At 35.1% G+C, this 72089-nt stretch overlaps 1 long non-coding RNA gene across 2 annotated transcripts; it reads left to right on the top strand.

Annotated features, from left to right (window-relative positions):
* The first annotated feature begins 30773 nt into the window (after window positions 1–30773).
* On the top strand, window positions 30774–56182 carry LOC147391077 (uncharacterized). Of its 2 annotated transcripts, XR_015183245.1 has the most exons (4): window positions 30774–31118; window positions 53585–54983; window positions 55426–55645; window positions 55774–56182. It is a non-coding gene; the product is annotated as an uncharacterized LOC147391077 (long non-coding RNA). The 2 variants fall into 2 exon arrangements; XR_015183244.1 differs by lacking the exon at window positions 30774–31118 and having other exon boundaries at window positions 52312–54983; window positions 55774–56180.
* The last annotated feature ends 15907 nt before the right edge of the window (window positions 56183–72089 follow it).

The raw sequence follows: 72089 nt of genomic DNA, 5'->3' as shown, positions 1-72089 counted from the left end.
TTAGTAGCGAAAAATTATTCAAAATGGAATACTCGTTTGTCATTTTTCGAGTCCGGATAGTCAAGTTACGGGCGAAACTAGAAATAATAGGGAAATTACAAGTATGCCCTCGCCCTTGTTATAAAAGAAAATTTATTTTCTTTTAAACCACTTTCTTTCTTCTCCAAAGCATCCAAAGCTCAGATTTTTCTAAAGACCTAGGGTTCTCCTCTCTTCTCCTCAAGATCCGTTAAGAACGAATGACCGTTGAACTTCGACGAAGAAGACAAAGTTGTCGGCTACGACAATAGCTACAACCTCACCCTCCTTGTTAACCCATTCTCATTTGTTTGCCCTATCCTCCATCAAAACCCAGCCGTGTGGTTCGAGTGAATCCTAACACATCTTCATCGAGGGTTCCATCGAGCAAGAGTTAGGCCCCCCATTCATTGTAGAAGCAAAGGAGTGCCGTCGTCAAAGGGGATTGCAAACCCTAGCTCACTTTGCATCAAACTCAACTCAACACCAACTCCTTCACCACCAACTTTGATCCTTATACGAGTTCATCGCTTTCGGCGTCCACAAACAAGTAGGGGACTTTCAATTTCTATTGGTAACTTTAGATTTCTCAATGTGCATTTAGGGTTTTGGAAACAAAACTTATTGTTTGCTTTTGAATCGTAGAAATTGGTGTTTGATTTCAAATTCATGGTAGAAGTAGGTGTTTTGTTTATGTTTTATCGAATTTTGATAACAAAATCGTGGGTGGGTTGAATGATTCGAAGAATGGAAGAAGAATCCGAAACATGGATCGAAAACTCGAAGGTTCGAGTAAGGTTCAGGCTGTAGGTGGGAAGGGTCGGTGCCACCGGCACCTACCGAAGGCATTCTGTCGGTCCCACCGACAAAATGTTGCTTCTGCCGCCGACAAAATCAAGAAGCACCCGAAATTTTTTTTCTGTCGGCAGGACCGTCGGTCCCACCGACATCTGCCGATGACCAATATGTCGGTTCCACCGACAGAATCCTGGTTCTGCCACCGACAGACACAGTTTTGATCAGAACAGTGTTCTGACTCTTGGCTTGACCTCCTCACACCTTATACACTATTTTCCACCCTTTATTTCATTAAAAACATTTTAGTAAATGTCCTCTTTAATTTTTACTTTCCATTTACATTAAGTTCTTTAATGAAATTAAGGTTTTAGCCCCCATTTCGGAACAATGGGAATGGTTTTAAGATCCAAATCTCAAAGGATCAAAATCCGAATTTTGGTTTCAAGAACAAAACGTAATTTTCGACGTTTTCGGCAAGTTTTCAAAATGAAATAACTTTCGCGTTCCTTTAAATTAGATTACAAAAACTATATGGTGTCGAATCTCATGATAGAGACTCTCATTTCGAAAAACCCGTTTTTAATTTCGAGAACTTTGAAAAATTGAGTTTCCAACACTTAGCCAAATTTTCACCAGTTTTTACCATTTTAACAGCTTTGGTCTCGTGCATTGCCGGGACCTTGTTTTTGAATAAACTTCGATGGTTTTCAATGGAAAGACCAAAAGAATGACTTTGAAAGATTGGAAATGGATGGTTGATTTGAAAAGACGAAAAATGAGAATGTTGAAAGAATGGGAAAGGGATGAAACGGTAAATTGTCAGAATCACACCCGAGGGGTGATGTCTGCCTTTTACATTGTATGTTGTGTGTAGGTTGGTGAAAGGATATCCAGGTTATTAATGAAAGGGTTGCATGTTTATTTCCGATTATGTTAGCGCGTGCGCTGAGTACTGTTATTTATTTTTAGGTCGGGTGGCCACAGTTGCATGGTAGGAACTGGATATCCGTTCTCAACCCTGTTCTGTTAATTTCTCTTTTGTTTTAAATGAAAAATCATATATGTACGTAGCTATTTTGTGAGCTGTTAAAGGGTTTGTGAATGCCTGAAGGGATAGTGTGTCACATCATCCGGAGGGGTGCACTATCCTGGGATGTACGGTAGGGACCACCAAACTCATACGTGGTATGGGACGCGTATGAGAGTGGAGTCACAACTGGAATCCGGGTTCATTCCTTTCTTGTCTTTACCAGTGAACGTGTATTGTAAAGGTGGTCGTATACGAGTGGAGTGTCCTTTGGGAATCACATGCACGCCTGATAGGCATAGACGAAGATGATTAGTCAGTGATCACTAACAATCTAGTAGTAGTCGAACGTTCTGACACATCGAAAAGAGACCCATTGCTTACGGTCACGTCAAACGGCCAGCCTGAGCCGGATAAATGGTCACCAGTGTGGTAAGTGCAGCGATCGGCCACAAAATCAGGAACTAAAAGCCAGATTTATGTTGTAATATCATGTCCTGACTGGGAGCGATCCAGTCGTAAATCCCAACTCTTTAATTCCAATACTCCACCATTTGTATTATGTATCTGTTGTTATATTTCGAATTATAAATGAAAAGCATGTCTATTATTTCAATGTTGGCAATCTTATTTGCATAAAATGAAAAATGTATGATGAGTATGGATGATTGATGCTATGTGTAATTTTTAAAACTGTTTAGTTGCTCATCCCTGGCTATATGTACCAGTTGATCGTATTTTATCTTGTAAAATCTTGCATGTATTAAAATGTTCAGTATACTTTATTCGATCATACTTAGGAAGGGTTATTAGTAGGAATTGTTTGTGGACCTACTGGGTAACCATTGTTACTCACCCTTTTCTTCCATTTTTTTTTTTAGTTGCAGAGCCTTCAGTTGGCGCAGCGGGTGCTGAGCTATTAGCCGAGGAACACCTGGTCGGTCAGATCGACGACCAGAGTCCGTTGCCCGGTGAGCAACACGACTACTTCTACTAGGAGTCTGTCCATCCTAGGAAGTGTACATAGTATTTTGGGACCGAGTACTAGGTCTATGTTAGAGAGAGGATAGACTTTGTAATCCTGTATAACTTTATACCTTTTTGCGCAACTCTGATCTTGCTTATTTTGTTGTTCATAAAATCTATTGTCTTTCGTTCATTAGTCATTGTGGATTCGTTGCTTTATACAGGATTGTTTGGTATTGTTTATCAGGTTTGAGTTCCGTGAAATGCTAACATAAACAAAGGAGACCATGTCGAAATTTCGAGGCGCCACCTAGTGCCTCGAGGCAGTATTGGGATTTGTGTTAGCGTTTGGCAGGGCGCTACAGACCCATTGCTTATGGTCACGTCAAACGGCCAGCCTGAGCCGGATAAGTGGTCAACCAAGCGTGGTAAACAGCGATCAGCCACAAAATCAGGAACTAAAAACCAGATAAGAATTATAACATTATGTCCCGATTGGGAGCGATCCAGTCATGAATCCCAACTCTCTAATTCCAATACTCCACCATTGTGTATTATGTATCTCTTGCTTATTTTGATATATAAAATGAAATCCATGTTTAACGTTTCCATTTGATTAATTAGATTTGTATAAAAAGAGAATGTTATAGTGAGTACTGTTGATTGATGTAATGTGAGTTTTAAAATGTTTAGTTGCTCATCCCTGGCTATATGTACAAGTTAATCGTTGTTTCTTCTGGAAATCTTTGTATATTTTAAAATGATTCAGTATGTTTATTCGTTCATGTTAGGAGAGGTTATTAGCAGAAATTGTTTGATTCCCTACTGGGTAACCATTATTACTCACCCTTTCCTTCTCCATTTTTTAGTTTCAGATCCGAAGCTTGGCGAAACAAGTGTAGAAAACGAATGAGAATCATCTGGTGGGTCAGATAGACAGCCAGAATCCGTCACTTGGTGAGTATTGGGGTTATTACCCTTAGTGGTGTCGATTCGTCCAAGAGTAATATAGATTTTTATTCTGAGCGTTAGGACTTTTGTTAGAGTGAGAAATCTCTGTATAATCCTGTATATAAATTTTCTTCTTTCGCACTCTGATTTATCGTACGTTATTAAACGTATATAGGCTTCTGCTAGTATTATATTTTGTATGTATATATGCAGGATTGTATGCCATTTATCAGGTGTAGGTTTAATGCCTTGGAATGCTAACATAAACAGAGGAGACCATGCCGAAATTTCGAGGTGCCACTTAGTACCCCGAGTTTTTGACATGGGGTTTTGTGTTAGTATTTGGCGGGGTGCCACAATTAATATATAATCTCAAGTGCATAACTGTGACTTGAGATCCTATAATGGATGCATTCACCTCTATCATAATCTCAGTGGATAAACCATATGCATCATGAGTTTTTATGTTTTCTCCAAACATAAAGGTATAAGCTTCAATCATTTTTTGAAACATACACACACACATATATATTCTCACTAATATGAAAAGGTACTCGATTGCTTCTTTGAAAAATATTTATTATGTTATATATTTTTAGTTTCTTAATTAAGATTGCTTTATCATAGATCATAATCTTATCCATGGCGCGAAAATCATTAAGTACTTTAATTTGTTTATTTACATTTTTGATTGACACCTTATATATATTATTTAATTAATTTATCGAAAGAAACATGTGACTTATTGTTGAATTTTTTATTTTAGTTTTTTTATATATTTATTATCCATGTTGCTGGAATCAGAGTTGGTATAAAGTGAATGATTACTTTTAGGTTTAGTGTTTGAATGATTATAAAACTCTAAAAGTTTTCATTTGGAATTATTATATATTCTTTTGAAATTATAATGAATGACTAAATGGTAGCATTTTAAAAGAAAGACACCCAACTTTAAATGAATCATCTAACACCTCATGTTCAATATCTACTCACTATCATGCTATACCCACAATAATATAAAGGGATGTATATACACTAGATATACACTACAATAGAAATCTTTGGGGTATGAGTGTCGACTTTACTCTAACAACATGAAGATATGAATTATATGGTGTTTTAGATCTACTTTGTTTGTTATAAATCTATGGGTGATTTATAAAATCTTGAAGGCTTTTTTGTTTCTTGCAATTATAATTTATATTTGACTACGGATCACCCAGATATGTAGAGTTAACAACAAATATGAACAAGATGTCTTGCAAGGTTTTTTTTTGTTTTTTCACATATTTATTTGTTTTCATTTCAAGATGTCTTATAAAACAACAAATATGAATAATGACAAACAAGTTCCCACACAAAATGACAAGGGTAAAGCAATTTTTAGTGAAGTTCACTAGTTAGAATTGCTTTGTTAGAGAAGTTGAAATTTGAATAATTATCTTTGAGTTCTAATGGTTTGAAACATGTTGATGTACATATTATGTATTTTTTAAAATGTTAATGTGTATGAGATGTTGCGTGGATGTTAGATTATGTATTATGCCGGTATTTTTTCCATCAAGAAAATTTCATATGTCCATTTTTTAAAGGAGATACTATTGAAATTTTGATAGAATTATAAAATTTATAAATTTATTTAAATTTAAAATAATTATTTTTATATTTTTTAATATAAATTTATTATATATATATATTTAGTGTACTTATATATTTATTAAGGTATTTTGATAATTTTTTGTGCATTCTGGGTGCATTATCAACATTAAGGGTATTTTTTCTCTCTTTCTCTCTCTCTCTCTCTCTCTCTCTCTCTCTCTCTCTCTATTATATTTTTATTTGTTAGATTTAGGATTTTATATAAGCCTAATCCTAATTGTAAATAATCTTAAGAGTACGTAATACAAGTCCTACATTGACACACATTATCTTGTCTCTTCTATCGGTTTTAATTCCTATTAGAATCAGTTTGTTGTAATTAATTTTTCTCTAACACATGATTAATTTTTTTTAAATATTTATTTAATTTTCTTTTCACATATTTGTTTGTTTTCATTTTAAGATGTCTTCTGAAACAACAAATATAAACAAGGATAAACAAGTTGCAACACAAAATGACAAAGGTAAAGCAAATTGGAATCTGTATTTACACAAGACCTTTGTTAAACTATATATTGAAACAGTCACCCAAGGTCGTACGAATAGGCCAACTTTAGACAAGTCAAAAACTTGATTTTTCAAAGTTCTTGAAATTAAAAATAGATTTTTGGAAATGAAAGCTTTGAACACAAAATTCGACACCATATAATTTTTATAACTTAATTCATAGTAACGCAAAAAATATTAACTTTTGAAATTTTGCTAAAAACCTCAAAATTTACATTTTGTTTTTGAAATCAAAATTCGAATTTTGATCCATTGAGATTTGGATCTCGAAACCATTCCCATTATTTCAAAATGGGGGGTAAAACCTTAATTTCATTAAAAAACTTGAAGAACAACCCAAAAGTCGAAAGTCACTTAAATATTTTTAATAAAATGAAGGGTGAGAAAACATGTATAAGTCATAAGGAGAGCAACCCAAAAATCAGAAATCAGTTTTGATCAAAAAAAATTTGGCGATGGGTATCGGTGGAACCTCCAGCTCCCGTCGACAGTACTGAAAGTTAGCAAACCCTAATTCTGGCAGTGAAACAGTTAGAATAGCCTACGACAGGTGTCGATGGAACCGCTAGCTCTTGCCGACAGTACTGAAAGTTGCATGAACTTTCGATTTTTTGATCCATTTTTTGGATTTTCTCTTCCGTTCTTTGAATCCCTCGACCTACCCATAAATTTAATGTTAAAACATGATAAAACACATCAAATATATAATTCTAAACATGAATTTAAAATCAAATAAAGTATTTCTAGGATTTATAAACACAACATATATTCGATAAACATTCTTAAATGCATATTTTAAAATCTACGGTTACTAATAAGAATCGAAAGTCCCCTATCGAAGTTCGTAGACGTCAAAGGTGATGAACTAGCATGAGAATCAAAATTAAATAGCACGAGAGTCGAGATTGGACTGAGTTTGGTGCAAAATGAGCAAGGGTTTGCAAAGCATTCGACGACGGCGCTCTCATTCGCTTCTACAATGAAGGGTAGATTTAACTCCTACTCGATAAAGCATTCGGATGGAATGTGTAGAGGTTCTGGTTTTTTATGGAAGATGGGGGAGATGAACGATAATGGACAAACAAAGGTAGTGAGGTTGTAGCTCTGATCGTAGCCAACAACTTTGCCTTCTTCATCGTGGTTCAACTCAACCTCGTTCTCAACGAATCTTTGAGGGAATGAGTCAAAACTCTTGAGTTAGAAAGAGCTGAATCTTTGTGAGATAGAGAGAAGGAATTTAAATAAGAGAAGGGTTTAATTCTTTATAAAGAGTTGGAGGGTATTTTGGTATTTTTTTACTTGTTCTATTTTCGATGGTAACTTGACCATTCGGACTCAAAAAATGACAAATGAGTATTTCATTTCGAATATTTTTTTGTTGCAGACCCCACAGTGTGATTGAATTTTTTTATTCTTGTTATAACGAAATCTGACTAATTTGGGTCCCATTCAACATGAAATTCAAGGATTTTATAACTTCTTCCTCCGAATTCGAATTCGAACTTGCTTATAGGCTGAAGTATATATTTTGACCTTTTTAAATCTAATGGTGAAGTCAATTTCCATTGAAAAATGAACATACAATATCCGAGTATTTTAATCTAAGTTCATCCTTTAGGATTTCCCATAATTTAATTATCAAGTTCCCTCGAGATATGAGTTAAAAACTCAGGGTATTACAATTATAGACTTTAGATTAGTGTTAAATTAAAAAAAACTACTTATAGCAAAAGGATTCCTATATGCACTTGATCCTATAAAGACTTGAATACAATGAAAATATTCAATGTTAAAAGGATCTTTCTAACATTAATTCAAAATATATCAAAAGAATCCTTCTGACATTAGATCATAATGTCCTTAGTTCAATGTCAAAGGAACCTTTTACATTAAATTAGAATTATTTTTTCAATATCAAAAGGTTTTTTTTGACATTAGATCAGAATGTATTTTATTCAATGTCAGAAGAAGCCTTTTGACATTAGATCAAAAGTATTTTATTCAATATCAAAAGGCTCCTTCTGACATTAGATCAGAATGTATTTTATTCAATGTCAGAAGGAACTCTTTGACATTATATCATAATGTATTTTAGTACAATTATTCTATTAGTCATCCACACAATCATCCACATAGCCATCCTCTTGGCCATCCACACAAACATCCTCTAGGCCATCCTATCATCTATTATTTACAAAGTCATCCTCACAATTATCCTATTAGTCATCCTTACAGTTATCCTAGAAATCCATCCTCACAGCCATCCACACAATAATTCACATAGCCATCCTTTTGGTCATCCACACAAGCATCCTCTAGGCCATTTTATCATCTATCATCTACAAAGTCATCCTCACAACTAACCTATTAGCCATCCTTATAGTCATCCTAGAAAACCATCCTCACAACCATCCTTTGGGCCAACCTCACAGCCATCCTAGAGCTCCATCCACACAACCATCTACACAAGCATCCTCTAGGCCATCCTATCATCCATTATCTAGAAAGCCATCCTAGCCACCATTTACATAGCCATCCTTAGTCATCCTATTAGCCATCCACACATCCATTCACTAGGTCATCCTATCAATCATCCTCACAGTCATACTCTCGGGCATCCTTACAGCCATCATGTAAGTCATCCTATCAGTCATTTTCATAACCATCTTGTAGGCCATTCTATCAGCCATCCTCTGGGCCATTCTCACAATCATTCTAGCCACCATCCTATTAGCTATTCACTAGGCCATCCTATCAGTCATCCTCACAACCATACTCTCGGCCATCTTCACAGCCATCCTATTAGCCATCTTTTCGACCATCCTTATAATCATCCTCTGGACATCCTTACAACCATCTATATAGCCATCATGTAGGCCATCATATCAACCATCCTCACAGCCATACCCTTGACCATCCTAGAAAACCATCCATACAGGAATCCTTTAAGCCATCCTATCATCCATCATCTAGAAAACCATCTTTACAGCCATCCTAAATACCATCCACATAGCCATCCTCACAGACATCCTAGAAAATCATCCTAGTTACCGTCCACACTGCCATCCTAGAAAGTCATCCTAGCAACTATCCACATAGCCATCCTAGCCACTATCCATACAACTATCCTCTTGGTCATCCTCAAAGCCATCTTATTAGCCATCATATCAGGCATCGTAACTGCCATCCTCTAGGCCATACTCACAGCCATCCTAACAACCATCCAAAAGTTGTGATTTTTTTTTATAAAATTGGAATAGATAGGTTTGTGAAAATATGTAATCTCTCATGAAATTTTTTAATTTTAGAAGTATCCTTCTAACATTGATTTTATAAAAAATAGACTTGCAGTGTACAATTCAAGTAATACCTTAGTCTCTTGTGACAACTCAACCAATCATCTATATCTCAAGCATCTGAATTTATACACAATATGGCAAAAATGTTATAATTAGAAGACGTTAGTTATATTGCATAATGTTTGAATCTACAAGTATTTGAACCATTCCGTCTTTCATAAAACAACATGACATATTACATTTGATTTTATATTTGTTTACTTGATGACAACTCAATTACTTGCTTATTGTCATTGTATCAATTTCGTTTCACTTTACCCAGTACTGTAGCATGAGTTTGGGATGACACATTATATAAGTTTCGAGTACATTTCATTAGTTGTGAAACTAATGTCATTAAGTTATATATTGGTGGGGTTCGAAAGACAAACATAACAACTCACATCTCTACAAACTAATTCAACCATCGGATATACACGAGATCTACAGTCTAGATCGTTTGTCACTTTACAAACCTTTTTAAACAAACGAGAATTCCAAAATTGCAACTACTTCCCCGATTTGTCTTCTATTCAATTCACTATCTTCCTCTTCGATTCACTCTTCCTCTTCTATCTGCCATCGAAAATGAACTCATCTCTTCGATTCACTCTCTTCTCCCAAAAACAAACACAAATCGAACATTATCTGTTATTCGACTTCAGCTCCCCTTCCTTCCTCATTTGCTTCTCTCTACTAACGATGACAATCTACTGGAAACGAAATCAACTTTGTCTTCTTTCTTCCTCTTTGTCTGCAACGGTGTAGACGAAGGTCATGGCTTCGTCCTTACTCTTAACTCTAACTTGTTCCAAAGAAACCCTAAACTTGATTTCTCTCAAAGGTAAGAAATGAGAAACCTTTAATTACTTTTTGTTTTTATTTTATTTTAAATTTCATGTTCTGCTGAATATCAGAACCTTTTCACTGTATCATATACCTTTTCCAGTATGGAAACTATGTTTTTTAAAATATTTTATTAAAGTTAAGCTTCCCTGGTAAAATGGTTGATGCAACTAATGATGCCCTTATTTAGTTGGTTACCATCATGGATTTTTCTTTTCATGAGTTCGAAGGAAAATTTTATCAGGCAAACAAAATTTGTAAATATGTAGTAATTGATGATCACAACATGGAAAACTTGTACTTGTGTTGGAGGCCTCAGTTCAACTTTCAGACTTTTTGATGATTGATTTGTAATTCATTTGGCACTTCTATTGGATTTTCATTTTGTCACAACCAAGGGTGACAATTTTTATTTCAAGATGTATCACAATCAACATGGAAATGGAAGAAATATTTTGATCAGTATGGAAAAAATTTAATTTATGTGAACATATTATAAATTTTTCAGAAGTATTCATGGTATATTTTAGGTAATGAGAATCATTTTAGGTGTAAGTCAAATCAATTTGGTTCTATACAAGTGGGTTTGGTATATCTCTGTAAACTTTTGTTTAAAATTTTCATTTGATCATAACATATTTTGACGAAGTAATGCAAGTATTATATTTCTGTTCTGTAAATTTCAAGTGAGATGCATTGCGAATCAAAGTTTCAACTGAAATTAGTGGTGAAAGAAAATGGGTTAATTCCAGGCAAAGCTAAAATATTTCAACCAAAATTTTGAGAAATCGTGAAGTTTTCAATTATGCTTACAATGAACTTCAGTGCACTGCCTTTTGCATGCAAAAGTTACTACCTAACTGGGGGGCTTTAGCTTTAATGGAGTTCTCATTGATGATTGATAAATCAATCATTTTTCATCTTCTGTTTGGCTACCACTTGATCACATTGAGCTTTAGTCCCGCCAACTTTGTTTTGATGAAGAAACCAATTGCTGAGCAGTTCACATATCTCAGTAATGTGTCTACCTCAAACTATTTAAAGTTTTGTTTTATGATGACCCACACATGACACACTACCAATATTGTATATGTATATATATATATATATTTGCATTGATGGCATAAGCTTGCTTGGAGTTAGTCATGATCTCAACAATGCATTATCTTGATGGTCCACGTGTAAAAGTATGCCAACCATGTAATAGAACTTCAACCAACCTATTATTTTGTGTGATTTTCCTGGTAAATGGTTATGTTTGCAGTCCTTGTAGTGAGAATGTTTCATTTTCTAATTCTTTTCTCTGCATTGTAAGTATTGTAGCTCAATAATTTATACAAGTTGTCCTTTTGAACTTATTGATTTGTTTAATCTTTATAGTACCTTTGGCATAATATTTTGTTGATTTTTGTTGTTTCTTCATGCATAAGAATTCCCTTAGTTATTTCGTTAATAATAGTTTACATATTATATCAAAGCAAATATTACCATACTTTTTTTGTTTCTTCACATGAACGATTTAAAAGCATGTAGATCTTACTATATAATTCTTTGTTTAAGTTACCGATTCTATGGGTTAGGGGTTAAAATGTACTAATATCTGTAGACACCTCATTTTTGCATCCGCCTGATTAATCAAGTCGTCAACCCGATCGCAAAGGTTCCCAATGATGGATGTCTATTCCAATGCTTTATTTTGTTACCAGATATGTTTCAGAAATCCGGATGAGGTATCTCGAACTGACAAAACTTAGAAACCACGCTACGCTAGGAAAATACGACCCCAGAAACATAGAAATCATCATCTTGCAAACCAAAAAGAAGCTTCACGAAAAAAATCACTAAAAATGATTAAATTACCAAAATACCCCTAACCTCAAAACAACCTTAGAGCCTACATTACGCTTAGGAAAATCCGTTCAAACACATAAAACAACAAATCGAAACCAAGTAAACCACTTCGCCAATTTTCACAAAATTTGACAAAATTACGAAAATACCCCTCATAAAGTTCACGATCATTTCATACAAAAAAATTCATAAATGACAAAAACCAACATTTCCATTGAATTCCTTACGAAAAACTGATTTCAAAACATCCTGGAACATTGAAAAACGACTTAAAACGTAAAAAATCCTCTCCGAGGGCAAAACGGTAATTTCACAATTTTCATAATTAAAAAATTTGAAATTAATAAATAAAACATTAAATAATTAAAGTGAAACATTAATGAAATTAATTTAAAAAGTTGAACCTAAAAAAATCGATTAATTGACTCTCAGGCAAAATTGTTGAGGGTTCGTGGGATATTTCTTTAAGGACCCCTCCATTTGGGGGTCCAAAGAATTAAAGATATAATATAAGGGGGTTCTCCAAAAATTAAAAGTAAATCAAGCAAGACTGAAGTCAAGGTATTAAAGTCAATCAAGTGAGACTGAAGTCAAAATTAAAGTCAATCAAGCAAGACTGAAGTCAAGGTACTAATCGAGTCAATCTCATAAGACTAAGGTCAAAACCCTAAATCAAAACCCTAATCTAAATTAATCAAGTCAATCTCATAAGACTAAGGTCAAAACCCTAAATCCAAACCCTAATCTAAAACTAATCAAGTCAATCTCATAAGACTAAAGTCAAAACCCTAAAACCCTAAAGACTAAGTCAAAACCCTAATTGAAACCCTAAAAGAAACCCTAATCAAACCCTAATGCTTCTAAAAACTTTATAAATAGGAGCCTCCACACCCTATTTTCGTATCAAAGAAAAAACCCTAGAAAAAGTAGGTGAAGAAGCCTCCACAACCCCTCCAAAACCCTAATTTTGAAGCCCCAACTCCTTCCCTAACACCCCTACTCCTATTTTAGCCTAAAAAACACCCAAAAACCTCCCAAAAACATCCAAAAAATCCACCACAAATTCAAAGCATTCAGATCCAAGAAGGAGACACCTTGCCTCGGAGATCAGAAATCAGATCCGGAGACAAAACGAAGTAAGGAAGTACGGTACAAGGAACTGTTTTTCAGATCTGAGGGAATAGTGCTTTTGCAGATCGAAGGTAAGGTTTTTTATTATTTTTTTAATCTAGGTTTTATCATTAGCAATGTAGATCTATTTGGGATAAGTAGAGACCGGCATTGGCCGGGCGGGGTTGGTGCCTAACACCTTCCAACCCCGTAACATGATCTCCGGATTCAGATTTCTATAGTAGATTAGTTCCTTTTTTATCCATTTTAGAGTCAGTTTGGTTCCTAGACCACAATAACTAGGTGGCGACTCCCAAACCTCAAGGGTCAAAAGCGGATCCGCGCACCCCGCGGATCGAGGGCGCTTTCAGTGGCGACTCCGCTGGGGACTATTGAGGATCAAACTTGAAAAATCCCGAGTATGGGAGCATTGCCAATGACCTAGTTTTGTTCTAGTCTATTTCGTTTAATTCTTAGTTAGTTTTTTTTTTTTTATTATTTGTTTATTGTTGTTGGTACATCATTTATTATCTGATTCTACTCGGAGCACTTTGATCTAACACGTTAATCTTCATGATCCGATCAAGGATCATTCGGGGTGACCCTAAAATAATACAAGAGTTCGAAAGGTTTTTTTTTTCCTAGGGATGGTTTTAATGATTATTGAGCATGAGAGGTTTTTTTATTTTAGTTTTTATTATTTTTTATTTTTTTCCCGTTTTTGGGCAGCATGTGTGATTTGTTCTTTAAGCCTTTCTTTTTATAAAACAAAATATATATATTAAAAAAAAAAAAAAAAAAAAAAAAAAAAAATTTGGGGTATACTGTTGGGGACAGCAACAGTAAAGTTCCCATTCGTTTTTTTTTTGGGGTGTTTGAGTAAAATCGGATTCTGATGGACTAAACCATTAATTGGCAATAAGTGAGGTGTTGATAGTGAAAATCTCTTTGATTTTTTATTCTTTAATCCTCTTTTTAAGAGAACAAAATGTATCTCTTCGTCCCCATCAGTTCTATCGATCTCAACAGACCCAAGAACTCTGCTCTTTGAGGGTTCTTAAGCCTTGCATTGATTCTACGAATCTCGAATGATCTAGAGGTTGGACGATGGGAGTTTGCTGTCATCCTTTATCGCTTGATCGAACGAGAACGATGGATTAAGGATCGGGTAGGGAATACAATCTGCTGTGTGAGATGAGATGTTCGATGGAGATCAGAGATCACTCAATATTGATCTTCCCCATGCGTTTGGTTTCAGTCGAACATCGTTTTCCAAGTAGTTGTGGAGTCTTCTCCGATCATTTTTTTCGTTACCAAGCGGTTTTGACTCCGATTTCGAACGCGAGTTTTCGACTCCGATTTCCACATAATCGCCATTAGAGAAGTTCATGAAGAGATCTCTCTCATCACAGCGCTGAAATGGCGAGCAATTCGTCGAAAAACCCCACGTTACAGGCTGATCTCGACGCTGGTCTGCTGTTGATCTCGACGCTGGCCTGCTGTTATAGGCTGATCTCGACGATTAGCCTTCTGATCTCGACGACTAGCCTGCTGATCTCGACGATTAAGCTGCCGTTAAGGGTTGATCTCGACGTCGATCTCGACGATTAATCTACTGATCTCGACGACTAACCTGCTGTCATAGGTTGATCTCGATGACAAGCTGCTGTTGATCTCGACATGTGCTGGATGAATTCGATCATTGGCAGCGGCATATAATTTGTTTCCCAAAATTATTTTGGTTTTTTAAGATCAATTTGTTTTCTAAAAAGAGAGGAAATTAATTTGTTTCTAAAAAAGAAAAAAATCAAAATAAAAAAATTGGAAGGAAGTTAAAAAAAAAAAAAAACAGCAAAATCATCTTTTTGAATATTGCTAAACAGCAACACATGTTCAAGTTTTTCTGTTTTTCTGAATTTCTTTTGGGCTAGACTCGGTTTTAAAAGAAAAATAATGATAAAAAAATAAAAATAAAACCATCCTCTTTATTTCATTGATCATTATTATACACTTAATTCAAAACCCTTAGAAATTTCGAATTATTTCGGGTCGCCCCAAAACACCCTTGATTGGACTATGAAATTTATCAAAATATTGCAATGATCGGGACTATAAACTACCATGATTGGTATATGAAGGTGATGTGCATGCTTATTTCCATGGTTCGGACCATATTATTAATTCATGATAATTGCCTATTTAATGTGCCATAATATCATTGGGAATGCATGTTTGATGTTGGTCATAATGTTGATCATGATTAAATGTTTATGTGATTGGAATGATGCTTATATCCATATAATTCATGTTCTAATTGGTTTGATTGGGCCATGGGCCCATTTGTTTGGAAAAAATCCCGGGCACACCCCACCCTGTTTTGCACACACCACATGCACGTTTACCGCTTTACTCACTTACACATCCCATTTAGCCAACGTGGCACTAGTGCGTGGCCCGGTCTCTTTGGAGATGCGACGTCATTCATGAAACCCACAACTCCAGTCACGTACCTTAGGGTATATCAAACTGGGGCATCAATACCGTCTGATCAGGTGATTCTGAGAGATATATTGATGCACCTAGGCTGGAGCGACCTGAGCCTTTGACCTATTGTGAGCCACACAGTCACATGTCCCGATTGCCAACGTAGTACTAGTACGTGGTCGGTCCCCTCGTGGGATGCCAAACCATTTATGAAAGCTACAACCTTTGACTCGTACCCATAGGTATAAAAGATAATCTAAGTATATCAATTGCACTTCTTGGTCAAAACCGGTGCCTAAGCAGATCTTGCCCCGCTGTACCCTACTGTACGAGGGGGATAGACTACGTCTATTCTAGACGAGAGGTATTTAAGTGGGCCCTTGCTCAGCATTGTGCGCCACCTCTCAAATGGAGATCAAACTGGTTGTTTTTGGCTTCAGAGAAGTGATTTGAGGTTTTAGATTATCACCTATACGGTATATCAAACCAAGTCACCACGTATCGAAAGGTATATAGGTGTGTTTGGGCAAGGGTGGCCAGATAAAAATGCATTGCACGTAGTAAGCTTAGAGTCTAGAAACCTTCCCAATAGGTCACGACTCGAACTTATCGTGGGTGTTCCCGGGTTGTTTATTGAATGAATGCATGTGATTGATGAATGTATGTGAGTGATGTGAATGATGATATCAAAGTGTATGATTGTCCTCAAGGATCAAAGAAATTTTATTTTTGAAAATTAAAATGGGTGCACCGACCCAATAAAGAATCCATTCTTTTACAATAATGACCCAGTCCATCCCGATCCAACAATCATGATGGACCAGGCCATTTAAATCAAAATGGAAATCGAATTTTCAAAGATGAAAAAGAAAGTATTTTCTAGAAAAAAATGTTTTCCAAAAGAAGTGTTTTCCAGAAAAAGTGTTATTCTCTAGAAAAAAATGTTTTCTAAGAAAAAAATGTTTTCTAGAAAATGTTTTCCATAAGAACAAGATTTTCCAAGAGAAAATGTTTTCCAAATAAAAACTATTTTTCAAAGAAAAAATGTTTTCCAAAAGAAAAGAAAATGAAGGAAAAATGATTAACAAAAGATATATATTTGCATGAAAAATTATTGAAATATGTTTGTGGAAGTTGTTATTCAATGAAAACATTATTTGTCAATATTTTTCAAGAGTGCAATAAAATTATTTTTCTGAATAATCATTACATTGATGAATTGTTTAATGGATTGGTGCACAGAATTCAATAAAATCTCAGGGTTCATTTAAAATGTTATCAAGGGGGTGACACTGAAATTGGTTAAATTCACCTTCAAAGAGGTTTAAGGGTTATCATTGTATCTAAGCTCAATCGTCCATTGTCTATCTAGGGTTGTAAATCCGGTCAATTAGAGTAAACGTCAATATCAAGTCAACAGTCAGAAATGACCTCAAATTTTCTCAACATCATCCAGTTGTTCTTTGAAGATCATAGTGCTTCAATCCTACCGGTTGTAAGCAATATCTCATTCCTCAGTCCTAATCAAACTTGTATGGGTACTTGTCTTGAGTTTTCATGGGTCATTTGGGTTAGCTCGAGTCCTTTTTTCTAGCAAGGTCATGTCTTCCTTAGATTGAGCCTACTATTTCTTATTGAGTCAAGTTAGTTCGTCGAGTTTATAGAGGTGTCTGTCGCCCCTTCTGAATTGATCGTACAAAAGAAATTTTTGAATACCTCGAGCGCATTAACGAATTAACTAATAATTTGATAGATTTCATTTTTGAACAAGAAGATAAGAGTCGGGCTCAACCTTTAATCGAGAAAGGAAAGGTCTTTGACCTCGAAACAAAAAATAATTCCTAAAGAGATTCAAATAGAAACCATCTTATCCCTAAAGGAACACGAGGGGATAATGAATTGACTCAGAAATTTTAAAAGACTTGTTCGTGTGATCATATGAGGGTATGCTAGGTACAAGCTTGCGTGTTGTTCAACATGGAATGGATACTCGTCTATATCAATGGAATCAAAGAAGATGTTGTAAAAATGTATCAGTGCTATCCTCACTACATCTTGAGTTTCAAATCATATATTATCAGTCGATATGGGGGTACCTTTTGAACTAATCTCTGATAATGGGTCGTACTTTAAAGCATAAATCATTACTCTATGTTTAAAGTTGAAGATGCGGAAGCACAAATCATCCCCCTACCGTTCTCAGATCAATGGAACGGTTGAAGCAGTCAGTAAGAGTCTCAAGACTATCATCAGGAAAATGTGATAATCACATCGAGATTGGTCAGAAAAATTATCATTCACGCTATGGACATATCAAACTTCAATTCGATCCTCTAGTGGAGCTACTCCCTACTCCTTAGTGTATGGCATGGAAGCAGTCTTGCCAGTTGAAATGGAAATTCCGTCTCTCAGGGTCTTGTTGGAAAATCATTTGTTAGAAACAGATTGGGTTCGCCAGCGGTATGAAGAATTGAATTTGATTGAAGAAAAACGACTGAGAGCTTTGTACCATATGCAAGCTTATCTAAGAAAAGTCACCCGTTGCATTTGACAAAAAGGTCAAAGCTCATCATTTACAAGTCAAGGATTTAACTATCAGACTTCAGAGAAAATTAAACACTCCTCCTCGACTATAGGAGAAAGTCTGAACCCAATTGGAGAAATTCATTCATTAAGGAAATACTATCTGGAAAAGTCGTCAGACTTCAAGATCATGATGGAAGTGAACTACCAGAGTCGACCAGCCTTGACCGAATCAAATGGTACTACATTTAAGGAGGCCATCTTTGGCCGAATCAATTTTCCTGCTACCCAGTTCATTATCTCCTTTCTCAGCCCTTTGCAGCCTGTTCAAAAAGAAAAAAAAAATGTGCCTTTTATTTCTTAGCCTGATTACCTAACCCAGGGGAGGGAAAAATCCGAACTACGTTTTGGTCTGATCCCAAAAATTTGGGGTACGTAGGCAACCTGAGAAGTTACTTCAGGCCCGACCACACCAAAATTAAAAAAATAGATTCCCCGATGAAGAAAAAAAATCTAAAAAGAAAAAAATTCAAAAGAATGGGGAAGAAAATTCAAGAAAAAGTTTAAATGAAATGCCACACAAGGGGCATTTGGGTTTTTGAGCCTCAAAATCCCTTTCATTTTACGTCTAGTCCCAAGCCTACCTATAAAAGTCCTCCTAAGTACCGTGTGAAAAGGTTAAGGAGGGTAGTAGAACATGATCAGACAATAATTCTAGAAGGTCAGAGGAAAAGAAAAAGATAAAAAAAAAAAATGATGAAGCCTGCTAAGTTGAAAACCCGAAAAGGGCGACTTAGGCAAAAATTAAGGCAAGTTCGCAAAGTTGAAAATCTGAAAGGACAACTTTGGCAACAATCAGAGCCAAGAAAAAAGAAAAAGCTCGCTAGATTGAAAACCTGAAAAGGCGATCTAGGAAAAAGTTAAAGCAAGCTCGATAGATTGAAAACCTGAAAAGGCGATCTAGGCAAAAGTTAGAGCAATAAAAAAAAACAGAAGAAAATCCCAAGCTGAGAGCAGTCGAGCTGAAACATCAGAAATCCGAATAATCAAGTTCAATACTCAACTTAAACCAGGCATAGATTCAGAAGCCACAAGTATCTTGTCTACGATCGATCTGAAAATTCTTACTTCCCCAAGTGAACCAATGGAGAGAATGGTGAACTCTATAATGAGTCTCAAAAGGAAATATTTTGTTCTCTTGAGCCTGACTCAAAATCTTTAATAAAATTAATCAAAATTAAAAGTTGGATCTTTATTGCGTTTGTGGTAATCAAATATTTCAAACCTTCATACAAAGGGCATTTTTTCTTTTTCTTCTAGATATGTAATTTCCCCCCTTTATACTAGGGGCATTTTTTAATGATGTGTTCAATTATTTTCAATGCCATGTTTATTGTCAAACTAGGGACATTTTGTTTGTGAGCAATGTTAATCCTAAAATGAGAACTCCAAACCTAAGGTTACCCTCTTGATAGCAGTTTTTCAAAAAACTCTTAAGGTTCAAACTCAGGTTTTAAATTTACAAAACTTTTTGATAAAACCTTGAGGTTCAAACAAATGCATTCTGAATCTCACATAGGAAATAGGATATCCATTCTGTCCCAAATCTATTCATGCCCAGATTCAACCACTCTTCTCCAGACTCATTTTCAATCGTTTCTCTCCCAGATTTATTTCTTTGTTCTCAGTTTTACTCAGTCAGTCTCTACCAAGGGTTATCTTTGATTTTTGCTCATTTCCACCAAGGGTTATCTTGGATTTTGCTCAGATGCCGCCAAGGGTTATCTTGGATTTTGCTCAGATGCCGCCAAGGGTTATCTTGGATTTTGCTCAGTTTCCGCCAAGGGTTATCTTGGATTTTGCTCAGATGCCGTCAAGGGTTATCTTGGATTTTGCTCAGATGCCGCCAAGGGTTATCTTGGATTTTGCTCAGTTGCCGCCAAGGGTTATCTTGGATTTTGCTCAGTCTCCGCCAAGGGTTATCTTGGATTTTGCTCAGTTGCCGCCAATGGTTATCTTGGATTTTGCTCAGATGCCGCCAAGGGTTATCTTGGATTTTGCTCAGTTGCCGCCAAGGGTTATCTTGGATTTTGCTCAGTCTCCGCCAAGGGTTATCTTGGATTTTGCTCAGATGCCGCCAAGGGTTATCTTGGATTTTGCTCAGTTTCCGCCAAGGGTTATCTTGGATTTTGCTCAGATGCCGCCAAGGGTTATCTTGGATTTTGCTCAGATGCCGCCAAGGGTTATCTTGGATTTTGCTCAGTTTCCGCCAAGGGTTATCTTGGTTGGATTTTTGCTCAGATGCCGCCAAGGGTTATCTTGGATTTTGCTCAGATGCCGCCAAGTTGCAAGGGTTATCTTGGATTTTTCTTAGTCTCCGCCAAGGGTTATCTTGGATTTTGCTCAGTTGCCGCCAAGGGTTATCTTGGATTTTGCTCAGTCTCCGCCAAGGGTTATCTTGGATTTTGCTCAGATGCCGCCAAGGGTTATCTTGGATTTTGCTCAGTCTCCGCCAAGGGTTATCTTTGATTTTTGCTCAGTCTCCGCCAAGGGTTATCTTGGATTTTGCTCAGTTGCCGCCAAGGGTTATCTTGGATTTTGCTCAGATGCCGCCAAGGGTTATCTTGGATTTTGCTCAGATGCCGTCAAAGGTTATCTTGGATTTTGCTCAGTTTCCGCCAAGGGTTATCTTGGATTTTGCTCAGTTGCCGCCAAGGGTTATCTTGGACCTTGCTCGGTTGCCGCCAAGGGTTTTCTTGGATTTATGCTCAGTTTACGCTCAGTTTAAATTTACTTCATTTTGACTCATTTCCAACTCAAACTCTTTAAAATCTATCTCAGATTTTGAGCCCACACACTTGCACAGTTGTTATATCAGTCAAGGAGAATTTTTTAAAATTCAAGGATCTGACACTGCCAGTGAGAGCTCGCGCTCAAGGATCTGACATTTTTCTAGTTCGGGGAGAGTTTCATGCTCAATGATCCGAATACCCCGACGAATTGTTAAATCAGGCTGCAAAATGAACTGTCACTAGCTTTGGCATTCGGATATCGCACTAATCTACCAAGATAGATTTGCTATCTAGTTTGCTTCAACCTTCTGCCAAAGAGGGGCATCTGTAGACACCTCATTTTTGCATCCGCCTGATTAATCAAGTCGTCAACCCGATCGCAAAGGTTCCCAATGATGGATGTCTATTCCAATGCTTTATTTTGTTACCAGATATGTTTCAGAAATCCGGATGAGGTATCTCGAACTGACAAAACTTAGAAACCACGCTACGCTAGGAAAATACGACCCCAGAAACATAGAAATCATCATCTTGCAAACCAAAAAGAAGCTTCACGATAAAAATCACTAAAAATGATTAAATTACCAAAATACCCCTAATCGCAAAACAACCTTAGAGCCTACATTACGCTTAGGAAAATCCGTTCAAACACATAAAACAACAAATCGAAACCAAGTAAACCACTTCGCCAATTTTCACAAAATTTGACAAAATTACGAAAATACCCCTCATAAAGTTCACGATCATTTCATACAAAAAAATTCATAAATGACAAAAACCAACATTTCCATTGAATTCCTTACGAAAAACTGATTCCAAAACATCCTGGAACATTGAAAAACGACTTAAAACGTAAAAAATCCTCTCCGAGGGCAAAACGGTAATTTCACAATTTTCATAATTAAAAAATTCGAAATTAATAAATAAAACATTAAATAATTAAAGTGAAACATTAATGAAATTAATTTAAAAAGTTGAACCTAAAAAAATCGATTAATTACTCTTAGGCAAAATTGTTGAGGGTTCGTGGGATATTTCTTTAAGGACCCCTCCATTTGGGGGTCCAAAGAATTAAAGATATAATATAAGGGGGTTCTCCAAAAATTAAAAGTAAATCAAGCAAGACTGAAGTCAAGGTATTAAAGTCAATCAAGTGAGACTGAAGTCAAAATTAAAGTCAATCAAGCAAGACTGAAGTCAAGGTACTAATCGAGTCAATCTCATAAGACTAAGGTCAAAACCCTAAATCAAAACCCTAATCTAAATTAATCAAGTCAATCTCATAAGACTAAGGTCAAAACCCTAAATCCAAACCCTAATCTAAAACTAATCAAGTCAATCTCATAAGACTAAAGTCAAAACCCTAAAACCCTAAAGACTAAGTCAAAACCCTAATTGAAACCCTAAAAGAAACCCTAATCAAACCCTAATGCTTCTAAAAACTTTATAAATAGGAGCCTCCACACCCTATTTTCGTATCAAAGAAAAAACCCTAGAAAAAGTAGGTGAAGAAGCCTCCACAACCCCTCCAAAACCCTAATTTTGAAGCCCCAACTCCTTCCCTAACACCCTTACTCCTATTTTAGCCTAAAAAACACCCAAAAACCTCCCAAAAAATCCAAAAAATCCACCACAAATTCAAAGCATTCAGATCCAAGAAGGAGACACCTTGCCTCGGAGATCAGAAATCAGATCCGGAGACAAAACGAAGCAAGGAAGTACGGTACAAGGAACTGTTTTTCAGATCTGAGGGAATAGTGCTTTTGCAGATCGAAGGTAAGGTTTTTTATTATTTTTTTAATCTAGGTTTTATCATTAGCAATGTAGATCTATTTGGGATAAGTAGAGACCGGCATTGGCCGGGCGGGGTTGGTGCCTAACACCTTCCAACCCCGTAACATGATCTCCGGATTCAGATTTCTATAGTAGATTAGTTCTTTTTTATCCATTTTAGAGTCAGTTTGGTTCCTAGACCACAATAACTAGGTGGCGACTCCCAAACCTCAAGGGTCAAAAGCGGATCCGCGCACCCCGCGGATCGAGGGCGCTTTCAATATCTATCATAGAATGCATTGATCAGATCAATATATGATAGGCTTCGGAGATACTTATCCAAAACAAATGATAGGCATTGAAGATGCAGGCATTAATTGGCACCCCAACTTTTGCCTATTACTTTTTTTCTTTACTAGATTTAGTAGTTGTAATATTTCATTTAAAATTTTCATGTTGGTTAGTGTTTTATGATGCTTATCCAACTGTCTCTTTTTTCTTTCTTTTCATATTATCTTCTCAAGTATTTGGGATATTGTTGGAAATAAAAATTTCATGTGCTTGTGTCAAAGGAATTTGTCAAGTATTCATTTCTGAAACTTCAAGAAATCCTAATCGTCCTTATTTTAAATGTCCAAATACGGTAATCTTTAATTATTTAACATACTCTTTGATAAGAAATTATTGAAAACTTTATGAATAATTTTGTTTGTCTCCTCTAGGTTAGAAATGACAATGATTGTGGATATTGGATTTGGATGGATAAACGAAAATGTTGCAAATGTGGGTGTGGACCTTGCAAATTAATAACTACCACATCAAACAAAAATGGCAATAAAGGAAAATTTTTTTATTGTTGTCCTAAATCAACTGTAAGTGAATTTTTTTATTTGTACTGAATCAACATTGTAGTTTATAGTGATTTTTTTTTTCTCAAATTATGTTTTATGTGAATTCTTTTTCAGTCAGAAAAAAATGATTACGATTTTTTCATGTGGGATGAGGAATTGAAGACTAATGCATCAATAGACGTAGAGGCGGGTGAAGAAATTACAAATGGGAAAAAAATGATCGAAGGCCTTTTTGAGAATATTGTAAATCTTTATAATAATTTGAAAGAAAAATTAGATAAATTAGAAATTGAGGACTAGAATAGACCTTTGGTAATTTTAGTAATTTGTATTTAAAGTAACAATGAGGCAGTGAGGATTGAAGCTCACTCGTGTATGTACAAAAGTTATGTTATGTATTAATGTATATCCCCTGTTTAATCTGAACCTATTGAAGAGATCAAGGTCATACTCGAGACCCAAAACTTGTGTTCTTGTTATAATTCTAACTCCCAAGTAGATATTTTGCAACCTAAATATGATTTCCAATTTCAATCATGATATTGGGTTTCTATATGTATCTTCCAGAAATCAACTGTAAAAGATATCCTTGGTAATGAGCTTCTAATTTCAATGATGATATTGGGTTTCTATATGTATATTTTGCAACCTACTATGTTTTCAGGTTAATCTATGTGACTTAAGTGGAGGATCATGAATCTTTGTTCCAAGTCATTATTGTGCGTGGATTTATACATTGAGTCCACTAGAACAAGGCTGAGCCTAGATGAAATTACTGTGCACAGATGAAATTTGAGAATTAAACTTGGACATGACACTACTAAGTATTTACCCTTGTTTTCTTTTGGGGGACAGGCCCAGTACATAAATCATCTAAAACTACTTGAACTTTTCCTCGAAATCCAATGGACAATTCATACTTTGTAACTACTGGAAAATCCCGACGTAAATCGATCAAATTGGAATCCATTTGAGATGGAAAACGAATGCATACAATAATAGTTTGAAGATAAAAGAAGAATCTCAAGCACAGACCAAGGTCTCTTCAAAGTATGTAAATGAACCAAATGGTTGTTCTGATTAAGCCCACTATTGTTTCAATCCGATGGAGACGACAATCAAAGTAGGAACAGAGAGCCAATAAAAGCAATATAGAAGTTATCTTTCCCATACATGGGGATTACAAGTATGATACTTCTCAAATCCTGTTGATCAGATTATTAGTCTCGATGTTTTTAAAATGGTAAGAACATGGATGTTAATTAACTATAAAAAATCGAGAAACTCCTCCATCTCTAGGACTGGTAATAGAAGCTCATTCAGCTTCTTTCAAAGCCTGAACAAAGGCATCCTTCATATGAGGGTCGAAGTTGCTATTCTTTGAGCCGTAATGTCGAAATCATTTCCAGATCTGATGCAAACATACAAGTAATTCTCTATCAGAAACCTTGGGACAAGTTCAAGTTTTGAGTAAACCTGGGGTATTCTTGAAAAGCTTCTCAGATGACTACCACAGATTGCAACCTATTCAAAAAATTAATCAAATTGAACTATTGTGGCTATCTACTTCATTCGCAAGAAAGCTCATATATGAAAAGATTTGCAACATTTAAACTAAATAGAGGAAATGAAAGCAAATGAGTCATTTTGTTTTACTATCATTACAATTAGAAAAAACAAGGGAAAGAAACAATAATTTTCCATACAAACTAAAGTCTAAAAAAACAACCAAATTAATTAAGTCATTCTCATAGCCAAATCCCTGAAACATTGCTTATAGCCTCAGTGAAAATTATATTCTGCAGATGTTCCGAGCTTGCAATCCTGTGTAATGTGGGTGTATTCTGAGTCAGTCTATTCTTCACACCTATATCACCCATGTCCACATCTTCGAAATTCCAAGCAAGAAATCAGTCCAATGTCCGATATGCCACCATATGAAACCCATCTCCTCTAGCCCCCATGGTTGGTATATTAAGTGATGGAAGTGAACTGGAATAGCTTTGTAGGAGATGGTTCAAACTACATGTCAGTGAACCTTGAGCAACCATACCCTCAGCCAACTTTACCTGAAAAATAAATTAGAGAATGATTCAATTGTTCTAAAGAAGGACTCAAAACAACATGAATCCAATGGATTTATCTCAGTAAGCTTGTCTCTCAATTGTTTGGCATTATCATACTACTCCATATTCAAAGCAACTACCATTCCAGATTTACCAAACAAACAAAAATTAAACAATACAAAACTACAACTGCCAAGGAAGAAAGTCAAGGAACTGCAACAATTTATAAAGATACTTACTTGCACTCGAGTTGCCAAGTTTAGCTGGAAAAAGAATATTAATATGTCCTCATTAGCACTCTCACTTTGTTTTGCACTAGCATTCATCCCCTGATCACTCCATTTGAACAACCATCCAACCTGAACCCTCAAACCTATTTGCCTTACTCTTCTGCATAGGGTGTTAGATCCATAAACCCCAGTGTTTCCAGAAGTTGTCAAAGTACTCACTGACATATTAATGGAACCGATGCCATAATTGAAATTAAGTTTAGCTTGGGTAAACATGGTGAAAAAAATAAGGTAAATCAACCACATAGGATTCAACAGACAAAGGTTCTAAAGAAGCATGAAACCAAATGTTCTCTCTCTCTCTCTCTCTCTCTCTCTACTGTTATCTAAACCTTCTTCCAAATGTTACAATCACTAATGAATTGAAGACAAAGCTTGAAGAATATATACAAATACTAATATGGGAAATGAACTTCAGTTTTATTCTCAAAATTCAGGACACATTCTTTTAGGAATAAATCCCATCCATTTTTCAAAATACTAATACAAACTTCAGTTTTATTTTTCAGATTCTTACACTAGAATGCCTATACCAAATATCAGATTGATCTAATTTGTAACACTATCTAATACGTCAAATTCTGATGAATAATACATAGGTGAGCTAAACTCCTGACCTGGTTGATGCAGAACTTTGAGTGGCAGTTGGGAGGTCGTGGAATTTAGGAAGTAAAGTAGATTCCTCATAAGCTCGACAGATTCAGCAGAAACAAGTATCTCCCTCTAAATCAACACCAAACAGTTCACAGTAGAAAGAAACCATACTCTGTTATCAAAGAGAAGGAAAACTACATAATTCACCAATTAGACCATAAGGTCATTGTCCATGGGTATGTGTTATATGAGAGTAAAAGACATGCAATAAAAAAAGGATATTAGAATGTTATATGAAATGAAACATTTTTCCAATATCATTCCCCATGGTGAACATGGAGGTGGCTACTTTTTGTCCTAGTTTTCTAAAGCCAGATATCGATTTAGAAATGCTACACTCACACTGGAAGAACACTATATCTTGTGGGGCTGAATTCCCATGAGTGAGCAATTGCCTGACTGAAGTCCCTATAGAACTCATCCCGATATGTGAAACCACCAATCTAGAACTCAAACTATCTGGTTTACCTGGATCCAATATTTTTACGGAATCAATAAAAAGGTTAACAGGCAGTATACTAACAAGGAAAAAAATCTCTTAACAAGTCAATAATATCATATAAAGTCATAAGAAGAAAAATTAACTTCACATTAAAAAACAGTTGTGGACAGTTGAAGGAAATGGTTTATAGACAAAAGGTCAATACACGATAATTGATTGTTATCATTTGAGAATGTTGGATTTAAACTTTGAACATCTCTTTAGTGGGACTCATCAAAAGGTCAATCATGAAACATGATCACCACTGCTTAGCAACATATATGTCACATGATGGTGGAATGACCATTTCTCATTATTCTTTCCTGATGCAGGTTGTGACTTGGTTGAGAAGCCATTGGCACAATTAAATGGTACTCAATAATTTCAATCTTGAGGCCGTGGGCATTAAAAGACCACCCTTATAAGGATGAAAAAAGGGCTAGAAGCATGACCCAATTCAAAACACTTACATGTTAGTAAGGGCATTTTGCACGTACGGTTTGCCTACAGTTCTTATTACGCCATCGACCTCATCACGCACAATGCATCATATTTAACAACAGCTCCAAACCCATCAACTACTCGAAATCCCCTTTGTAGAATTTGTTCTACAAGCATAGCTACAACATCATCTGCTTTATAACCTTCAATTTTTAGGACTGATTCGGCATTGGTGAATCATAATACTGATTTAGTATTGGTAAATCATTTTTAGGAATGTATTTTTAAATTTCAAGAAAGGAAATCCAAAGGAAAACATAAGATACCCTCATTCCAAAGTAAAGGCCTCGTGATCATTCTCCATGTCTTTGTCCAATTCTTGTATATCATCAATTTTTGAGGAAAAATTTATAAATAAATAAATAAGACATTACTTAAAATTTATTCAATTAAATGCATTAAATTAAGTCATTAGTTTATAAAAAATACTTATAATTACCTTGTGTACAATCTTTTTTCTTTCTATTTGATTCATAGGACATATTCGCTTATCGTGTCCAAGTTTATGATAGAATGCACATTTTCTTTTCTTCTTTTGTTGGCTCAACTCAGTACTGCTTTTCAACATACCCATAGTATCAACCTTTTCTTTTCCCTTCTCATCCTTCTTTTTACTCTTTGTTTGCGTGATATTCGAGTCCAAAAGTAACTGAGATAGGTTACATTTTCTTTTTTCATGTGCCTCTTCATTCGGTTGAGCAACAATTTCTGTCATTTTTTCCATTTGAATTGCATAAATTTGTTTCGACAAATCATTTACGGCATTCGTGAAAAATGTGTATGCTTTCATTGAATATGATATATAACTACCCAATGTATTAGCCTATTTACACATATTGTCATATCTCAATGCTTTGGACAGTTCATTCTCATCGATTGTTACTTGTACATCCATCACCTAAATTTATTAGCCCCTTATCTCCATCTCTCAATAATAAAGTATGATGGTATAACATCAATGTCAAGGTGTGTGAACACTTTTAAAAAATGCCGACAAATAATTTTAAGAAATTTTAATTATTATCACCCGTATGTACCCTCGTAGGTATCCAGATTTATTTTCAAAATAAAGTCATCAAACTCGCCAAACTCAGTTTTCACTAAAAACGTTTGAATTCCTTCTTCTATCTCCCTTCTTTCAACTTTATATCAAAAAACTTGGACCTATTCTTCCTTTAATTTTTTAAATATACTTCTCGTATAAACTTTTGCTGCATATTTCAAAAGCAAGTCGTTGTCATTGACACATCGAAACTTGTGCTCCATTTCATAATCTTCATCACTCTTTTTTTTTCAAAATATTCTTCAATGCTTCCTCATACTTCACAACAAATTCTCTAAGACTTGTTGTCGAATTAAAAAATTCATCAAAGAATGTATTGATACTTTCGCTACATCCAATGGTATTCATACCAGCAAAAAAAGTTGTTCGATTATACATAGGCACCCAAGATTTTCCTATTTCAAACAGGTGTTGCACCCATTCATAATCTTCTAATCCATTTTTCAGAATCACATTCTATCACTATTTTTCAAACTATTCCCCAATGTATGACGATCAAATACATTTTTCTATCTTTGAAAGTAGAATTTTCAAAGTACTTATGGGACAACTTCTCCACAAATTTCTTCCAAATGTGCCAAATACATAGACGATGACGGCTGTTGGGAAAAACTTTGGCAATTGCATTCCTCATTGCCAAATCCTGATCTATGATTATTGAAGTTGGATGTTTTTCCCTCATAGCGTTAAGCCACATCTCGAACAACCATACAAAAGTAGTATCTGTCTCATTTCCTAAAAGAGCACATCCAAATTGGATATACTAAAAATGATGATTGACTCTAGTAAATAGGACAAATGGCCTCTTGTACTTATTTATCCTATAAGTTATGTCAAATGTCACTACATCACCGAAATATTCATATGATAATCTTGACCTCGTATCCACCCAAAAAAATTAATTGCTCTCCCATCTTAATCACATTTTATCCCAAAGAAAAATTGTGGATTTTCATTTTATTTTATAATAAAGTACTCAAGTACACATTATGTATCGTCTTTTTCTAAATCCTGTCGCCTGACATTTCGAAGGTGATTGTAACAATCTCTACCATCAAAATCGATCATATTTCCATGAAGAATTGATGGAACTTTATTAATTTGAAGGTTTTGATTATGGAATGTTTCTGTTAGATCCTTAGTTATGCTCTGCATATTTCGATTCGACTTCATTTTCATTTTTCTCGATGGCGTGATAGCCTTGTAATTATGATCATCATTGAAAAATAATACTTTTCATTTTACTGCATATTGGTCGAATACAATGCGCATGTATGCTTCACATCCACATTTAAAAGTGGAACAACTTCTTGCAACTCTCTTCTTCCCCCTTTCATTCTCATCTGTCATCGCATCTTCTTTTTTCCCGAATGTATGTTTGCCTTCATGTGTATAAACATATGTTATCCCAATCATCGCATTTGAATCTCGTATTGTCCTTGAACTACTTAGTACACGAATGCAAAATCCTTCCTAACGTTCGTATTCTTCATAATATTGTTTTGCTCCCTCAGTTGAATAAAAAATCAACACAACATATGGTTCATTTGACTTTCGAACATCTTTGTTAGAATTAAGGCAATCAACACGTTCCCTACTATCTACTTTCATAATCGAAGATGATCCCACATTTTTGTTCATAGGTACACTCCCACACTTATCAACGTCAATCGTATCCATAAAGAATTATTTAAAATAAATTAACAAATTAATTATTTTCGATGATTCGTCATAAAAATCTATGAATTTATTTCTTTTCTAGATAAAAATAATTTAATGAAATCCCAGTTCAAGAGTTGAGGTTAACTTAAAGATATTGAAATTTCTATTTATTAAATATCTAAATAATAATACAAAAGGAGTTGCCAACTCATATTTCTTACATTCAAATGAATGATATTCAAAACTATCTGAAAGAATAAGTGGAAAGCCATTTCTAGAATCCTCAAAAGGACTAGTGGCATATGTGTCAGATAGCTAGTTAACTTATCCCAAAAAAGAGTAATGTAAAATTCTTTCAAATAATAATTTGCTTGGCTTTGCAAAAGAATTAGTTAAACGAAAATGGAAAAACCTAAAATAAACACTACCTCAAAAAAGCAAAAATTCGTTATTATTATAGCGTTAAATTCGACAGCCCAAGTCTCACGTTTATTTTCGCAGGCCCAAAACACATATTTAAGCCCAATAAAAAATATTCGACAGCCTGAGCCCGACAAACCACCGAATTTTTTTTTTTTAATAAAAAAAAATTAAAACATCCAACAGACTTCCTTCTCAGCTATCTCAGGGAAAACGAGTCTGGTTACGCAAGAAGAACTCCCATTTCGATTTGGTTCGATCAACCATTTCAATCGAACACCGAGCGATCGAGAGGGAAAACGATCTCAATCTTACTCATCAAACGATCTCTCAATCTCTCTCACCAAACAAACTCTTTTCACTTCATCAATGGATTTTTAGTCTCTCAGAGCTCAAATCGAAGAAGAAATCAGAGATCAAGTCGGAAACCCTAAGAATTGAAGCTCACTTATCAGTGCCACCGATCAAACGACTCCAAATCTCATTTGTAAGTCTGTCTCTCTCAAAAACCCTTAAAAAAACTCCTAAAAAATCATTTTGTGTTACATTGGTGTTGCTAATTCATTTCGAGATGAATGCAATTTTTTGAACCAACTGTAGAGATTTTATCCAGAAAATCGATTAATTAACACTTGTTTTCTACACTTCTTGCTTTATCTGAACTCTGAAGTAAACCTGATCTGATAATCGACTCATCTTGAGTTACATGATGTTGATGTTTCACTTTCTACTTATATAACTTTGATAGATTTAATGTACTTTCAAGTTCTACTTCTATTTTTTTTTCTGTTCAACTTGATAAAAATATCAATGAAGTCTAAAACTGGTAGATCTGTTGATGTTTATAAATGTTTATAAATTTAAAATTTCCTATGTTCCCCATCCATTCTGTTAAATTTGCATTTTAAATATTATGTTGGTTGAGTTTGTGAGTCATAATACCATGTTGATGTTTCAATGTCAACTGTGGCTATTGGCTTGGATAAACTAATGAGGCCTCCATGTCTTTGTTATTTGGATGTATTTTGGAGTCTGGACTAATATCATACATGCTGATGTGGATTAATGCAAAATGATTCTTGATTTTAACTTAAAGTTCATCTTAATGAATCTAATATCATAAATGCTAATGTTAACATTAGCTAAATTTACCTGCGTAAGTGGTTTGTTAATTTATCTGTGTAAGTGGTCTATTAACTTCAAATTAAAGGAAGCTTGTGTTATGGATGTGGAGACGTACAATACAGGATGGAAATGGACTGTGATAAACACTAGTGTGGACCAATGTTATTTTCAAATAATTTGGAAATAGATCCAGCTAATGTTGGCAATAGTGGTACTACCCATTTCCCTTTCTAGTGTGTAGATGACCGAGTGACTCCACTGTAATTGGGATAAGGTGAAGACAACGATGCGTTCATAGATGGTTTGGTGGTCTGTAGTTGAGTCTCTCAGCAACTGTTTCTGTCCTAAGTAGGTTGTTATTTGCTTGATTATTCTTGTGTTGAAGTAAGGGAGAAGGCAATGGGTAGTTTACCTTGTATGCTTGTGATGGAGGTTGTTGTGGAGACTTTAGAGGCCTCAATTGGCTCTCATAGAGTTGCCATGTGCAGTATGCACGATGCCTTGTGTGCTTGTAATGAATCTTGTTTCTCCAATCAATTGTTTAAATATTTTATTTTATTTCAGCTAGTGTGGTCTAATGCATTAGCACATTGGTAAGTGCTAAAAAGGTTTGAGTGTGTTGTTTAGTATCTTAATCCATCTGAAATATTAGTAATTTATAATAGTTTTTTCTTTTATAATTCTTTCTCTGAAATGAAGCCTCTCTTTATTGGTCGATCCATCGTGCACAACCTCAAAAAAGTTAAAATTCGCTACTATTATAGCATTAATAAATAATTTATTTTAATACAAGGAAATAAAGAAAAAAAAACAAAATGTTAAAATTAAGTTTTGCCATGAAATGTAAAAAGCTCGTAAATTTAAGAGAGTTTGTTAGGGGGATAACCTTGTGTGTAATATATTAAGGGATGCAAATGAAACAGAGGATTGTCTAACGAAAAGCGATAATTAAGGCATACATACATATACTTACTTACTTATGTATGTATGTTGAGATTGGGTTATATGGACTGACGGAACACCCATTTATATGGACCTAAACTGTAAAACCCCAAATTTTCAATTTGTATCTCGAGGAAAAAAATAAATAGTAGAATTTTAAGAAAATCTTAAAAGTGGGACTTAGGGGTAAAATTTTAGGATATTTCTGATTATTTTTAATGGAATCTGACCTCACAATTGGATTCAAAATGATCGAAAAACATAGTTTAGCGGGTAAGCATGCTCAAATGCGAGTCTGAATATAAAAGTTGCAAAATCCTCTATTACCGGGTCGGACCAGGCTAAAATAGTGACTTTTTGTTAGAGAAATAATTGTTAAGATTCGATCATACCATTGGGTTCGTAACAAAAAATTATTGAACATGGACTATTTATTTATCATTTTTGGATATCAGGAAGTCGAATTATCGTCAAAAACGAAAATGACATTAAGTTTAGGGGTCACCTCAGGCCAAAAATTCAAATTTTTGATGAAAACATAATATGTAGAAATTGACTATACCATTAGATCCGAAACGAAAAATTAGGCAAAATAGAATATTCATTTGTCAGTTTTGGAGTCCAGACGGTCAAGTTATCGTCGATCAAAATAATTGACAAAATGCCGAATTCGTCCCAAATTTTATATAAATAATATTTTAATTTTTTTTTATCTCATCCTCCCCAAACTCGTTCATACAGCCGCGATAATAAACAAAAAAATTCGTTTTTTCTTCCGATCTTCCACCTCAGATCCCTCGCAAACAGTCCACTTTCGACGATCGTCGCAGAAGAGAAAAAGATCCGCAGCTGCGTTCTCTACAAAACCCACCCAACTTCTTTCCATTTCACTTTCTTTTTCATCCAATATCGTCAAAAATTAACCGTATTTATATACGGAAATTTCGAAACTTTGACCTCGGATTTCGTCCGTTTCGGGGTCAAATCGTCTTCCGACGTAGAAGGAAGAAACGTCCGCAGCCTCATTCTCTACATAACCCTATCAAATTCCTTCCGTTTTCTCGTCTTTTTCAACCCGTATCGTCAAAAATCAGCCGTACGTATATACGTGGATTTCGAAAACTTCGACCTCAAATTTCATCGGTTTCGAGGTAAAATCGTCCTCCGTCGCAGAAGAGAGAAAGGACGACGGTGTCGAAATCTTCAAAACCACTAGGCCAGATTCAAAAATCAGCCACTTCGTAGTTCGGTCCATCTAGATTTCCGTGCCGATTACCTCGATTTTCACGCACTTGCTTCGATCCTTTCACCTAGAGATTGTAAGGAACTCTCAATTTCTATTAGTCATCGTAGATTTTGAAAATTGCATTTAGGATTTTATCGAAAAAATTTTGGATGTATTTTCAAATTATAGAATTCTTTTGTTATTTAAAAATTCACGCCAGAAATTGCATGTTTGATATGTTTAATTGTATTTTTAATCAAATCATACACGGGTAGGATAATTTAACGGGTTATTTCCATAAATTGGGTCTTGTGCACTACTCGGACCCCGTTTTGATATGAAATTTGTATTCTTTTTCAATATTATTAATATAAATAAATTTTATATTTGAAAAATGTGATTTAATATTCAATGAACTCATATTGAGTTGATGAATATCAGAAAATGGATATTTTATTGAAGAGATTGAAAATTGTAAAAATCGAAAAAAGGAAAAAAGGGTATGAAACGGTAAAATGTCAGAGTCACACCCGAGGGGTGATGTCTGCATTTTACGTTGTTGTGTTGTGTGTAGGTTGGTGAACAGATATCCAGGGATAATATTACTGGTTGCATGTTTATTTACTTTCTATTAGCACGAGGTGCTCTTTACGATTCCATTTTGTTATTTATTTTAGGCCGGGTGGCCACACTTGCATGGTAGGAAACTGGATATCCATTCTCAATCTTGTATTGTTAATTTCTCTTTTGTTTTCAAATGAAAATAATATATATATGTAGCTATTTTGTGAGCTATTAAAGAGTTTGTGAATGCCTGAAGGGATAGTGCGTCATATCATCCGGAGTGGTGTACTATCCTGGGATGTACGGTAGGGACCACCAAGCTCATACGTGGTATGGGACGCGTATGAGAATGGAGTCACAACTGGAATCCGGGTTTATTCCTCTCTATCTTTACCAGTGAACTTATAATGTAAAGGTGGTCGTATACGAATGGTTTGTATATTTGGGAATCACATGTACGCCTGCTAAGCATAGACGAAGATGATTAGTCAGTGATCACTAACAATCTATAGTAGTCGAACGTTCTGACACATCGAAAAGAAACCCATTGCTTACGGTCACGTCAAACGGCCAGCCTGAGCCGGATAAATGGTCAACCAAGTGTGGTAAGTACAGCGACCGGCCACAAAATCAGGAACTAAAAACCAGAGAAGAATTGTAACATTATGTCCCGACTGTGAGCGATCCAGTCGTGAATCCCAACTCTTTAATTTCAATACTCCACCATTGTGTATTATGTATCTGTTGCTTATTTTGATATATAAAATGAAATCCATGTTTATTATTTCCATTTGATCAATTAGATTTGTATAAAAAGAGAATGTTATAGTGAGTACTGCTGATCGATGTAATGTGAGTTTTAAAATATTTAGTTGTTCATCCCTGGCTATATGTACCAGTTAATCGTAGTTTATTCTGTAAAATTTTATATTGTTAAAATGATTTAGTATGCTTATTCGTTCATGTTAGGAGGGGTTATTGGCAGAAATTGTGTTATTCCTTACTTGGTAACCATTGTTACTTACCCGTTCCTTCCTATTTTTTTTAGCTTCAGAGCCTGCAGTTGACGAGACGGGCATAGAACCAGCGAGTGAGGACTATCTGGTGGGTCAGATAGACGACCAGAGTCCATTACCTGGTGAGTATTGGGGTTATTACCCCTAGTGGTGTCAGTTCCTCCAGGTAGTTTTATGGATCCTATTTTGAGCGTTAGGAATTTTGTTAGAGTGAGAAATTCCTGTATAATCGTGTATATAAACTTCTTCTTCCGCACTTTGATTTTTGTACGATATTAGACGTATATAAGCTTCCGCTAGTATTATATTTTGTATATGTATGCAGGATTGTATGTCGTTTATTAGGTGCAGGTTGAACGCCTTGGAATGCTAACATAAACAGAGGAGATCATGCTGAAATTTTGAGGTGTTACATAATACCTCGAGATCTGACATGGGGATTTGTGTTAGCGTTCGGCGGGACGCCACAGATGGTATCAGAGCATAGCATTAGATCCGTATGGGATACAGATCTGCTATGTTTTAGAGAATTGGCTGATACCACATATATTAAAGCGATAATCATAGAGTGTCACTAGGAATTCGGTATCCGAGCTCATTAATAATTTCGTATTGGAATTATGAGTTTTTCTGTATCTAGATGTCTATAGAGCCTAGTAAGCCTAGGATAGGATTCTAGGTTTGTTCTGTTAGTAATGGAAATGGAGTCCATTACTAAGTTCCAGGCTGCGGTAGTAATTCTTGGTTGCGTAAAAGCAGTTTTGGCCTTCTTTTGATAAGTGCCTTAATACAGATGAACATAAGCGAGAGGAGTGGACGAGGCAGAGGTCGAAACGTAATAGAGACAAGACACGTTTTGATCAAACCACTGACCTAATAGCACAGCTAATGTCATTAATGAGACAGATGGCTAAGTCTCATATCAAGTTTAGAGAGGAAATATGAATAATACAACCATCACCACCTCGAAGCCAAATGGAAGGTGAAAGCGCCCTCGATCCGCGGGGTGCGCGGATCCGCTTTTGACCCTTGAGGTTTGGGAGTCGCCACCTAGTTATTGTGGTCTAGGAACCAAACTGACTCTAAAACGGATAATGAACTAATCTACTATAGAAAATCTGAATCCGGGGATCATGTTACGGGGTTGGAAGGTGTTAGGCACCAACCCCGCCCGGCCATTGCCGGTCTCTACTTATCCCAAATAAATATACATCGCTAATGACAAACCTAGATTAAAAAATAATGAAAAATCTTACCTTCGATCTGCAAAAGTGATATTCCCTCAGATCTGGTGAAAACGGTTCCTTGTACCGTATTCCTCACTTCGTTCTATCTCCGGATCTGATTTCTAATCTCCGAGGTAAGGTATCTCCTTCTTGGATCTGGGTGCTTCGAATTTGTTGTGAATTTTTGAGATGTTTTTGAGAGATTTTTGGGTGTTTTTTAGACTAAAATCGGAGTAGGGGTGTTAGGGAAGGAGTTGGGGCTCCAAAACTAGGGTTTTGGGGAGGTTGTGGAGGCTTCTTCACCTACTTTTTCTAGGATTTTTTCTTTGATACGAAAATAGGGTGTGGAGGCTCCTATTTATAAAGTTTTTAGAAGTATTAGGGTTTGATTAGGGTTTCTTTTAGGGTTTCAATTAGGGTTTTGACTTAGTCTTTAGGGTTTTAGGGTTTTGACTTTAGTCTTATGAGATTGACTTAATTAGTTTAGATTAGGGTTTTGATTTAGGGTTTTGACTTTAGTCTTATTTAATTGACTTTAATTTTGACTTTAGTCTTATTTGATTGACTTTAATATCTTGACTTTAGTCTTGCTTGATTGACTTTAAATTTTTGGAGAACCCCCCTCTATTATATCTTTGATTCTTTGGACCCCCAAATGGAGGGGTCATTAAAGAAATATCTTGCGAACCATCAACAATTTTTCTTAAAAACCTGATTGATCAATTTTTTGGTTTAAATTTTATAATTAATTTCATTAATGTTTCACTTTATATTATTTAATGATTTATTTATTAATTTTGAAATTTTTAATTATTAAAATTGTGAAATTACCATTTTGCCCTTGGAGAGGATTTTTTACGTTTTAAGTCGTTTTTCAATGTTCCAGGATGTTTTGGAATCAGTTTTTCGTAAGGAATTCAATGGGAATGTTGGTTTTTGTCATTTATGAAATTTTTTTGTGTGAAATGGTCGTGAATTTTATGAGGGGTATTTTCATAATTTTGTCGAATTTTGTGAAAATTGGCGAAATGATTTATTTGGTTTCGATTTGTTGTTTTATGTGTTTGAATGGGTTTTTCTAAGCGTAATGTAGGCTCTAGGGTTGTTTTGATGTTAGGGGTATTTTGATAATTTGATCATTTTTAGTGATTTTTATCGTAAAGCTTCTTTTTGGTTTGCAAGATGATGATTTCTATGTTTCTGGGGTCGTATTTACCTAGCGTAGCGTGGTTTCTAAGTTTTGTCAGTTCGAGATACCTCATCCGGATTTCTGAAACATATCTGGTAACAAAATGAAGCATTGGAATAAACATCCATCATTGGGAACCTTTGCGATCGGGTTGACGAGTTGATTAATCAGGAGAGTGCAAAAATGGGGTGTCTACAGATGCCCCTCTTTGGCAGAGGGTTGAAGTAAACTAGATAGCAAATCTATTTCGGTAGATAGTGCGATATCCGAATGCCAAAGCTAGTGACAGTTCATTTTGCAGTCTGATTTAGCAATTCGTCTGGGCGTTCGGATCCTTGAGCGTAAACTCTCCCCGAACTAAAAGGTTGTCAGGTCCTTGAGCGCGAGCTCTCACTGGTAACGTCAGATCCTTGAATTTTTAAAAAATTCTCCTTGACTGATGTAACAACTGTGCAAGTGTGTGGACTCAAAAATTTGAGGTAAATTTGAGTAAAATCTAAGCGCAAAGTGAATATAAATTAGACATAAACTGAGCATAATTGAGCATAAATTGATCATAATTCCGAGTAAACCCTCGTCGGTAACTGAGCAAAATCCAAGATAACCCTTGGCGGAAATTGAGCAAAATCCAAGATAACCCTTGGCGGCAACTGAGCAAAATCCAAGTTAACCCTTGGCGGCAACTGAGCAAAATCAAAGATAACCCTTGGCGGCAACTGAGTAAAATCCAAGTTAACCCTTGGCGGCAACTGAGCAAAATCCAAGCTAACCCTTGGCGGAAACTGAGCAAAATCCAAGACAACCCTTGGCGACAACTGAGCAAAATCCAAGCTAACCCTTGGCGGCAACTGAGCAAAATCCAAGGGTCAACTGAGCAAAATCCAAGATAACCCTTGGCGGCAACTGAGCAAAATCCAAGCTAACCCTTGGCGGTAACTGAGCAAAATCCAAGATAACCCTTGGCGACAACTGAGCAAAATTGGCGAAGGAATGAAGGACTTTTGGGAAAGAATGAATGAATTTGGAAAAGACTGATCAGAGTGAATTGAATAAATCTGGAAGACTGAATCTGGAAGAGAAATGATCGAATCCAAGAATGATTGGATCTGGGAATACCATATTAGTTGATCTCTGGACACAGTCAAATGTGAGATCCGAAGTGCTTTTGTTTGAACCTCAAGGATTTATTCAAAAGTTTTATGAATTTAAAACCTGAGTTTTTATTTCTTTTGAACCTCAAGAGTTTTTTTGAAGAACTGTTATCAAAAGGGTAACCTTAAGTTTGAGGTTTTTAAGATTAACATTGCTCCAAAAACAAAATGTCCCTAGTTGGACAATAAACATGGCATTGAAAATAATTGAACACATCATTAAAAAATGCCCCTGGTATAAGGAGGGAAATTACATAATTTAGAGGAAAAAGAAAAATGCCCCTTGTATGAAGGTTTGAAATATTCGATTACCACAAGCGCAATAAAGATCCAACTTTTAATTTTGATTAATTTTATTGAAGATTTTGAGTCAGGCTCAAGAGAACAAAATATTTCCTTTTGAGATTCATCCTAGAATTCACCCTTCTCTCCATTGGTTCACTTGGGGAAGTAAGAATTTTCAGATCGATCGTAGATAAGATACTTGTGGCTTCTGAATCTATGCCTGGTTTAATTTGAGTATTGAACTTGATTATTCGGACTTCTGATGTTTCAGCTCGAACTACTCTCAACTTAGGATTTTCTTCTGTTTTTCTTTGTCGCTCTAACTTTTGCCTAGATCGCCTTTTCAGGTTTTCAATCTATCGAGCTTGCTCTAACTTTTGCCTAGATCGCCTTTTCAGGTTTTCGATCTAACGAGCTTTTTCTTTTTTCTTGGCTCTGATTGTTGCCAAAGTTGTCCTTTCAGATTTTCAACTTTGCGAGCTTGCCTTAATTTTTGCCTAAGTCGCCCTTTTCGGGTTTTCAACTTAGCAGGCTTCATCATTTTTTTATCTTTTTCTTTTCATTTGACCTTCTAGAATTGCTGTCTGATCATGTTCTACTACCCTCCTTGACCTTTTCACACGGTACTTAGGAGGATTTTTATAGGTAGGCTTGGGACTAGGCATAAAGTAAAAGGGATTTTGAGGCTCAAAACCCAAATGCCCCTTGTGTGGCATTTCTTTTATTTTGCTTTGAATTTTCTTCCCTATTTTGAAGATATTTCTTTTTCTTTTGAATTTTTTTCTTTTTAGATTTTTTTCTTGTCAGGGAATCTATTTTTTTATTTTGATGTGGTCGGGCCTGAAGTAACTTCTCAGGTTGCCTACGTACCCCAAATTTTTGGGATCAGACCAAAACGTAGTTCGGATTTTCCCTCCCCTAGGTTAGGTGATCGGGCTGAGAAAGAAAAAGGCATTATTTTTTTTTATTTTTTTATTTTTTTTTTTGAAAAAGATGCAAAGGGCTGAGAAAGGACATAATGAACTGGGTAGCAGGAAAATTGATTCGGCCAAAGATGGCCTCCTTAAATGTAGTACCATTTGATCCGGTCAAGGTTGGTTGACTCTGGTAGTTCACTTCCATCATGATCTTGAAGTCTGACGATTTTTCCAGACAGTATTTCCTTAATGAATGAATTTCTCCAATTGGGTTCAGACTTTCTCCTATAGTCGAGGAGGAGTGTTTAATTTTCTTTGAAGTCTGATACTTAAATCCTTGACTTGTAAATGATGAGCTTTGACCTTTTTGTCAAATGCACGAGTGACTCTTCTTAAATAAGCTCGCACATGGTATAGGGCTTTAACTCGTTTTCTTCGATCAAGTTTAATTCTTCATACTGCTGATGAACCCAATCTGTTTCTAACAAATGATTTTCCAACAAGACCTTGAGAGACGAAATTTCTATTTCAACTGGCAAGACTGCTTCCATGCCATACATTAAGGCGTAGGGAGTAGCTCCAGTAGAGGATCGAATTGAAGTTCGATATGTCCATAGCGTGAATGATAATTTTTCTGACCAATCTTGATGTGATTGACACATTTTCCTGATGATAGTCTTGAGACTCTTACTAACTGCTTCAACCGTTCCATTGATCTGAGGACGGTAGGGGGATGATTTGTGCTTCCGGATCTTCAACTTTAAACATAGAGTAATGATTATGCTTTGAAGTACGACCCATTATCAGAGATCAGTTCAAAAGGTACCCCCATATCGACTGATAATATGTGATTTGAAACTCAAGATGTAGTAAGGATAGTGCTGATACATTTTATAACATCTTTTTTAATTCCATCGATATAGACGAGTATCTATTTCGTGTTGAACAACACCCAAGCTTGTACCTAACATACCCTCATATGATCACACGAACAAGTCTTTTGAAAATTTTGAATAAATTCATTATCCCCTCGTGTTCCTTTAGGGATAAGATGATTTCTATTTGAATCTCTTTAGGAATTATTTTTTATTTCAAGGTCAAAGACCTTTACTTTCTCGATTAAAGGTTGAGCCCGACTCTTATCTTCTTGTTCAGAAACGAAATCTATCAAATTATTAGTTAATTCGTTAATGCGCTCGAGGTATTCAAAAATTTTCTTTATCCGATTAATTTCATATGGGACAACAGACACCTCTATAGACTCGATGAACTAACTTGACTCAATAGGAAAGAGTAGACTCAATCTAAGGAAGACATGACCTTGCTGGAAAAAATGACTCGAGCTAACCCAAATGACTAATGAAAACTCAAGACAAGTACCCACACGAGTTTGATTAGGACTGAGGACTGAGATATTGCTTATAACCGGCAGGATTGAAGCACTATGATCTTTAAAGAACAACTGGACGATGTTGAGGTCATTTCTGACTGTTGATTTGATATTGACGTTTACTCTAACTGACCGGATTTACAACCCTAGCTAGACGATGGACGATTGAGCTTAGACACAATGATAACCCTTAAACCTCTTTGAAGGTGAATTTAACCAATTTCAGTGTAACCCCCTTGATAACATTTTAAATGAACCCTGAGATTTTATTAAATTTGTGCACCAATCCATTAAACAATTCATTAATGTAATGATTATTCACAAAAATAATTTTATTGCACTCTTGAAAAATATTGACAAATAATGTTTTCATTGAATAACAACTTCCACAAACATATTTCAATAATTTTTCATTCCAAACTAGATTTTTTTGTAAACCATTTTTTTTTGAATTTTCTTTTCTTTTGGAAAACATTTTTTCTCTGAAAAATAGTTTTTTATTTGGAAAGCATTTTCTCTTGGAAAATCTTGTTCTTATGGAAAATATTTTTTGGAAAACGTTTTTTCTTAGAAAACATTTTTTCTAAAGAATAACACTTTTTCTAGAAAACATTTATTTTGGAAAATACTTTCCCTTTGTAAACTATTTTTCTTCTTTGAAAATTTGATTTCTATTTCGATTTAAATGGCCCGGTCCATCAGGATTGTTGGATCGAGTTGGGCTGGGTCATTTGCAAGAGATGGATTTTTTATTGGGTCGGTGCACCCGTTTTAATTTTCGAAACAAAATTTTTTATCCTTGAGGACAACCATACATTCCTTATCTCATCATTCACATGCATTCTGATCTCATCATTCATATCATTCACCTACATTCATGAATCAAAATGTTTCATTCAATAAACAACCCGGGAACACCCACGATAAGTTCGAGTCGTGACCTACAGGGAAGGTTTCTAGACTCTAAGCTTACTACGTGCAATGCATTTTTATCTGGCCACCCTTGCCCAAGCATACCTATATACCTTTCGATACGTGGTGACTTGGTTTGATATACCGTGTAGGTGATAATCTAAAACCTCAATTCACTTCTCTGAAGCCAAAAACAGCCAGTTCGATCTCCAGTTGAGAGGTGGCGCATAATGCAGAGCAAGGGCCCACTTAAATACCTCTCGTCTAGAATAAACGTAGTCTATCCCCCTCGTACAGTAGGGTACAGCGGGGCAAGATCTTGCTTAGGCACCGGTTTTGACCAAGAAGTGCAATTGATATACTTAGACTATCTTTTATACCTACGGGTACGAGTCAAGAGTTGTAGCTTTCATAAATGGTTTGGCATCCCACGAGGGGACCGACCACGTACTAGTACTACGTTGACAATCGGGACATGTGACTGTGTGGCTTACAAATAGGTCAAAGGCTCAGGTCTCTCCAGTTTGGGTGCATCAATATATCTCTCAGAATCACCTGATTAGATGGTATTGATGCCCCAGTTTGATATACCCTAAGGTACGTGACTGGAGTTGTGGTTTTCATGAATGACGTCGCATCTCCGAAGAGATCGGGCCACGCACTAGTGCCACGTTGGCTATATAGGACGTGTAAGTGTGCAAAACAGTAAACGTGCATGTGGTATGTGCAAAACAGGGTGGGGTGTGCCCGGGGCCTTTTTCAAACACATGGGCCCATGGGCCAGATTATGTCATCACATATGGATATCAAATGAATATTGATCAAGAAAATAATACAAAACCCATCACATCAAAATTAAGATGAAAGCAAACACATCACAAATATATCTGTAGAGATCATGGCATATTATATGGGCATATAACACAAATAATAATTAATCTGATCCAACATTAAAAAAGCCCATAAATTTGTTGTCTATGGTCTAATCAAGGGTTATTTTTGGGTGATCCAAAATAAATCGAGATTCCAATAGATGTTACATTGATGATAGAATGACAATGGTTGAGATGAGCTCACTCTCAGGAACATTAATTGTGCTAACATTAGATAAATTCGAATTTTCTGTGAATTTGGAAAATACAATCCGAACTTACATCGATGATACCTAAGGCTCCCGATAATGAAATCGAGTGAACTCAAGTTTTAAATTAATCTACTCGATGAGATCTACATTTTATTAAAGGTGCCTAGACTTAATTCTCAACAGAATGTTCTGTAAAAACGTTTTAACGTTGCTGTCCCAACCTTCATTCAGAAACAATTCCAGATTTACAGATTGAACTTGCATCAATGATATCTAAGGCTTCTGATAATGAAATTGAGTGAACTCAGGTTCTAAATTAATCTACTCGATGAGATCTACGTTTTACTAAAGATTCCCAGACTTAATTCTCACTAGAATATTTTGTGAAAACGCTTTAACATTGCTGTCCCAACTTTCATTCAACAACAATTCCAGATTTACAAATTGAACTTGCATCGATGATATCTAAGGCTTCCGATAACGAAATTGAGTGAACTCAAGTTCTAAATTAATCTACTCGATGAGATCTACGTTTTATTAAAAGGTTCCTAGACTTAATTCTCACTAAAATGTTTTGTAAAAATGTTTCAACATTACTGTCCCAACCTTCATCATTCCATCATTTTCATATGTCAATTTGAATCTTTCATTATTTAGGGGTCATCAAAAAGTGATCCTTAATTGGAAAAAAAAAATGCAATACCCAAAATCATCTACAATCAAGACAAAAAAAATAAATAAACAGAAAAAATAAATAAAATAAATCCAACTAAATAAAAAAAAACTAGGTCATCCTGGCAATGCTCCCATACTTGGGAGTTTTCAAGTTTGATCCTCAATAGTCCCCAGTGGAGTCGCCACTGAAAGCGCCCTCGATCCGCGGGGTGCGCAGATCCGCTTTTGACCCTTGAGGTTTGGGAGTCGCCACCTAGTTATTATGGTCTAGGAATCAAACTGACTCTAAAACGGATAATGAACTAATCTACTATAGAAAATCTGAATCCGGGGATCATGTTACGGGGTTGGAAGGTGTTAGGCACCAACCCCGCCCGGCCATTGCCGGTCTCTACTTATCCCAAATAAATCTACATCGCTAATGATAAACCTAGATTAAAAAATAATGAAAAATATTACCTTCGATCTGCAAAAGTGATATTCCCTCAGATCTGGTGAAAACGGTTCCTTGTACCGTATTCCTCACTTCGTTCTATCTCCGGATCTGATTTCTAATCTCCGAGGTAAGGTATCTCCTTCTTGGATCTGGGTGCTTCGAATTTGTTGTGGATTTTTGAGATGTTTTTTAGAGGTTTTTGGGTATTTTTTAGGCTAAAATCGGAGTAGGGGTGTTAGGGAAGGAGTTGGGGCTCCAAAATTAGGGTTTTGGGGAGGTTGTGGAGGCTTCTTCACCTACTTTTTCTAGGATTTTTTTTTTTGATACGAAAATAGGGTGTAGAGGCTCCTATTTATAAAGTTTTTAGAAGCATTAGGGTTTGATTAGGGTTTCTTTTAGGGTTTCAATTAGGGTTTTGACTTAGTCTTTAGGGTTTTAAGGTTTTGACTTTAGTCTTATGAGATTGACTTAATTAGTTTAGATTAGGGTTTTGATTTAGGGTTTTGACTTTAGTCTTATTTAATTGACTTTAATTTTGACTTTAATTTTGACTTTAGTCTTATTTGATTGACTTTAATATCTTGACTTTAGTCTTGCTTGATTGACTTTAAATTTTTGGAGAACCCCCTTCTATTATATCTTTGATTCTTTGGACCCCCAAATGGAGGGGTCATTAAAGAAATATCTTGCGAACCATCAACAATTTTTCTTAAAAACCTAATTGATCAATTTTTTGGTTTAAATTTTATAATTAATTTCATTAATGTTTCACTTTATATTATTTAATGATTTATTTATTAATTTTGAAATTTTTAATTATTAAAATTGTGAAATTACCATTTTGCCCTCGGAGAGGATTTTTTACGTTTTAAGTCGTTTTTCAATGTTCCAGGATGTTTTGGAATCAGTTTTTCGTAAGAAATTCAATGGGAATGTTGGTTTTTGTCATTTATGAAATTTTTTTGTGTGAAATGGTCGTGAATTTTATGAGGGGTATTTTTGTAATTTTGTCGAATTTTGTGAAAATTGGTGAAATGATTTATTTGGTTTCGATTTGTTGTTTTATGTGTTTGAATGAGTTTTCCTAAGCGTAATGTAGGCTCTAGGGTTGTTTTGATGTTAGGGGTATTTTGGTAATTTGGTCATTTTTAGTGATTTTTATCGTGAAGCTTCTTTTTGGTTTGCAAGATGATGATTTTTATGTTTCTGGGGTCGTATTTACCTAGCGTAGCGTGGTTTCTAAGTTTTGTCAGTTCGAGATACCTCATCCGGATTTCTGAAACATATCTGGTAACAAAATGAAGCATTGGAATAAACATCCATCATTGGGAACCTTTGCGATCGGGTTGACGAGTTGATTAATCAGGAGAGTGCAAAAATGGGGTGTCTACAAAAGGAAGGCAATTAGTATTTAATAAGAGACAAATAATTACGAAATTAGCAAATTCATAGGAAAAATAACCATACGTGAGGTGTGATATTATAGACATACCAACTCAATGGATGGAAGAATTTTATAAGAAACAATATATACTACTAAATCAGTTGAAAAGAAGAGTTGTGATATTTTATGAATGTGGTAAATTGGGATATAAAGGAGAACAATGTTCGGGTCAATATCAATCGATTAAGGATGTGTGTCTCAAAAAGATGCTAGACAAACCAATTGAAGGAACAATAAGGCCACCAGATTTAAATAAAGTTGATCACGTATTCGTGCCATCCCGAATAGACAAGACTAGCGATCGGAAGAGAGAGATGGTACAAGACTTACCACGATTGTAAGGCACACCACTAAATCCAAGAAATGAGGAAGCGCTGGACTTCTTCGCAAAAGGGAAATACTATTCCACTTAGAGACCATTACGACAAGGTCGTGCCTTTGAAGAATAAGAGAATTCCCCAGCCCAAAGGACAGGTAAATCCAAGGATGTGGTTGTAGAATTTTCAACGATTACATCTATCAAAATTTGGGGACTTTTTCGATCTTATTGAGGTCAATAAGTGGGTTTTGAAGACCTGAAAGATTTTGAGTGACATGTAATGCCCAAGAGATCAGTGGGTGATGGTCGATTACATTCTAGTTCGACGAGGATACCAATCATTAGTAACGTTTTGAGATGAATGTATTGGGAAATGGATCATTTGAGTGGGTAGAATTCGAGAGGATAGATTTATATCCGAGACTGCTCGAGAAATCAAACACCAGGAGTTTTTGAGATTAGTGCAGGGTAATCTATCGATTACAGACCATGATATGATGTTTACTAGGTTGTCACGATAAGCGCCCGAGCTTATCCTGACAGATTTGCAGAAGGCCCGTAGATTATTTAGAAGACTACAACCCTACCTAAGGGCCAAGAGATCGATGATTAAGACTACCAATTATAGAGATACGGTAAATCGAGCTTAAAGGATAAAACGAGAGGAGATAGAGTTTCAGACCTCCAAGGGGCAAATGAGTTGACCTTAGATTTCTTTTCTTCCCAGATCAGATTCGGCCAAGAGGTCGATGTATTCGAGGCTAATCTTTCCCGGATCAGTGTATCCACAATATAGAACTCCTCCACTATCAAGTTGTAGAGTTCCTCAATCGCTGAGTTATATAGCAGTTGGAACTCCAATGATGCCCACAAGGCCAAATGAATCAACAAGGTAGGTTCAGAGCCTACAAACCCCAGTCTACCAACTGCCTACTCCACAGAGATCTACGAAGACAAAATCATTGACATTGTTACGCGTGTGGTCATGTGGAACATATTAGGAAATAATGCCCTATATCACAGTCACGAGCAAGGATTGTGACCTAGGAGAAAGTACCTGTCTCCAACAAAGTTTTGGAAGGTACAATTTCTAATTATAATGTTAGAACGTGGAGTTTTACTCAATATTGGTTCCTCTAGATTATATAATTCTGTAAAGAGTTTGCACACTTGCTAGAGCTAGAAACCACTGACACAGGTCAAGTAATGAAATTATTTATACCATTGGGAGGCCTTACGAAGAAAGAATAAGATTTTTGGAAGATCATTTAAGAACTTGTAAAATAGGTATCAGAATAATTGTAAAGTATGAAAAGACAAGTGATGTTCAATTGGTACGCTAGTCTTTATATCAATAGTCTAGTCAATTACTTCGTATATTACACTAGTAGATAAGCAGGTGTTTATTGTATATCCTTCATGTCGAGAGCTACTTCTTCGAATATCAACGCAGGGAGTCGCGTATCTTTCCTTTCGATTGAAGATAGCTTAACTTTGAGAGGCCTAACGACTGAACTATTAGATAAGCAGCTCTTGCTTTACGACTTCTTGAATCGATTCTCCTCCTTTAAAAAGATAGATCATCTTTTCCCTTTCATCTTTCTATCCTCGGTGTTGACTCTTACTCTTCTTTTGCTTTCTCCTTTCACGATCGCCTTCCAGTAGAAGAATTCATTATTATCATTCTCATTACGTGATCAATGCCTTCTACAGACAAGTACTCACTTCGAGACTTCGATCGTGGCTCATTTTTACTCATCGAAATGAAAGTGCTATACGTAAAGATTATGACTCCGTAGAAAGAACGGCTACCACCTGCTTGTGCCCACATCCATCCTAAAGAGAGAAGGTCTGCAATCAAGACATGCACTTCTTATAAGGTAAGGTTCATTTATTTATACAAGAAATTTTTAGATGAGAAGGAAAAAAAAAAAACACACACACACACACACGTGGTTAATTTGCAAGAAAATTTATTAGATGTGTTTAAAGGAGAAGTGTAGGTTGGTTGATGTAATGTAGAATGGGAAGTACATATATATCTCGAATTAAAGTTGATGGGATGTACTATCTATCCCCTCGAGCAAGATATTAAATTATAAATGTTATGATAAAGATTTTTAATAAATATCACAATAAGTAGAAAATATAATATTGAATCGAATATAAAGATAGTGGTGTGGTTGCGGTAAGACTATGCATTGAGGAATAATATTCATAACAAGTATGAGTAAAACATAATAGATGGTGTAATTAATGAGAGAAATAAAGATAAAGAATAGAAAAGATGTCAGAGGATTGTTGTTGATAGACATTGGTGGGGAAGTGATATAAGGTGAATTGATTGTTATCTTATAGTTATATAAATAATGGATTGATTGGAGTATGAATTTGAATTAGAGTGATAAATTAATGAATGTGTTGGGTTTACGGAATATGAGAAACATAAGTCTACGAGTTATAAATGAGATTGACTTGGGACTCAAGAATAGATGGTAATCGAAAATAGGTGTTGTTTATTATAATGTCATGTTAGTGGAATCACGACAAAGTTCGATAAGGTATGATTTTAATTTCGAGGATAAAATTTTTATTACGGGGGGAGAATGTAAAATCCCGAATTTTCAATTCGTATCTCGAGGAAAAAATAAATAGTAGAATTTTAAGAAAATCTTAAAAGTGGGACTTAGGGGTAAAATTTTAGGATGTTTTTTATTATTTTTAATGGAATCTAACCTCACCATTGGATTCAAAATAATCGAAAAACATAGTTTAGCCTGTAAGCACGCTCAAATGCGAGTCTGAATATAAAAGTTGCAAAATCCTCGATTACCGGGTCGGACCAGGCTAAAATAGTGATTTTTTGTTAGAGCAATAATTGTTAAGATTCGATCATACCATTGGGTTCGTAACGAAAAATTATTGAACATGGACTATTTATTTGTCATTTTTGGAGATCAGGAAGTCGAATTATCGTCAAAAACGAAAATGACATCAAGTTTAAGGGTCATCTCAGGCCAAAAATGTAAATTTTTTATGGAGACATAATTTGTAGAAATTGACTTTACCATTAGATCCGAAAAGAAAAATTAGACGAAATAGAATATTCATTTGTCAGTTTTGGAGTCCGGATGGTCAAGTTATCGTCGATAAAAATAATTGACAAAATGACGAATTCGTCCCAAATTTTATATAAATAATATTTTAATTTTTTTTTATCTCATCTTCCCCAAACTCGTCCATACAGCCGTGATAATAAACAAAAAGATTCATTTTTTCTTCCGATCTTCCACCTCAGATCCCTCGCAAACAGTCCACTTTCGACGATTACCGCAGAAGATAAAAATATCCACAGTTGCGTTCTCTACAAAACCCACCCAACTTCTTTCCATTTCACTTTCTTTTTCATCCAATATCGTCAAAAATCAACCATATTTATATACGAAAATTTCGAAACTTTGACTCGGATTTCGTCCGTTTCGAGGTCAAATAGTCTTCCGACGTAGAAGGGAGAAACGTCCGCAGCCTCATTCTCTACATAACCCAACCAAATTCTTTTATTTTTCTCATCTTTTTCAACCCGTATCATCCAAAATTAGCCGTACGTATATACGTGGATTTCGAAAACTTCGACCTCGAATTTCATCGATTTCGGGGTCAAATCGTCATCCGTCGCAGAAGAGAGAAAGGACGATGGCGTCAAGATCTTCAAAACTACTAGGCCAGATTCAAAAATCAGCCACTTTGAAGTTTAGTCCGTCTCGATTTCCGTGTTGATTTCCTCGATTTTCGCACACGTGCTTTGATCCTTTCGCCTAGAGATTGTAAGGAACTCTCAATTTCTATTAGTAATCGTAGATTGTGAAAATTACATTTAAGATTTTATCGAAAAAATTTTGGATGTATTTTCAAAATATAGAATTCTTTTGTTATTTAAAAATTCACGCCAGAAATTGCATGTTTGAAATGTTTAAATGTATTTTTTATCAAATCATACGTGGGTAGGATAATTTAACGGGTTATTTCCATAAATTGGATCTTGTGCACTACTCGGACCCCGTTTAGATATGAAATTTGTATTCTTTTTCAATATTATTGTTAGAAATAAATTCTATATTTGGAAAATGTGATTTAATATTCAATGAACTCATATTGAGTTCATGAATATCAGAAAATGGATATTTTATTGAAGAGATTGAAAATTGTAAAAATAAAAAAAAAAAAGAAAAAAGGGTGTGAAACGGTAAAATGTCAAAGTCACACCCAAGGGGTGATGTCTGCATTTTACGTTGTTGTGTTGTGTGAGGTTGGTGAACAGATATCCAGGGATAATATTACTGGTTGCATGTTTATTTACTTTCTGTTAGCGCGAAGCGCTGTTTACGTTTCCGTTTTGTTATTTATTTTAGGCCGGGTGGCCACACTTGCATGGTAGGAAACTGGATATCCATTATCAATCTTGTATTGTTAATTTCTCTTTTGTTTTCAAATGAAAATAATATATATATAGCTATTTTGTGAGCTGTTAAAGAGTTTGTGAATGCCTGAAGGGATAGTACGTCATATCATCCGGAGTGGTGTACTATCCTGAGATGTACGGTAGGGACCACCAAGCTCATACGTGGTATGGGATGCGTATGAGAATGGAGTCACAACTAGAATCCGGGTTTATTCCTCTCTATCTTTACCAATGAACTTATAATGTAAAGGTGGTCGTATATGAATGGTTTGTATATTTGGGAATGATATCTACGCCTGATAGGCATAGACGAAGATGATTAGTCAGTGATCACTAACAATCTATAGTAGTCGAACGTTCTGACACATCGAAAAGAGACCCATTGCTTACGGTCACGTCAAACGGCCAGTCTGAGCCGGATAAATGGCCAACCAAGTGTGGTAAGTGCAGCGACCGGCCACAAAATCAGGATCTAAAAACCAGAGAAGAATTGTAACATTATGTCCCGACTGAGAGCGATCCAGTCGTGAATCCCAACTCTCTAATTCCAATACTCCACCATTGTGTATTATGTATCTGTTGCTTATTTTGATATATAAAATGAAATCCATATTTATTGTTTCCATTTGATCAATTAGATTTGTATAAAAAGAGAGTGTTATAGTGAGTACTACTAATCGATGTAATGTGAGTTTTAAAATGTTTAGTTGTTCATCCCTGGCTATATGTACCAGTTAATCGTAGTTTATTATGTAAAATTTTATATTGTTAAAATGATTTAGTATGTTTATTCGTTCATGCTAGGAGGGGTTATTGGCAGAAATTGTGTTATTCCTTACTGGGTAACCATTGTTACTCACCCATTCCTTCCTATTTTTTTTAGCTTTAGAGCCTGCAGTTGACGAGGCGGGCATAGAACCAGCGAGTAAGGACTATCTGGTGGGTCAGATAGACGACCAGAGTCCATTACCTGGTGAGTATTGGGGTTATTACCCCTAGTGGTGTCAGTTCCTCCAGGTAGTTTTGTGGATCCTATTTTGAGCATTAGGAATTTTGTTAGAGTGAGAAATTCCTCTATAATCGTGTATATAAACTTCTTCTTCCGCACTCTGATTTTTGTACGTTATTAGACGTATATAAGCTTCCGCTAATATTATTTTTTATATGTATGCAGGATTGTATGTCGTTTATCAGGTGCAGGTTGAACGCCTTGGAATGCTAACATAAACAGAGAAGACTATGTCGAAATTTCGAGGTGCTACATAATACCTCGAGATCTGACATGGGGATTTGTGTTAGCGTTCGGCGGGGCGCCACATAAACGACCATGTGAATGTTTGTAAGAACTTCATCGCTTCTTCATGCATTTCAATCACTTTAACATCTTGGACAGTTCTTTGACTATGCGCATCTCACTTTTCTTCGTTTTGGTGATTAACTGTTCTAGTTGAAATTGTTAGTCCTCTAGGCCTCTGCTGTGGGTAAATTGTACAGCAGGTGCCGTCAGAATCTCTCTCACCATCGACTCTTTGTACAGAATTCATCACCTCTCTATTTTGAGGGCAAGTTGTAGACTTGCTTGAGCTTTTACAAGTGCTATGAGGAGTGCTGGTTGGTCTTAACCTTTTCATGTATCTAGCTACCATTGACAACTCAATGCAAGATACTTCAATCTTGGTTTTAATGACATTTTTTGGTATATTCAATAACATTCTTGTTTTATTGATGCAGCACTTCGAAGCAATAGTAGAGTCTTTTGGTGGAAAAAGCTTTGCTCTCAAATCCGTCTATCTTTCTGTTTCTCTTATATTCTTTTGCCTTTACTATCTTTGATTTGATATAAACATTTCATTTTTTCCAAAATTTTGTAACGATTAGCTTCATCTAGACTATTTAGATGACATTTTCCTTTAAAAAATGTTATCTTCCTTTCAAGCCAATCGAGTAAATAATAGATTTAGATATCCATTAAATTCTGAGATATTGGCAATGGCACATGGCTACTGTTGCTACTTGTTAAAGAGAGAGGATAGTGAGGGCTGGTTGTGAGCAAGAAAGTAGCACATCTGTTGCTACTTGTTAAAGAGAGAGGATAGTGTGGGCTGGTTGGGTGCCTTGGTGTCTGATCTATGAACTGTTGCCCCAACACATTAGAAAACAGTGGGACTGGTGGTGTACTATCAAACATCCTCAATTTGGCTAAATTAAGCTATTTCTCACTTAACCCACAAACATGTGGCTAAGGACAAATCACATAGATCAACCTGACTGCTAATCAGCTACCTGTTCCACATCAATGTGACAACTATAGGTATGAATGTAGTGAAATTGCCATACATGTATCTTCTAAATTATTCTCTAGAGGTCCACAACAATAGTGTTGCCAAAAGAAAAAGAACAATGGTCTAGATGAATCCTGATAAAAAGGTTTCAACCATTGTACTAACAATTGTTAAAATGTGTTCATCAATGATGAAAAATGTTTCCTTTTTTAGAATTTTATGCTTTTACATCCACGTGGCACCTTATCATTTTGTAGAGTTCTCAGAATTTTGTGATCCACATATCAATGAGCCCCCCGATTATGTTTTCAGGTTCCCTGTGAGCGTGCGGTGCAGTCCATCAGATTGGTGTTCCTTTGGTCCATGCCAACCCAATCTCGTTGTTTCACTAGTGATTGATAGAATCAATTTTGAATTTTGTTGATTGTTAAAAACATGTTCATATTAACCCATTTATGTCATCAAACAAACATGAGTATTTCATGGAAAATCATTGTTTTTATACAGGTATAATATACAGGGATTTGAAACGTGAAAATGTATTACTCCAGCACAATGGGCATGTATCCTTGATTTTACAATTATTTGGGTTCTGGTTTTGGTGTATTATTGTTGCATAGACTAATGAGTCTAAGATGTACTTTTCAGCTTTTAATTCAATATAACCAGGAACAGAAGAAGCAACAGAAAAAACAATTGCCTCCAATATTTATGGCTGAATTAATGCGAGCGTCAAATTCCTTTGTTGGAACGGAGGAGTACATAGCACTGGTTAGTGTGTTGTCTAAATTAGCCATGTTAGCAAGGCCAGGCCTTGCTCTGCTTTGAGACAGTTTTTGTTTTTATTTTTTACACTTATTATTTCGTTACATTAAGCATCTCCATACAGTGACATATATGAAGTTAAGCAGCACCCATTCTTCCGTGGTATCAATTGGGTTCCAGTCCGTTGCATGGTTAGAATCATAAGCCTTATCACATTGAGTTGAAGCAACTGTCAATATAAGCATATTAATTTGCATTATTGATTTTTTTTTATGAACCAATATGATTTTAAACAAATCACAAGAAGGGCTACTTGTGTTAGAGCTCATCATTGGGTCCCACTTACTATTAGTTGTTTTCTTTATCTATATTTTGATTCTACCTTATTTGCCTGTTACAAATGGATTTCTTAAATGCAACCATTGTTCCTAAACATGGAGAGAGTGCTTGATAGTCCTAGTACTGAGGACAAAAACTCACTTGAGATATTTTTTTTGCTTTGTTTCTCCTCAAGCTTTTCTACACCAAATCTGTGCATGAATACCAACCACAGGAAGAGGAACTCTTCCTCAGGCATTTTCATTGTTTTCTTACTTAAAAATGTGTGCATGTATGGTGTTCTTTATTCTATGTCGTTGGATACTTGGGATACTTTGCTAAAAAATAATAATTTTATTTATTTAATTTTTTAATGTCTCTCTCTCTTAAAAGCATTAATCCCTCAAACTAAAAATAGTATCAGAGAAACCATGCTGAAGTAGCCAAGTAAATGAAATGGAAAGGGACCCATAGCTTGGTTGGTTTGACACATTGTGTAATACATTTTGGTAAAAACGGTCTTTAAATGTAGCACATGAAGGACTTCTATCCGAGGCTACACGACTTCTTGATATGGATCCTTCTTCCAAATTCGAATTTTGCAACTCGAGCAATCGGCTATAGATAAGTATGTCCTACAAACTTTAGTTTACTCTTCTAATTCTTATTTATTTGTTGTGCAATCTGCATTTGAACTTTTGCATATACAGGGAAACACAGGTGCATCTTGTCCCTATATTAATTGTGTATCATTTTAGTCTTACTAAATCAAGGTTAATTTCATTCTAAATTCTCTCATCTCAATTGGGAGAGTGCACCATCCCAACCTTGGACCGTGTAGTTCAAACGTGAACTAAATAGTCTCTTGACCTTGCTTGTGTCAAGTCTTCATAAATCTTTATATAGAAACAAAGTATCCTAACTACATGATCTAATTTAAATATATGAAATTGAGAAGTGTGGGCTATCCATCAGACCCATCGTTGAGATAAGATGAAAAGTACAGATTTCCTAGAGATAAGTACTAGTTTTCTAGGGATTAGTAATGATTGTGGTGGGTTCTATTGCAGGAAAAGAGGTCGTCCCATACATGGGACCTCGGCCTCTGACTGGGATTCACCGATACATATTCACTTTATTTGAGCAAAAAGGTCCTATGTTGGTTGGGAGTCGAGTGCCAGATGCCCGTGCCAATTTTAGTACTAGACACTTTGCGGTTCAGAATGGATTGGGCCTTCCGGTCTCAGCAGTATACTTCAACTCTCAGAAGGAACCGGCTGCAAAGAAACGGTGACTCGCCTCTCTTTTCAATCATGTTGATTTTTCTTTTTGTGACACCTTTTCAGGTTAGTAAAATAGATGGTTAATTTGTTCTTAGGATGACTCCAATTTGATTTGTAGTAAAATAAATGTTGCAGACCAAGGGCAAGGGCAGACAGATATGGGTTTTATTCAGAGGACAAGGATTGTAGAAGTGGAAGGTGGATTGTCTTGTGGGAAAGCTGATATCCATCATCATCACCAACAACTCATTTTCTCAACCCACCACCACCACCATCACCAACAGCTCCACCACCACTACCAAAATCTCATAGTTTTGTGCACCATCATCATCTCTATGTCTTTCATCCATCATCATAACATGCAAATAACATTGGGTCGTCTCATCACCTGAATATGCATCAAAACTCACACACGTAGAAACAACATTTGTACATGTACAGCACATGTTCATACGTGCCATGGGTATTGTAGTTTGTAGGGATTGATTTATATATTAATGCTTGTAAACCATTTTTATGTGAGACTTTTGAAAGTTGATTTATATATTAATGATTTTGCTGAATAACTTTTTTCTTTTCTTTACAACCTTCACTACTTCTCATGAATCATGTCTACTGTGTGGGTAAAGTTGGTATGAGGCATTTACTTTATCTTTGTTGTGTTAACTTTATCTCTTAACATTGCTGGGCTTTTTCTTTTCTTCCTTGTCTCACCAATGATTTGGCTTGTATTTTTGGTCTTCTAGTTCTTAAAATTTTGAAAAATAAATAAATAAATAATGATAAAAAAAAATATTGTCTATTATAAATAAGCTATGTTTCAAAAACATAATTCACAATGGCAAATTAAAGGCAAAAGAAATCCTTGTATCACCAAATGACCAATGCTTGGAATATGGTGGAATGCTATCTATTATAAATAAGCTATGTTGCTTTGACTTATTTTCATTGTATCACTAACTTTAAGCACTTACCTGTTATTTTAGTCGGTGTACAAGAGTGATTTTTTGCTCACAGAATTTCTCATCACAATGCTTACAGACTCTGTAGTGCTTAACGAGAAGGTACTTTGTAAAATCTTCATATTCCAAGTTATGAGACAAATACTACACTCTTGGACTAATTTCTTTACTTGCATTCATCCAGTTCGATGAAAGAATCCTTAACTACCTTCCCACCACAATAGGAAACCATTGTTGTTCGTCATTTCTAGAATATGCCCTAGTTGACACAAATGAAAGGTCATGATTCATGTTAAGAGATGATAAATTTTTTATATAGACTGCCAACCTGATGTAACTCTGTTTTATATAGGCTTGAGACCAACAATGCAGTGTAAAGAAACACCACACAAGTGTGTAGAGACGCAGATACAATTCTATTTTTATTATACGTGGCGTCGTTCCATTGGATCAACTGCTTAGAACGGAGTATTATTAAACAGCAAAACTCTGATCACAGAGGCAAGAACGGAACCTGGTTAGTGGTAATTATGTCTCATTCTGCAAATAAGAAGAAAAAGAAAACCTAAAATTTTGAATAATAATAAAAAAACATTATCTTCCCCTTTTGTTGATCAGATCGATTGAAGAGGAAATCTATCTGTTTTCAAGAAACATTTACATTTTTAATCGATCTATCTATCAAACAAAGATGAAAATTTTCAGATTAGCAGGAGATATGACCCATCTCGACAGTGTTCTCGTCTTGCTTCTCAAGATCCACACCATCAAATCATGCGTTGGTACTTAATTCTTCATGAATTATAGTTTTTATTTTATTTTTTAAAATTTTTAATGGATGCTTTGTTTCTCAAATTACTGGTTGTTCTTGATTGATCCTCAGCTGTATTGTCTTGAGAAATTTAAACCCTAGATTGAAATACAGACACCAATCTGAAAGTGCCCTCGATCCGCGAGGTGCGCGGATCCGCTTTTGACTTTTGAGGTTTGGGAGTCGCCACCTAATTATTACGGTCTAGGAATCGAATATCGACTTTAAATGGATGAAAACAACTAATCTACTTAAACAATAACTGGGTTCGGGGATCAAATTACGGGGTTGGAAGGTGTTAGGCACCAACCCCGCCCGGTAAACACCGGTCTCTACTAATTCCCAAATAAACTACATTGCTAAGAGACCTAAGTAATAATAAAAAAAATAAGAAATTTGTATACCTTTCTGAAGACAACGGTCTTGTTCCCTCAGATCTAATAGACTAATTCCTTGTACAGTACTCTTCACTTCATTCTGTCTCCGGATCTGATTTCTGATCTTCGAGGCAAGCTATCTCTTTCCTAGATCTGGATTCTTCGGATTTGTTTATGGATTTTTGGGTATTTTTTAAGGGCTTCTAGATGTTTTTCAAGCTAAAGTTGAAGTATGGGTGTTAGGTAAGGAGTTAGGGCTTCAACATTAGAGTTTATGAGAAGCTAGGAAAGCTTTTTGACCTACTTCTCTTAGGGTTTATTCTTGGATACGAAAATAGGGTGTGGAGGCTCCTATTTATAGATTTTTTAAGTGTTTGTTTAGATAGAATTAATGTTTAATTATAATTCTTTTAGTTAGAGTTATATTTTAATTAGAATTATTTTAGGTAGAGTTATATTTTAGTTAGAATTCTATTAAATAGAGTTATTATTTAATTAGGATTGTTAAATAGAATTATTATTTAATTAGAACTTTATTAGGATTTTGACTTTTTGTCTTATTTGATTGACTTTAAGATTTTGACTTTATTCTTACTTGATTAACTTTAATTTTGACTTTAGTCTTACTTGATTGACTTTAATTTTTTGGAGAACCCCCCTCTATTATATCTTTAATTCTTTGGACCCCCAAATGGAGGGGTCCTTGAATAAATCTCTTGGCAACCATCAACAATTTTGCCTGAAAGCTTGATTGATCAATTTTTTTGGTTCAAATTTTTAAATAAATTTTATTAATGTTTCAATTTAATTATTTAATGTTTTATTTATTAATTTTAAAATTTTTAATTATAAAATTTGTAAAATTATCGTTTTGCCCTCAGAGAGGACTTTTTGTATTTCAAGTCGATTTTTTATGTTCAGGATGTTTAAGAATCGATTTTTCATAAGGAATTCAATAGAAATATTGATTTGTGTCATTTATGAAATTTTTTGTGTGGAATGGTCGTGAAATTTATGAGGGGTATTTTCGTAATTTTGTCGAATTCTATGAAAATTGGCGAAATAATTTATTTAGTTTCATTTGTTGTTTTATGTATTTGAAGGAGTTTTCCTAAGCGTAACGTAAGCTCTAGGGATATTTTAAGTTTAGGGGTATTTTTGTAATTTGATCATGTTTAAGTGATTTTTATCGTGAAGCTTATTTTTGTCTGAAAAATGATGATTTCTAAGCTTTTGGGGTTATATTTTCCTAACGTAGCGTGGTTTCTACAGTTTTGTTAATTTGAGATACCTCATCTGGATTTCTAAAACATATGTAGTAACAAAATAAAGCATTGGAATAAACATCCATCATTGGGAACCGTTGCAATCGGGTTGACGAGTTGATTAATCAGGCGAGTGCAAAAATGGGGTGTCTACACAATCGTGTTTCTATGAATTAGTATTAATTATGGAAAACGAATTTTACAGTTACGTTAACAGGTATCCTGCTTTTGCAATGCTGATTATTAATTTATTTGTTCCAGATCTGTTAATTGGAACAGTTTTTATGCTCTATTTTCTTACAAGGTTATTGTTGTTATGTGGTTAAAGATTCAAAAGCTTTGGATTTGTGTTGGTTAACATCTTTTTTTATGTGCTACAACTTCAATTTGAGAATCTACGGGAAGCTTATCATGAGCATTTTAGATGAGAAAGAATGTCTTGGCTAGAAGGAAATAGTGTCGAAAAGTTGAGCTGTTGTTCACCACTTTGTATTGATTAAGATAGTTTCCCTAATGTGCCAACTGCCAATCCTTTCTCGGATCTCTTTGAGAATTCTCTTAGCCATTGTGTCACCTTGGATTTGAGGGGGTACATTATTGATAGATGATTGGAGATGGTACTTCTGATGCTCTTGTAGATCCGTAGGGATTGTCACTGCTGCTGCTTCCTTCGGCAGAATTCGCACCATTGCTCTACATGATAAGTGACGAGCCTCCAATTTTTTTCCCCAAGATTTGGATATGGGATTTCCTATGCTGCTGCTGATATTGAGGCACTTTCCTGTGTGCCATCTTCAAGCAGTGAATCGGCCAACGACATCCTTATCCATTGTTTTTTTTCTCAAGATGTGCTGCCCCGCCAAACGCTAACACAAATCCCCATGTCAGGTCTTGAGGTACTAGGTGGCACCTCGAAATTTCGGCATGGTCTCCTCTGTTTATGTTAGTATTCCAAGGCGTTCAACCTGCACCTGATAAACGACATACAATCTGTATGTATACATTCAAAATAGAATATGAGCGGAAGCCTATATACATCCAATAATGTACGATAGATTAGAATACAGAAGAAGAAATTTACGGGATTATACAAAAATTCCTCACTCTAACAAGAGTCCTAACACTCAGTACAAATCTATAATACTCCTAGACAAATGTAGTATAACCCCAATACTTACCAGGTGACGGACTCTGGTTGTCTATCTGACCCACTAAATAGTCCTCACTCGTGTTCTACACCTGCTTCGCCAAGCTCCGGATCTGAAACAAAAAAAATGGAGAAGGAAAGGGTGAGTAACAATGGTTACCCAGTAAGGAAGAACACAATTTCTGCTAATAACCACTTCTAACATGAACGAATAGGCATGCTAAATCATTTTAAAATCTGTAAAATTTTATAAAAGAACTACGAATAGTTGGTACATATAGCCAGGGATGAGCAACTAAATATTTTAAAACTCACATTACATTAATCAACAATACCCACTATAGCATTTTCTTTTTATACAAATCTAATTGATCAAATGGAAACATTAAACATGGATTTCATTTTATATATCAAAATAAGCAACAGATACATAATACACAATGGTGGAGTATTGAAATTAGAAAGTTGGGATTCACGACTGAATTACTCCTAGTCGAGACATGATGTTATAATTCTTCTCTGACTTTTAGTTCTCGATATTGTGGTTGGTCACTGTTTACCATATTTGGTTGATTATTTATCCTGCTCAGGCTGGCCGTTTGACGTGATCGTAAGTAATGGGTCTCCTTTCGATGTGTCAGAACGTTCGACTACTATAGATTGTTAGTGATCACTGACTAATCATCTTCGTCTATGCCTATCAGGCGTACATGTGATTCCCAAATATACAAACCATTCGTATACGACCACCTTTACATTACAAGTTCACTGGTAAAGATAGAGAGGAATATCCCGGATTCCAATTGTGACTACACTCTCATACGCGTCCCATACCACGTATGAGCTTCGTGGTCCCTACTGTACATCCTAGGATAGTACACCACTCCGGATGATATGACGCACTATCCCTTCAGGCATTCACAAACTCTTTAATAACTCACAAAATAGCTACATATATATATATATATTATTTTCATTTGAAAACGAAAGAGAAATTAACAATACAAGGTTGAGAATGGATATCCAGTTTCCTACCATGCAAGTGTGGCAAACGGCCTAAAATAAATAACAAAACGAAAACGTAAACAGCGCTTTGCGCTAACAAAAAGTAAATAAACATGCAACGAGTAATATTATCCTGGATACCCGTTTACCAACCTACACACAACATAATAATGTAAAATGCAAACATCACCCCTCGGGTGTGATTCTGATATTTTACTGTTTTCATACCCTTTTTTCCCCTTTTCCGATTTTTACAGTTATCAATCTCTTCAATAAAATATCTATTTTCTGATATTCATCAACTCAATATGAGTTCATTGAATATTAAATCATATTTTCCAACTATAGAATTTATTTTTATCAATAATATTGGAAAAGAATACAAATTTTATATCAAAACGAGATCCGAGCAGTGCACAAGTCTCAATTGATGGAAATAACCCGTTAAAATACCTTATCCACGTATAATTTGTTAAAAATACAATTAAACATATCAAATATGCAATTTCTGGCGTGAATTTTGAAATAACAAAAGAATTCTATATTTTGTAAATACATCAAAAATTTTCCGATAAAAACCTAAATGCAATTTTCACAATCTACGATTACTAATAGAAATTGAAAGTTCCTTACAATCTCTATGCTAGATAATCGAAGCACGTGCTCGAAAATCGAGGCAAATGGTACAAAAATTGAGATGGACCGAACTTCGAGACGACTGATTTTTGAATTTGGCCTGGTAATTTTGAAGATCTCAACGCCATCGTCATTTTTCCCTTCTGTGACGGAGGACGGTTTGACCCCGAAATCGATGAAATTCGAGGTCGATGTTTCGAAATTTCCATATATAAATATGACTGATTTTTGACGATATCGGGTGAAATAGAAAGTGAAACGAAAAAAGGTTGAATGGGTTTTGTAGATGTCGAGGCTACGAACGTTTCTCCCTTCTACGTCAGAAGACGGTTTGACCCCGAAACAGACGAAATCCGAGGTCAAAATTTTGAAATTTCCATATATAAATACGGTTGATTTTTGACGATATTGGATGAAAAAGAAAGTGAAATGGAAAGAGATTAGGTGGGTTTTGTAGAGAACGCAGCTGTGGACATTTCTCCCTTCTGCATCGATCGTCAACGGCGAGCCGTTTGTGAGAGATCTGAGGTGAAAGATCGGAAGAAATAAAAAAACAATTCGTATTTTATTGGTTGATTTTTGGACGGGTTGGGGATGACAACGAATTAAAAAATATTAAAAAAAATTATTTATATAAAATTTGGGACGAAATCGGTATTTCCCCTATTGTTTCGATCGACGACAACTTGATCGTCCGAACTCCAAAATTGATAAATGAATACTCTATTTCATCTAATTTTTCATTTTGGATCTAATGGTATGGTCAATTTATACAAATTTTTTCTCTAACAAAAATTTACATTTTTGGCCAGAGGTGACCCTTAAAATTGACGTCATTTTCGTTTTTGATGATAATTCGACTTTCTGTGCTCCAAAAATGATAAATAAATAGTCCATATTTAATAATTTTTTATTACAAATCCAATGGTATAATCGAATCTTAATAATTCTTGTTCTAGCAAAAAGTTACTATTTTAGCCTGGTCCGACTCAATAATCAAGGATTTTGTAACTTTTATATTCGGACTCGCATTTGAGTGTGCTTACAGGCTAAAGTATATTTTTTGATCATTTTGAATCTAATGGTGAGGTTAGATTCCATTAAAAATGATGAAAAACATCCTAAAATTTTATCTTTAAGTCCCACTTTCAAGATTTTCTTAAAATTCCACTATTTATTTTTCTTCGAGATACGAATTGAAAATTCAGGGTTTTACACAAGAGGTATGGTCATATTTTCTTTCTTTATTCCAAATGTCTTGGTGTTTCCATCTTCAAGTCTAGCATTATTCCAATGTTGACATTTGAATGAAAAGTTGCTCAAGAAGAGAATCCTATCATCACTTATCATGTTTGTTGTATGTTGGGGGTATTTGTTGGAACGGAATAGCAGGATCTTTAAAGGAAGGACATCCTTTGCATGAAGTCTTGACAACCATCACGGGGCTAATTTTCTATTGGACCAAGATCTACAAGGAATTTAGAGGAACTTTTTTCTTTTTTGTTGGAAAAATATAATCTTGTAACTGGGCCTTTAGCTCCATTATTCTTTGTTTGAAAATTTCACGGTGGAGAGCTTGATGGTGTGACTCGCGATCCTTGTGGCCTTTTGTTATTTACTGCCATATGTAGGATTGAGGCCTGAATGTGTTTTGTGGTTGGTTGAAATTAGAGGTGTTACTTTTTGGACTTCCAGATTGGGCGAGTTCTAATTGGGGATCTAATATTTTTTTTAAAAGAGTACCCTATAGCGACGGTCGGCGACCATAGCTAAAGGTTTAATATATATTTTTTTTAATAAAATACCCTATAGTGACAGCCAATAGCGGTTGTCGCTATAACTTCATATACCGACGGAGGGTTTTTTTTATCGTCGATCGTCGCTATATCCCTAAATTCTATGTTTCTTAACCATCGAATATTTTTTGGACAAGGCCCAACTCGATGGACCAATTCGACGGTCGAGACTGTCCAACACATAGTGAAATAGTATTTGGTGATCTTAGATATTTGGTTTAATGGCTAATAAGGAGACAAGCCAAGCATGCTGAATGAAAGGAATGCTTTTCAATCTTGAAAGAATGTGTCTAAATACCTATAAAAGTATGATCTTGGCTAAAATTTGAGCTATAAACAGGGTAATGGTCATCTTGTATAAAAAACAAAATATCCAACTACAAAAACTCTTCGCAAAATCTATTCAAAGTGTCAATACATAAAGGCTTACAACATTATATGTACATAATCCATACATAAAACTCAGCAGAACATGAAATTAGGCCAAGGTTCGGAAAAAAGTTACATGGGACACATAGCCATTTTTTAGGCCAAGGTTTAACCAACAGAACTCAATATGAACTATTTATAAGCAAGCCATGAATTTCTTCAATAGTTAAAAAATACAACTATGTACCAGTGAAAGAACAAGAAAGCAGCAACTGAAGCAAATTGGAAACACAATCATAAATTTCACCTCAATATGTCTAAAAATTGAAACAACAATCATAAAATTTCCTTATGAATCTTTGTTTTCGATGATTCGTCATAATCAATATCTTCAGGCATTTATAATAAAAACACATACGAATTGCCATTCTAACAAAATTTTCAGATTAAACAAATAAAAGTGTAAAAAAATTAAAAAATTAAAATTAATTAAGGGTTTGTGATTTGTTACCATAAGGTTTCTTTGCAACGAGTTAGAAAGAGGGAGAGGAAAGTTTGAAATTTTGGGTGGGGTTCTGTCGAGCTCTTTGTTTTTTGCAACGAGTTAGAGAGAGAGAGAGAGAAAGAGAGAAATGAGGAAGATCGTGATGTTAGTAGAAATGAAGGAGAGGAAGAAGAAGACGAAGATGAAGATCGATTGTAGAGAAATGAGGTCAGATCTGATCTCTGATCTCTGTCAAAGAAAGAAGAACAGAAATTTACGGGAAGTGAATCGAATCGATCGGTCTTTGTTTTTGGGTGAAGAGAGTGAATCGAAGAGATGAGTTCGTTTTTAGTGGTAGATCGAAGAGTTTGAATCAAAGAGGAAGAGTGAATCAAAGAGAAGATAATGAATTGAATAAAGGACAGATCAAGGAGGTGGCTGCAATTTCAGAATTTTTGTTTGTTTAAAAAGGTTTGTAAAGTGACAAACGATCTGGCCTGCACGTCTCGCATATATCCGACGGCTGAATTAGTTTGTAGAGATGTGAGTTGTTATGTTTGTCTTCTGAACCCCACCCTTTATATATCTATATATATAAATTATTGACATGATTATGTGTGTAAACACAACTTTAAAAATAAATTATTTAAAGTCTGAATTACGAAAAATATAACTCACTACTCACACGTTATGTACACTTCACAATAACTGTTCATACTTTTTATACTCTTTTCTTAGTAATATCATGGCATCTATTAAGGTACTATCAGGTCGTCGTGATGCGGGAGTTTTTTGGATTTTTCTTTTCACTTTCCATATCATAAGGAGCATGTAAGAAACTTTTACATTTATAAAATACTTTAAAACAAGATTGTGAATATTAAACAATCAAATCGACTCACCTTCAACTCTTCTTTGAAAGTTATCTATGTTCATGTCACCATCATTCTCGTGCATATTACTTGTAAGTATTAAAAAGTTTAATTTAATACCAATGTATGTATATCATAATTGAAAATCTTAATTTATCTTTACGTTCAGTACACAAAAAAAATACAAATTATTTCTATTAGTAGGATTCATATGTACACCTTATTACAATAAAATGATCAACATTTCTCATAAAGGATCTATTTGAAATATAACTAATAAATTCTATGTCCCTAGAAGCATCATTCTGACATGAGATCAGATTGTATTTTATACAATGTTAGAAGAATCATTCCTTCTGACATTGTATTCATATAAAAATATAAATTAAGCATTAGCAAAGTCTGTAATTCTTGGTTGGGCCCTAAGGAAATTGATTCCTTCAATAGGCCCAACGCTAAATCTTATCTCAACCTGACCCACATACATATGCACTAATTAATATTGCAAAATAGAGTAAATAATAAGGCACAAGTTTGATTCAAATCTATAAAATCTGAGCTATATATATATATGAAATTATCAATTTAGAGATTTCTTCGGGGATCAAGTCTCTATTTGATTGATTTTGACGTTGTTGTATCACTCCAATCCAATTATCCGGGTTCTGGATGATTGTATGCGATATGTTGACGTACCATAACTGATAAGCCAGTTCAGCATCCCATGGCAAAGTTATTTTATCTCCCAATACTTTTGGAGATAGTACATGCCTAGACCATTTTTGCCAATGTTTCTTGATAAATTTGTACTCAACTCGGTAAGCAAGTACATTTAGGCTCCTATCTTCAGAGATAGGTTGTATTGGATATGGAGGAATGGTTTGGACGTATCCAAATTGTCGAAGACACCTTACTGGATAGTAAGGTTCTACGACATTATCTGACCTCACAGAACTGTCGTAGAATGTGACTAAGTTTAGTGGATATTGTTGTCTCTCTTCCTTGTATGAGCCGCAAATCACCTGCTAAGCATATAAATTAGATTGAATATAATTATGACCTCATTATATTATACAAAATGGGTTAACATTTATGTCTTCTTTCACCATATCATCTATGGCTTGTTGTATATGCTAAAGCTCATCAATTGAAATAGCATTTACAAAACGTGGATTCCACCGCTTGATACGCGAGTCTCCAACATTAAATTCTTCATCCATGCTTACAAATGAAAATATAGACTTGTTATTACATAGATGTCAAATTAAAAATAAAATAAGATCTAATTTACTCATACTTGTAATAATGGTAGATATCCTACTATTTGTATCACATCTTTCCTCGATGCGCACTCCAGTTGTCGATACAAAATTGTAAGTACGGTTGTGCCTCAAAAACAGTCTTTTATGTTCTCAACATCCCGTAACAATGTCAGGTATCTTGCAAATACCTTTATACCAATTTTATCAGCAAAAATGGTACACCCCAAAACATATAATAAGTACCCTCTAACAATACAGTCTAATTCCTGTGGGGTTACAATGTAATTATACCCTTTAAAATTCTGAATGAGCTAGTTGATAGAAATAATGTAGCCCCTATTTGTAATCATTTCAACCGCCACCTCTTCAAATTGAAGATCCGAAATCTCCATTACTAAATCTCTAGTCATTGAACCAAGTAAGGACTTCACAAAAATGGATTTACCAGTAATTGGAATATTCAATATATGGTCAACGCCATTTAATGTAATCATCATCTCACCGAATAGAAGATAAAATATATTGTTTTTCGGTTGCCATCGCTCGATAAAGGTAGTCAACAAAGTTTTATTAAGATATTGGTATTTGTACCTTACAAGATTTAAGAGACCCAAAACTTTAACTTTCTTTTGAAATATACTAGTCTCTATTTCGTAGTCCCAATCATCCAACTTCTTTGAATGATTGAATATAGTCAAAGCATCACTTTCCTACAAATGATTACATGAAAAAATTAAGATAAGATAATAATTAATTATATCAAATAATTAAAAAGCTAATGTAGAACTTACTTGTGATTGCCAACTAAAAATGCCTTGTGTGTCTTAAATATTCTAAGTACTGAAATATCAATGGGACCTCCGTGAATAGTTTCTTCGTGATGTTCATCGGTTGGGTGTACCCTTTCACTAAATCCTTCTGCGTAGGGGTTGAATATGTGTTTCTTCTAATTCTAACCCTTCTGAGCACAAAAGAGCATAAATAAGATCAAAACCACTTCACCTTGGAACCTTTTACGGATATCAAGACTATGTACTTTCACAAGTCCCATTCATACAAAAGTTTGGAGTTTTTTAGAAGACATTAAATCTAATTCATGAAATCAAGAAAGAAAATATCTAAAAACCAGATTGAACAGAATTGTATGTTTTAAAAAGGTTTCTTCAAGTTCAACGACAAATAGAGAGAGAGAGAGAGAGAGAGAGAGAGAGACTCACCTATTTATCTGTGGTATTCCTTTCGATTCCTTAACAAAATTTGAAAATCAAAATAATAAAGCTTTGTAGTAGGTTATAGAGTGAGTAAGTGAGAGTGAGTTATAGAGGATAGCTAATTTTTGACAAAAATATAGAGATTACAATTCTTGAAAGGTATAAAAGAAGAAGGAGATTAATATTTGTGAGTTCTGATGGAAGAACCTGCAAGTGTTCACTCAAGTCGTTAGGGTGAAAGTGAACGTGTGTTGTGAGAAAAAATGAGTTGAAGTCATATAAACGAGAGATTTAGAGTTTGACGAATTTAGTCAACACATCTTCAAGATGCGTTGCGTGCTTAAATCTTGGCCCTTATTACATTTAATATATAACTTCATTATTAAAAATCATTCTGGTCGAAATCACATTCTAGGCAAAAATTTATAAGTTGCACGTTTCAAGAAAATAATAGGGATAAATTGAGAAAGAAATGGGGAATGGCTCTCGCAAGCTTTCGATTATTCATGTAGAAGATTGAAAGACTCACGATATTTTTAAATGACATAAAGTTTTTATGTGAATTAGAAAAAATCTAAAGATTCTATTACGATGCAGGATTCGAAACAAGACCAAAGACCAATATGTAGGCTTATTGGGCCTACATAGACCATGGTTCCTTGGTCAACTTGGCCAATGCAGTGGTATCGATGGAAAATTGTTCGAGATTTGTGCTAGATCTTAGCAAATACAAATATTTCATATTGAAGTGGGGTGGGTTGAAGGTAATTTTGTTTAGGGAAGGTTTCCAAACCCTAGTTTCAAACCAACCTCTCTTCTTCTGTTCTTTTATAGTTTTAGAGTTTGATTTTTTTTATTTCGTTAATAGTTCCAAGATTGTAAGGAGATACTGCTAGTTTCAGATCAAGATCAATAGAAGAAGATAATTTTTCTTTCTCTCATCTCTTATTTTTCTATGAAGCCAAATGATTATTTTAATTAAAACTTGCATATGAACTCAGGTTGATTTATGTTCTTATGTGTTTCATTTTTTACTAGTAATTTATTCGTAAATTTTTTTGTTAATTTATAACTTCAAATCCCATTCGATTTTGAGTTGAAAGATTCGTTGGATCAACGTTTTCTTTGTAGATTGATCCTTGCTAGCCAAGGCTTATTTTTTGTTCATTATTTTATCATTAATTTACACCAAACAAATTGGTGCCATTGCCAAGGACAACGATATGATCCAATAACTTCTATCCAAAATTTTGATTTGATTTTCTGTTAATTGAAGTTAGATTTTTTAGAAAAATCCTCAAAAAATATCGCATATTATATTTTATACGAACTCTGAATGGTGAAACCTCGGTATTGTTGGGCTCAAGATGATAGAATAGCTATGAGGATGGTCGATAAGATGGATATGTGGATGGCTGTGTAGATGACTGATAAGATGGCAATGAGAATGTCTGAGAAGATGACTGTATGAATGGCTATGTAGATGGTTGATAGGATAGCTGTGAAGATGGCTGACAGGATGGCTATGTGGATAGTTGTGAGGATGATTGTGTGGATGGCTGTGTAGATGGCTGATAGGATGGCCAAGAGGATGACTGATAGAATAGTTGTGGAAATAAAAGATGGCTCATTCCTTAAAAGAGATGATCCAAATGATATGAACGCTGATGAACCATAATGCTACAAAGGTATTCTATAAAGTGAAAGATTATGTATTTTATTAAACTTTATAAAATACATTTTGATCTAATGTCAGAAGGAGCTTTCTGACATTGTTTCAATGTTCGATAAATCTATTCAAATTTTTATTGTATCGCGATCATTTTCCTAAAGTTTATCATAAAAAGATATGTATATTTGATTATAAAAATCTTATTTAATTAAATTTGGCCCTAATTTAAAAAATACATATTATAAATCTCTTAAATAAAACTTGTGTGCAGATAGTTGTGTGGATGGCTGTGTAGATGACTAATAGGATGACTGTGTAGATGGCTGATAGGATGGTTGTGAGGATGCTTGAGAGGATGGCTGTGTAGATAGTTGATAAGGCTGATAAGATAGCTGTGTAGATGGCAAATAGGATGACTTGAGGATGGCCGATATGATGCCTATGTGGATGGCTGATGGGATGGATGTGTATAAGGCTGATAGGATGGTTGTGTGGATAGCTGTAAGGATGCCCAAGAGGATGGTTATGCAGATGGCTGTGTAGATGGCTGATAGAATGGCATGTAGATGGCTGATAGGATGGTTGTGTGTATGGCTATGAGGATACTCAAGAGGATAGCTGTACAGATGGTTGTATATATGACTGATAGGATGGTTGTGTGGATGAATGTGAGGATGGCTGATAAAATGGTTGTGTAGATGGTTGATAGGATGACTATGTGGATGGTTGTGAGGAAGCCCGAGAAGATGTGTAAAACCCCAAATTTTCAATTCGTATCTCAAGAAAAAATAAATAATGAAATTTTGAGAAAATCTTGAAAGTGGGACTTAAGGGTAAAACTTTAGGATGTTTCTGATCATTTTTAATGAAATTTGACATCACCATTGGATTCAAAATGATCGAAAAATATATTTTAGCCTATAAGCACACTCAAATGCAAGTTCGAACATAAAAATTACAAAATCCTCGATTATTGAGTCGGACCAGGCCAAAATAATGACTTTTTGCTAGAGAAATAATTTTTAAAATTTGATTATACCATTGGGTTCGTAAAAAAATTTATTGAACATGGACTTTTATTTATCATTTTTAGAGCACAGAAAGTCAAATTATCGTCAAAAACAAAAATGACGTCAATTTTAAAGGTCACCTCAGGCCAAAAATGTAAATTTTTGTTAGAAATAGAATTTGTAGAAATTGACTACACCATTAGATTCGAAACAAAAAATTAAACGAAATAGAGTATTCATTCATCACTTTTGGAGTCCAGACGGTCAAGTTATCGTCGATCGAAACAATAAGTAAAATACCGATTTCATCCCAAAATTTATATAAATAATTTTTTTAATTTTTTTTCACTATTCATCCTCCAAATGCGTTAAAAACCCAGCCAAGGCGTTTTTTTTTAAAAAAATTATTATTTTTCTTCAACTTTCAAACTCAGATCTGTCGTCGTCGACTTCGACACAGAAGGGAAAAAGGTCTGCAGTCTCGACATCTACGAAACCCACCCAAGATCTTTTCATTTCACTTTTATTTTCATCTCGTATCGTCAAAAATCAGCCGTATTTATATACGGGGGTTTCGAAACTTCAACCTCGGATTTCCTCCGTTCCGGGATCAAACCGTCCTTTGTCGCAAAAGGGAGAAAAGACGACGACGTCAAGACCTTCGAAACCTCCGGGTTAGATTATCTGGAATTTCAAATCATTTCGATTTTTACGCCAATCACTTCGATTTTTGTGCACGTGCTTCAATTCCGTCGCCTAGAGATTGTAAGGAACTCTCAATTTCTATTAGTAATAGTAGATTGTGAAAATTATATTTAGGATTTTATTAAAAATTTGTGATGTGTTTACAAAAATATGGAATTAAATTGATTATTTCAAATTCACACCAGAACTTGCATATTTGATATGTTTAATTGTATTTTATAACAAATTATACGTGGGTAGGATATTTTACCGGGTTATTTCCATCAGTTGGGTCCTGTGCACCGCTCAGACCCCGTTTTGATTTAAGTTTTGGTATTTTTTCAATGCTATTGATAAAAATAAATTTCATAGTTAGAAAAATGATTTAATATTCAATAAACTCATATTGAATTGATGAATATCAGAAAGTGGATATTTTGTTTGAGAGATGAAAAATTATAAAAATCAAAAAAAGAAACAAAGAGTATGAAACGGTAAAATGTTAGAGTCACACCCAAGGGGTGATGTCTGCATTTTACATTATTTTATTGTGTGTAGGTTGGTGAATGGATATCTAGGGATAATGTTACTGATTGCATGTTTATTTACTTTCTGTTAGCACGAGGCGGTGTTTACTTTTTCATTCTGTTATTTATTTTAGGCCAGGTGGCCACAGTTACATGGTAGGAAATTGGATATCTATTCTCAACCTTATATTGTTAATTTCTTATTTATTTTCAAAGAAAATTTTTAATTTGTTTTCAAAGAAATGAAAATAATATATATATGTAACTATTTTGTGAGTTGTTAAAGAGTCTGTGAATGCCTGAAGGAATAGTACGTCATATCATCCGGAGTGGTGTACTATCTTAGGATGTATGGTAGGGA

Source organism: Akebia trifoliata, chromosome 11, assembly GCF_017979445.1.
Source record: "Akebia trifoliata isolate Shusen 1 chromosome 11, ASM1797944v1, whole genome shotgun sequence".
NCBI classification, from domain to species: domain Eukaryota; kingdom Viridiplantae; phylum Streptophyta; class Magnoliopsida; order Ranunculales; family Lardizabalaceae; genus Akebia; species Akebia trifoliata.
This window is presented reverse-complemented; position numbering and strand designations above follow the sequence as displayed.